This window comes from Leuciscus leuciscus, assembly GCF_965113295.1.
Source record: "Leuciscus leuciscus genome assembly, chromosome: 11".
NCBI classification, from domain to species: domain Eukaryota; kingdom Metazoa; phylum Chordata; class Actinopteri; order Cypriniformes; family Leuciscidae; genus Leuciscus; species Leuciscus leuciscus.
In genome coordinates, this window is record NC_138735.1 from 22,918,299 (window position 1) to 22,990,387 (window position 72,089).

Here is a 72,089-nt window from a genome sequence, read left to right on the forward strand (position 1 = left end):
CATCTTGGCTTGGAGGGGGAAAAAATCGAAACACAAAGGCTTGCCACTTGGTTGCAATTTATAGGATGATGCACCAGGGTCCAATAAAGAGGCTGATGTGCAAATTTGCCATAAAAACCCATGCAAATTCAAGAAAATGCTTTTTTAATAGCTGTCCACTGTAGTGACCACTATGCGTGAAAGGGTTAAAATTTAAGGCTGCAACATTTTTTACAAATTTAAAACGACATTAGCATGAGTGAATAGTCTCAGAATGTTCTTTTCTTTCTTTCTTTCTTTCTTTCTTTCTTTCTTTCTTTCTTTCTTTCTTTCTTTCTTTCTTTCTTTCTTTCTTTCTTTCTTTCTTTCTTTCTTTCTTTTTCCTTTTTTTGTTTTTGTTTTGTTTGGAGAACTATCCCTTAATTTCAATTCAGCAGTCAATGAATGATTTCCACCACATTATCATTTGGTTGAGTCTGTGTCACCTCACCTTGCTTGCCTCTTTCTCGAACTTACTCATAATGGTGATTTATGTATGCACTTTCTCTTTTCTCCTACAGTAATTGACAATGTGATGAATGGCTTAGAAAAGAAGGCAAGGCCACTCCAGCAGAACGGTAGTTTGTTCTTCTTGACTAGGAAACAGACTCCAGTGTCCTTTAAAAAGTGAGATTTGCATTCATTTGCAGGTGTGTGGAATATGGACAATCACCAGCTGACAGTGAGGCAGATTTCTCTTTAGTCCCGTAAAATTTGAAAGGCAGGCAACTTTAATCTTGTTGAATGAATCTGTCGGAGTACACAGCATATAAATTGATGATTTAAATCGTAAAGCTTAATTAAAAGAAAGGAGACTGTTGAAATAATTTAGTGTTTATTACTGAAAAACTGATACATGATAGACTAAAAAATGTACAGTGACCCCAAAAATAATTTGAACACCTTTCTCAAAACTAATTTAACTTTTCTGAATAATTGTATTATTTTATGAGGTTCACGTCCAAAGAAACTTTAATGCTTTTGAATGTAGCTTGGAGTCTGTTAAACAAAAGTATATCTCAGCGCTATCACTTTTATCATTATTGAATTTTCTACAAGGCTGGCTCTGTCACATTATTGGAAAATCTCTTGTGTAACTTCGGAACAAAAATGTATCAGTCATTTTGGATAAGTGAAAGATTCAAATGTCTGATATATCTGAGACACTCTCAGGGCACATTTCTCTTGCACATACATCCATACACACTCCATCTCTCTTGCCAGATATGTAGCAGTGTCATCTAACATTTTCACTGTCATATCAGTCATGTCTTATTCATACCACAGCATGGCAGGATGGGTTGCTGTTTGATCCACTGATGCCTCTTATATGAATAATGAGGCTGATTCTAGCAGATATCTGAATCGCTTTCAAAATAACAGCAAATGGACGTATTGGAAGTCCCTTGCTAAAAACTTTCTGTGACAAATTCAATAGCAGTTGTGCCACTCTGCATGCAGTATTTTAATAACCACCTGCAATCCACTTTAACCATGTGTTAAATTTGCTGAAATAATGTGCTCAGTTATGTAAGCTCAATAAACAGCATGTTGTGGCATACTGTTGATTGTTGATCCCCTTAGCTGTCACCCCCCTTTTTGAGAATGTACATTAAAATGCACTATTCAAGCTTAAATGGTTGTAATTCAAGAATGCTTTGGAGTATAGACCTAAGTTTGGTCTTGTTTTAAAGGGGAAAAATAGCAGATTATTGCTGAAGTGAAAGCACTTCAAAAAATTAAAGTATGAAAAAGTTATGGAAGTTTAAATTTACATTAAATCAAATATGATTTATTTAATATTTTTCTTTTATATAAAATATATATTTTACAAAATATGTTTTACAAAAAAATTACTATAAAATGAAAGCCATATATCTAACCAAGTTGTGTTCCAAATTTGAAGTTGATATCACAAAAATTGAAGTTCCCATGAGATTTTGTTTAGGCGTATTACCAAAAATAGCCACCGGGTGTCATTGAATTCCATTGAATTGAACTGTATGCATTCTAACATAACAAATTAATAAATTTCTGTCCAAATATCACTTCTGTCACTAAATATGGAACCTTGAGACTCAGACCTTTCTGACAATATGTGTTTTGTCAAGATTAGAACATATTTTTATCATAAATTATGAAACATAATTATGCCCAAAAGGGGAGGAGCCTGATAAAATAATTTAGAGTACCGTTTCTATGGTAACACAATGTCCAATTTCAAAACAGTTTTCACAGGATGAATTCTGAGATCGTAAGCTTTCAAATGATACCTAATTTATGATAACTACTAAAATATGTAATGTAATAAAAAAAGGCGATAAAAAAATATAATATAATATTTTAGAGGATAATATATATGTTATACTTTTTAGAAGATAATATTATATTATATTTTTTTATTGACAAATACTAGATTAAATGTTTTATTATGAACTTTTAGCATGAAAACCAAAGTTTCAATTATTAAAAGTGTGTGCATCGACTTTTTGTGACAAACGCCAGAAACGCCTGTTATGATGTAGATTTTTTGAGGTGCGCTCTTGTCATAAATTCATCTATTACTGTTCCTGCATAAATTGTAACAAAAAACAGTGCTGAAATATCTGTTAAGGAGTCTTAGACCTTTCCAACAATATATAGTTTGTCATGATTAAATTAGGATTTAATTGTAATATAGTGACGTAAACTTAGGCGTCCCGTATACGGGACGGTGACAGTTAAGAGGTTAATTTTCTTAAAAACAAAAATCTAGGTTACAGTCAGGGACTTACAATCATGGTAATCATGGTAGCAAAGTGGTCAAATTGAATACAACTTTACACAAAAAACAGTGAAATCCTTTTAACTCACATTTAAATATTTTAGTAGAAACATTAAAATACTGCACTAGTAGCACATTTCTATATATTTGAATATTGCGGGAGACGGCTAAAAACAATTTATGGTCATAAAACGGTTATGCTTTGGCACTAATGTTGGCAATGTTATTCCTGGGAAAGAAATGTCAGAGACTTTTACAATTTCTAAAATTAGTCTCAGATTACAGATTGTGGCTAAAATCACACCGCTTAAATTAAATGTATGCATTATTCATATACTCCGAGAGGATGAGGAGAGATTAATTAAATTATATCATGTTATTAACTTGAGTTGATCTCTTCTAAAACCAGGTTTATGGAGAGAAAAAAAGCTTCTCTGTGCCACATACGACAAATGCTCTTTAGACGTTTCAGACAATCATGTCTGCCATTTCACATGCCATTGAAATTACATGTGGAAATATCGAGCTAGTCCTTGTCATTAACCTGTGCTGCCATGACAACTTAACTAAGAACGAGACATTCTATACAGTGAATAAACACTGTGTGTTCAGTTTATGGTTTTCAGCATGTCTACAACAAAAATTGTGCTAAAAAAACAATGACAGTTTAAAGGAATATTCCAGGTTATCGTGTACAGGTTACGCTCAATCAACAATAATACTGATTACCACAAAAATAAATGTTTACTTGTGCCACATTTGTTTTTTCAAAAAAGCAATCTGTGTTACAGTGAAGCACTTAAAGGGATAGTTCACCCAAAAAATTTAAATTGTGTCATCGTTTACTCACCGGCAAGTTGTTCCAAACCTGTATTAATTTCTTTCTTGTGCTGAACACAAATGTAGATATTTTCTGGTCCTTCTAGTATAGGAAAAAATACTATGGAAGTCAATGGGGACTTCCAACTTTCTTCTAAATATCTTCCTTTATATTAAACAGAAGAAAGGACGTCATGCATGTTTAGAACATCTTTACACTGACTGTGAACAATGTAAGGTGTGAGTTTTAGCTCAGTTTTCAGACACATTCGAGAAAAAAAATCCATCAAATGTCATCTTGCCACGTCCCCCTTATATAAAGACTCAATTAAAATTCCATATTCTTTACCCTGGAGATGTGTTAACCCAGCACCATGCATACATACATGTACGTTTCTTGACAAATGACACATTGAAACTGTAACACTTTATGAATAGAGACATGATGTAAAACTGTGGCTGAAGTGAATGTATCAGCTGTGGAGCTGTGATTGGTTCCCAATGGCTTTGGAGGAGAGTGACACCATCGTAGCTGACATAGCTCTGAAGAACATGATTAATGGTGGAAATGGCATCCTCTTGACCTCTCGAGATCCTCCAATCAAATTTCCTTCTGTCTTGGCCCATATCCCAAAGGAACCAGGGAAAGTGGGAGCAGACAACTCCCAATGCTGTGCTGTAGGTTTGAGCCTAAAAGTGATTTCCTGTGTCTAGATGGAAGCGATACGTATGTTTTTATCTACACTCTGGCATTAAATGTGTGGCCTAGGGAAAAAGAAGTTTGTCCTCAAACAGAATTCGCTGTCACTACAGAAAAGTGTCAAATCAAACACAAAGGATGAGGAGATTCATAATTTGTAGTGCCTGAGAGTTATGATGGGCCACTTAGGTCCTGGAAGGCTCCAATCCTGATAAAACCTGCCTAGTAATCCTGAAGACATTGATTAGTTTGTTCAGGTGTATTTAATTAGGGTTGGAGCTAAACACTGCAGGACAGTGGCCCTCCAGGACCAAAGTTGCCCATCCCTGGATTACATGTACAGGATTATTTTGTACTAGTTGTTTTCATGACATTTCTGATGGGTTTCTGTTTACCTTTCAAAATGTAAAATTCAAAAACCCTTTTAATTAAGAACGTCTGATGGATTCCTCAATGAACCATTGGTTTGTTAAATCTAATGTGTAAGCAAATAGCTCTTAGCTGTATATAATAGCTGTAGTTTTGAATTTTGAATATTTACATTACATTTATTAATGTTTGCGAATGAGTTCAAACACCATCTCAATTTATTTTTCTAGCACCACCTCACAAAATCTGTCTGTAGTTGTTTCCAGTCAAGTTGCTCATTTACTTAGTGTGAAAAATTTGAATATGGCAAAATAAATAAATAAATGTTTTCATTCCATGTCTTCAAGAAAACAAAATTGTAATTTTCAGGAGAACTGGCACAAAATAAAAATGTGTGATCAGTGGTTTGATGATATTCTATTCTATAAGCAAATTCAGTCACATGACTTGAGGGAAATTATCATTTTTCTGCATATCTGTAAAAGTGTTTCCATTCAAGTTTATGCACACCTTTTTAATCAATTACAAAAAAAATCAATCTCAATTTTTTCAGGAGTGAATATTATTGTACAATTCAGTTGCCGTTCCCGTAAGTAAATTAACTCTTTGTACGGACCAGCATTGAGCGCTCAGAAGAGCAGTGACAACCTTCAGTGTGTATGTGGGCTTTGTGTCACCAATATGAGGTCGCTGGGTTCTTGGCCTTCTGGATGTCACATATGATCCTCATTTGCTTTTTTTCCATGGTACTGAATAAGCAAACTTCTGTATGTATCCACTCACATGTTTTCAGTCAAAAGTAATGAGTGTTTGAATGATTCTTTATTCAGACAGCTTTATTTTCAAGTTCTGTCTATAGATTACTTTTATTGAAGCAGTAGACTTGTGAATAGAGCTTTTGCATCCACTGAAACACTCGACCTTTCCATTTCTTCAATTGTATGAAGTTTGTTCATGTGCGAGGGTGAATACAAAGCAGAGGCGACCTGTGAAGCTGGCGTAATGTGTTTTAAGTGCATGTGTTCGATGGAAATGAGAGACGGAGGAAGCTAATCAGGACTGTACAAAACAAATCCCTCTCTGATCCTGAGGCCTCTTCACCTCACTCATGTCCACCCATATGATCTAATCAGACATCATTATTATGACCTTGGTCTGCACACTCCACGCTGAGGAAACTCAATATACTGCAGGCTCCCAGCTGATAGCGCACTGGAGGCATGGATTTCATATCACGTTAGACGGAACAGTCCCGGCGTGATGAGAAAGTGAGAGGTTTTGGTTAAAATCAGACAGCGTGAGGTGGGAACATGTCCCTCTGTTTTTATTTGACATGAACGGTTAGTTTCGCTTCTCTTATATGTTTCTCAAGCTTGGGGTCTGTCTCAAATAGCCAAGGGGTCCGTGGAAAATTTCGGAACTGAGAACAAAAATCTCACTGCAAAACCATGACAAGCAATATGACAACAGCGTTTGCTGACTTTTTTCAGCGATCTGGCTTCCAGAAGTGCCTTTGCTATTCATTTCCAAATATTCGCCATTACTCCAGTCTTCAGTAGCCCCATTTACATGCACACTTTTTTGCTATTCTGATTAAGATCGTTCTGATTGACGGATTCCGGTTGACTGTTTACATGGGATGTTATCTAAACCGATCTGGTGTTTACATGTGCTGACGCTTTCAGTCGAAATCATTTTGTGACATGCGCACACTTGTCTGCCGGATCTGGAAGCTCATTATTTTCCACGTTTTCAATCCTGTCAAGATGGTGCATCACTTAATCGTTGCGTTAGTTGTAGGCATTAGCCGCGTTTCCACTGTCGGGCCAGTGCGAGCCATGGCTTTAAACGGGCCGTGCCAGGCTAATAGCCTCGGGCCATTAGCACCGTGCCCAAAATCTGCTGCGTTTCCACTGTCGGGCCAGAAGCTCCACAGCGCTTCACTTAAAACACGCCCGAAACACGCCTCTCTGGAACAACGTCACACAAACCCATCATTTCACCAACAAAATGGAAATTTTATCAGAAAACTAATCAGAAAGAAACAAGAGTGACCGTTTGCTGGCATTTTTATTGTTTAATTGAATATTTAAAACCCAAGAATCGATGTTTCACCACAGGTTTACAATAAAAAGCGACACATTGATCATAATGAATTAATTTGTGTCAAAATTGCACATTAGTCACACAGAAATAAAGTGGTTTACCGTTTATGACGTTTGTGAACGTCTATTTCACAAAAGAAAGAGGACACGCAACTTATTCAGTCGCGTCTGTTTCTGTTTATTTGGTAGCCTACAGGACATATTTACATCACATTTAGAAAGAATGATAATTTCTACAAATATGCCACCAAAAATATTACCTGAGGAGCTTTAGCACTCTCTCCCAGAAGGATACAGTTATATTTTCAGTCAGAGATAAAGAGGATAGTCCGGTATAAAGAGGCGAGACGTAGGCTACTGACAGATAAAATAAATCAAGATTATGATAACCTATATGATTTGTCTGATTTCTTGATTTGTCTGATTTCGCTGATTTCTAAGCGTTCATATTTACCATGTTTACTATGGTAATGGTTAGCGTGCATAGTTTTTTGCATCGGGTCACAAACAGAAGGCATTATGTTAGCTGACAGAATTGTCTGGCGCAAAACCAGGCATGCGCAGAAAGACGTACACTCAAAGTAATCGGATCAGCTCGTTTATGATGTAATCTTTCATTTGATCGGTTCATGAAAAGGTTTATTCCACCCCCTTCAATCCGACTGAAATTTCAATTGGTTTGAGCATTTTTATTCCGAATGAGGTGTTGACATGGAGCATTTTCATTCTGATTGGACTTTTAAACTGGTTATAATCGGAATACAATGCTACATGTAAACGGGGCTAGTGTCGCATGATCCTTCAAAACTCATTCTAATATTGGATCGAATGCAACGATTGGAGGAACATTTTTTGGTTCTGAGACTTATTCACAGAAGATATATGTACATGCTTTCATATTTAGACCACTTCTATAATTGATTGCTATCAGGATGTGAAGAGAGTTTCAACCAGTATTACTGTAAAAAAAAAACTAAAAAAACGTTTTATATAAAAAAAAAAATTGCCTACCCTACCTTTAAGTCAACATGAAACACATTCATGGCTCATGTATTTCTGAGTCAGACAGTATAATCAACAAACAAAATCGGTCGACTTTATTAATGGAATGGATTGTGAATATTGGTCTCTATATCCCTTACGAAAAGGTTCTTCAAGTATACTTCAAGTTCATTTTATGAAGTATAGGCTACTTAAGTAATGTTCATGTATATTTTTAAGTATACTTTATATAGTAAGTATACTAATATCAATGTGTACTTGTGGTAAACTTGTAAGTGTACTATTTCAATACTGTTTGGGACTAAATTGGCCCACTTTTAGTATATAAAAGTATATGTTTAAGTGTACTATAAGTTTGAGAGTAAGTACACAACTAGGTTTCTCATTTGTAATGCATCTGTACTACAAGTAAACTGATAAGTATACTTGTAGTTTACAATTTTAATACAAGTAGTACATTTTTTAGTTTATGAAAGTACTGAAATGTACTCTCGGTAAACTACTAGTAGTTTATGCTGCAAGTATACTTGTAAGTTTTCTTTAAGTGAACATAACATTATTAGTTTACTATTTATATATTATTTTTGCACTTGCAGTATACTACTATGTAGATATTATTTTTTATACTTGAAAAATACCTTTAACTGTACTTTAATTTTGAAACATTTTATTAGCTTCATGCATTCTTCTTTATCAACACTTGAATGTCGGTACACTGTAAACAATTTCTAACCTCTCCAAGTCAAAATTTTCTAGTGACTGGTCACATCTACATTTTTAAATTGGCCCAAGTGCAATTCTTGTTGCAATAGTCTGTTAAAATTGGCTCAATGAGAAATAATACGTCAGACTAATTGAAAAATGTAGATGTTATCAGTCACTAGAAATTTTTCACTTCGGGATGTAATTTTTTTTTTAGAGTGTACGTTTCATAAAGAAAGGCAACATTTTAAGCAAAAAAGTTGAGAAAATCACATTTTTGTCAAAGACTACGCCTTGATCAGATTCAGAACGATTATCAAAACACAGATGGAGTAGATCGAGTCCAGCACCCCCAAAGTTTCACATTCGTTTTCTCTTCATGGGTTACGCTTTATTTCATTTGGTAATACTAAGCCGTTTTGATTTACACGCTGTTTAATGTTTGATGATCACGTAATTTTACATTGGAATCTTCTACCACTTGTTTCAGCTTCTTCTTCTCCTGTATTTTGATCCGGAGATTCTGTACTAGAAGATCTGTCACCGTATAACAGTGAAAACATGGATAGCTGGAAAATTTAGTCAATGGTGGGGAAAAAGTAAAGTAGAATTAGATAAAAATTACTATACACTACCAGTGGACTACCCTACACAAAAATTCAGATACGCAGAATTAGAAACATATCTGTTTTTATATCAATATTCTAATCAATATTTTCAAACAATGTAAGTTTCAGACTTTTTGACTGTAAGTTTAAGAAGTTTAAGACTGTATATGAAAAACAAAAAAAAAGTATATTTAATAGGCTACTTGATCAAAAGAGTTAACACAACTACAAGCCAAGTATTGAATACTTAATTATACTTTTAAGTATATCTCGATCAAAAGATTGAGTACAAGTACAGGCCAAATATACTTGGACTTTTCTATGAAAATCTATCATAACTCCAGTAATCTATGGAGTGCCGCAAGGATCTGTGTTGGGCCCTCTGTTATTCTTAATATATATGATGCCACTTGGAAATATTATAAGGAAACATGGAATTAGTTTCCATTGTTATGCTGATGACACTCAAATATATATTTCATCACGGCCGGATGAAAACGCTAAATTTTCCAAATTGACAGAGTGTGTTAAAGATATAAAAGATTGGATGACGCGTAATTTTCTTTTATTAAATCAAGACAAGACAGAGGTAATACTTATCGGTTCAAAAAACCGCCCACAAAACCTCGCACAATACAACTTTAACATCATAGGATGTCCTGTTACTTTATCCTCTACAGTAAAAGACCTGGGTGTTATACTCGATTGCAACCTGTCTTTTGAAAATCATATTTCATATGTTACAAAAACAGCCTTTTTCCACCTTAGAAACATTGCTAAGCTACGTAATATGCTATCAGTTTCTGATGCAGAAAAGTTAGTTCATGCATTCATGACCTCGAGACTGGATTACTGTAATGCCTTATTAGCTGGTTGTCCTGCATCCTCAATAAACAAGCTACAGTTAGTCCAAAATGCCGCCGCTAGAGTTCTTACGAGATCAAGAAAATATGATCATATAACACCGATTTTATCATCACTGCATTGGTTACCTGTAAAGTTCCGTATTAATTACAAGGTATTGCTACTGACTTATAAAGCCCTAAACGGCTTAGCTCCAGTCTATTTAACGGATCTTCTATCACCCTATAATCCATCTCGCTCTTTAAGATCACTAAATTCAAGGCTTTTGGTCATACCTAGGATATCCAGAACCACCAAAGGAGGGAGAGCATTTTCACATTTGGCTCCAAAAACTCTGGAATAGTCTTCCTGATACTGCTCGTTGCTCAGACTCGCTCTCCCAGTTTAAAACTAGATTAAAGTCGCATCTGTTCAGCCAGGCATTCATATAATATTTTTAATCTTACAGTTTAAACTACAATCCGGCCTCTAGCTCATAAATGCCAGAGGAGAACTGGCCCCCGACTGAGCCTGGGTTCTCCCAAGGTTTTTTTTTCTCCATTAGGTCACCTGATGGAGTTTTAGGACACCATTAGGTCACTTGATGGAGTTTTTCGGTTCCTTGCCACTGTTGCCTTTGGCTTGCTCAGTTGGGGATATTTTGGGGATATTTAATTAAATTTTATCAATCAATTAATTCCACTTGAAACAAACCTTGTTGTATTATTTTAATTTAATTCTGTGAAGCTGCTTTGATACAATCTGTATTGTGAAAAGCGCTATACGAATATACTTGACTTGACTTGACTTGACTTTTCACTCAGTATAAGTCAAGTACACTTAAGTGTAATTTTAAGTATATTTCTGAGAAGTACATAAAGTATATTTTTGAGAAGTATATAAAATGTAGACGGAAAGTATACTTTCTTATTTTTAGTTTAAAAGAAGTATACTAATAGAACACTTGAATAATCAAATTTTTCGTAAGGGAAAGCTTGTGGTTGGAGGGGAAGGGCAAAAAATTAAAGGGCTTGATGTTATCCAAAAATGCAAGTCGTTTTAGAGGTGACGTTTTCAGAGGTGAGGAAAGTTGATATATATAAAAGATGTGCACCAATGAATTATTCACAATAAGACCATGAACGCAGAATGTATTTAGAATGTAAATGACGTCCTTTCCATTTGTGTGTACAGAGCCTTGGTCGGAAAATACCAGTTATAGCTCGTAGAGTAAAGCTTCAATGTACTGGAAACCTTAGAGCTTTAGATCATTTATTGACTGTATCAAAGCTTTGTTCATGTGTTTGTTTGCAGAGCTTCTCTGACTTCACTGAACTTTATTGCTTTTGGCTGTTGTGCAATCCTGAATAAGTCTCCGGTGTTATCATCGCCAACACTGATGGCTTTGCTGAATTATTTTTTTGCTTGATATCTAGTTGAAACCCTAACGTAATGAAATCCCATCTACTCCTGTTTGATTCGTTACAGGTAATCTCTTTTGCTGATTTCCATCTTCCTTTTTTCTCCGTTCTCGTGGCCGTGCTGCAAGGTGGCTTGTTTTCCAGAACAAAGCAGCTTTTTCTTCCCTGTTATTCTGAGCCTGTGCATGCAAAGGGACATTTTAGTGTACTTTGTAACCCTGTCACGATTCACAGTGGGACTATTGAAAGAGACCATCTTGAGACATAAGGCATCGTTGATGGAAATTTGTTGCGACAGTCACTATTCACACATACGATGCACTTAAAAAAGGGAGACGTGGCTTGTTGGTTTGTTGCAAATACCCATGGGATGATTGGCATACTGGAACACAGTTTAGAAATATGGTGTTTAGGCTGTATCACTGACCTTTGGCAGCAAGTCTTCTCAAGGTTGTGGACAGGCTGTGCTGGCCAGGATCCACTTTGATTGAACTGGGAAATATTTAAAATGTATTGATATTCAAATTCAGGCTGATAATGATAAGGTCATATCTTCATGTATTCTTCAGAAATCATTCGAATTTGCTGATTTGGTGCTCAAGAAACATTTCTTTCATTATATCAATGTTAAAAACAGATGTGCTGCTTTAATATTTTTGTGAAAATCGTTAAATGCCTTTTTTTCAGGATTTGATGAATACCAAGTTTATTGTGAAGGACATAGTGTTGTTACTTCCATGTTAGTCGATGATTTTAAAAGTCAGTTAAATTAAGTATAAATAAAACACAAACTTAAATAAACCATTTTAAATGCTACAAGTGAATTCAAGCGTCACAACACTAAAATGTGCAGTATGAAAAATGGATACACGTCTTTATTTGGAGATTACAGATTACATTTTCAGTGTTACTACATTATGTTTTTAAAGATTAACTTTAAGTGAATGTTAGATGGTGGCAAAAATGAACATGCACAATTAAGTATCTGATATTATTTACCAAAAACAATTAAGAAATCTATAATATTGGACATTAAACCAATATGGTACCACTATATTGTGAATCTCTAGCAGTGATGAGACCTTACGGGTCAGTTTCAGCAGGTTTTTTCCCTCTCCAAGATCAGTCTTAGTCCATCCGAGTCTGTAGGTGTTTGGATGTTATTTTATTATTGTCTCATACTTGTATCACTCTCATTATCAGGCTTTCGATTTCTGCAAGAAAGTCTAGGACCCCTATGGTGTGATGGTGAATACAATCAAATTAAATCTAAGCTCATGTGGGTGATTGTGTTTGAATGAATGTATGTTCATGCGTGTGGTTAATGTGTGAGAGAAGAAGCTGAGCAAGACTATATGAAACAAATCCCACTCTATCTTGAGACCTATTCACCTCCCTCATGTCCACCCATATGAACTAATCAGACTTCATTATTATGACCTTGAGTGGCGCACTGCACACAGAGCAAATTCAATAAACTACAGCCTTCCAGCTGATAGCTCACTGGAGGGATGGATTTCTTTTGCAATGGTGTTGCCTTGCCATCCTAACATTATTAGAAAAAATGTTTTGGCTAGGAGATTTGTTGTTTCTTTTCAGAGATGACAGGTACGGACGAAAGATGAAAACGTATCCTATAATGAATACCCTACTTTTCACCCCTACCGTGTCATTGGTTAATTCAAACTCACTTTGTACAGCTGAACTGATGAGCATTGGCTCTTTAGATCTTGATCAGGCTTAGATGTTTAGCGGTAATGCTGACTGATATGTGCTTTGAGAGTTATTAAAGGGACATAGGCTGCATGCCTGCATCCGAAATCACATACTTTCCTATAGGCGAAAAACAGTATGTGACAAAAGAAGTATGTCTGAATCCACAGTACTCATAAAAGAGTAGGCAAAAAGTTCCCGGATGACCTTCTTCTTCCGACGAGGTTCGGCAGTGTGGATACGATGGACACTTTACTATCCCATGAGGCCACGGGAGAGGATTTGTGAATGGCAGTGAAGCGAAGTAACTGACACTGGTAGGTCACATGACAATGACAGATTACATTCATACTACACACACAAGCTGCTGCGAAGTAATTACTTATTCAAAACAAGTACCTACTCGAGAGTGTGCGATTTCGGACAGCCATTACTCCAGTCTTCAGTGTCACGTGATCCTTCAGAACTCATTCTAATGCTGATTTGGTGTATTTTACTATGTACTATGTATTTTGAAAATGTAAAAATGCTGAAAGTTTTCTGTAATGGGTAGGTTTAGGGGTAGGGGATAGAATATACAGATCTCTAGCTCCATTGGTGGAAGATAAAATAATGTTTAATTAGGAAAAATATTTAGGGCTCAAAAATGTCCCATTTGTTGCATAGAGGGGGTGCTGGCTTTATCCTTTTTGTAGTTTTCTGAGGGAATGATAGATTGTGGTGCATGACATTTCATAGTGCTGATCAGCAGAAGTGTAATGCCGATGACCCCTCTTATTTTTTATTTCCAACTAATGTGATTTAACTTTTAACCTAACCTGGAATCTTATTGCACAGTTCGCTCGTAAAGTTGCCATGGACATGCAGTTTATGGGGATCTTACTTTTAAAGACCATCTTCTGATGATTTATATACACACGTTGGGTTTGCATCTTTTATGGGGACTTTTCATTGAATTAATGATTTTTATACTGTACAAACTGCAATTTTATGATAGAATCAGGAGAATCAGGAAAACCTTGATTCAAAGATGCATCAAATGGCAGTGTTTAACACAGGATACAGAGAATGGATCTCTTTTGTCTTGCACAGTTCACTCCACTTAGATTTTCTTATACTTTTCTTTAAAAACATCCCTGATAGATTTGGACCTCATACAAAAATACAATGAAATCCCATATCAATAGAATTGATTGCGAAGCAATTCTCTGATTTCCCTTGTGGAAAAAGATGGATAAATAGGGAGAGAAAATTGCTTTCCCTGACCTCTCACTTGTCAAAAAGAATCAATTTGAAGAGGTAAATATGCTTAGAGATTATTGATCAGGCAACCAAAAAAGCAGATGAACGATTTGTATTTCTGAACTATGTATGTATAAGTCAAATGAGGACAGGTAGATTTCTAGAGGAAAAGCCGGGGTAGCCTATGTTTTATTTTTAGAAACACTGAAGTTTTATTGACCACAAAATCTGTTCCCTCATTGAATGCATCTTATTTTGATCTCATTTTTAAAATATTTTTTCCCCCACAGGTGTCAGTGTTCAGCAAAGACAAAATTGGAATATTGGAAATCAAATTTGTTGCCTGTATCATATGTAAAAAAAAAAAAGGTATGCAACATAAATTGAGTGAATTATGAATAACTTTATATATGTACAAATACATCATATGTATCTTTTTTCAGGAGACAGCTGATGTGCTGCTTCTAAGAAAAACTTATTACAATCTTAATACAATAATTGATATAAGTGTTTGCACATAGTACAAGATTGTAATTTCACTGAGTTTATTTTCCTAAGCACTTTCAGAGTTTGAATTAAAATCTCTCTTAACTGCTTTAATTAGGCTATACTATAATTAATGTAATTAATATTATTGTTATTTGATAAATAATAAATCAATATTGTAATATTTTGAAAATGAACAACAAATGGGTAAAAAGTACAGTGAAGGTTGTTTTTTTTTTTTACCTCTGACCCTTAAAGGTCATGCAATATAATTGATCCATGCAGATTTTGTCCAATTTAATATTTTTAACTTGAATAAAAGCAATTAATTTATATTTTACCATCACACATCATATTTAAAATGTATAGCAATGGATAAATAGAAAGAAAGGTTACACAACCATTTAAAATGAAATAAATAAATTAAAATCATAAAACTGCAGGAATTTGCTCATGAATCATATTGTTTTCGCTATGAAATTTGTGAGCATTCAACAGACTTTGACCTGGCATTATCTGTTAATTAGTTCACCTGCTTCTGTCTAGTAGACCATTTTATAATGCAAGTTTCCATGTTGTATAGCACAGAGTTAAAACAATATAATATAGGTAACCTAAAAAGGATGTGTCATGTAGCTGGTTTTAAGTCATAAATATGAACCTGACTTTATTAAATATTTTTCAGGTTAAATCAAATAAACTTACCTCACATTTGAAACTTACTTCACATTTTTACTTTTTACTGTGTTTAATTTCACCCTTAAAGCTATAATTAGCATTTTGGTGAATAAATAAGGAATGGCTTTAAGGGTGAAAAACGAAAGAGTGGCATATTGGCATATGAAGATCGGTGGCTTGAGACGTCAGCTAGGCGGGGGGTAATAAAAACTCCCATTCATCCCAAGGAGGGGCATAATTGGCTTGACCACATCTTGAAACCTCTATCTGTGGCAATAATGTACTTCTGCATTTAGCGTTTGGTGAACTCCTGTCCCACTGAAACAATGGGTTAGAAAACCCTCCACCGACTTTACCAAGCACAGACTCTCGTTTCAAAACCAAACTGACTAAATCCTTTACATAAGCCATAATTAATGGTGCAATGATTGAGTCCAACATGAGTCGGGGTTGCGCGTGGTGCGCTGGAGGAGGTGACGGGACCAGCGCGCATTTGGATGAGAATCACTCAGAACACAGTCTGAGCCCGACGGGACACTTGGTGGTCGCGGTGTGCCTTGGATTCATCGGGACTTTCGGGTTTCTCAACAACACGCTCGTTCTCATTCTGTTCTGTCGCTACAAAGTGCTGCGCTCGCCCATGAACTATCTTCTGGTGAGCATCGCAGTCAGTGATCTGATGGTGTGCGTCCTCGGCACTCCGTTCAGCTTCGCCGCCAGTACGCAGGGACGGTGGCTCATCGGACGCGCGGGATGCGTGTGGTATGGCTTCATAAACTCATGTCTGGGTGAGTCTGTAGGCTTTATGTTAATATATAATAAACGATTAAAGTAGGATTCGCGTGCAGGTGCGATAGTTTGGTAGGCTACTTTGTAATCACGCAAGCCACATTAAAACGCTTCTTTTTTATCGTGAAAGTGTTATGATAACGTTTGTGTAGCCTATTAGATAGCCTACTTCATACGACCGATGTTTTAAAATTCTAAATGCGTTTTTTCTCAACGTTGCAGAAATGTTTTAGCACATTCCTTTTGGGACACTTTGGGAACCTCGTTACGACGTCGTCAAAATGTTCATGTCTGTCGAAGTAAAATTCTACCAGTAACAGAACAGAGTGCGAAATAAAGAGGTAGGCTATATGTATAAGTATATTTTTATACTTCTTATCGTTCTAAACTCAAGTTATATCATGACTATGCAATTTGAATAACCGACCACACCAGCGTTCTGATCGTATTTTCTTTTTTAAATCCTCCTTACCTTTAGGAACCTATAGAAGCATCGTGTAATTTGCATGGTTTTAATAGTAATCTTTGACATTATTTATCGTGAGGTAAAGCGTCTCGCTTCAGAAGCCTCCTGTCAGACTCGTGCTCGCGCTGCTTAACAGGGCTTTTTTTTCGCCAGGCAGATGCCGCTACGCCCACTCTAGAAGTATTTTCCATTCCAAAAGTTGCAATAATATGAACAATTGCAACTTATTTAAGTAGAATGTTTGCTGTTGTACCCGTTGTTGGCACAGATTTCCCATTAATGTTGGAAGGTTTATTGGGTAACAATTTAGAAAACTGTTCCTTCATTAATGAATAACTACACAGGAACAAATGAGTAACGCACTATTAACATTCTAGTAACTACTATTAACTAACAAAAAACTCTGATTAACACATTAGTAAGTAGGCTAATAGCGCTGTTGAATGTTCACTATTAGCTAATCAGTTACAAAACTTTTTTTTCATAGGCTACCTCCCAGAGAACTACGTTATACAGGTTCATAATTAACATGAATAATGCATAATTTATAATAAAAGGTAATGTTAACCCACTTGTACTGACTCAAGTGTTACTACAGGAACTACTAATTAAGTGAAAAACATGATAACAGTAGGTTACTATCGTAACCCCAGTTCTCTGAAACATTGAGTGGAGACATCCACCTATGGCTCTGCAGAAGCATCCAATTGCACTAAGTCTGGCTAGACAGACAGAAGCACGCAGCCAAGGCCAGGTAAGGTCCCTCCCCCTTACCTGAGGGCATATAACGCCTGCAAGAGCTGCTATTCTCCAGTAAGTATATTCGCTTCTCGTGCGGCAAGCGGGGCAAAGCTGGTGGATCTCTCCACTCGATGTTCATCTCGTGTTCGAGATCCACCTATGGGAGAGACATGGACAGCTCCCCGATTGTCCAATACACTCACAGTGAGGTTCTGTAAGCCAGAGAAGGATGGTCACCCCAGGGAGGCGGTGCCTGACACGTCCCATAATCATGATCCTGCAATCCTAACGCACACACATACCTGCTGTGCACATGCAGGACATGAAACATGTATGGGGCACACACACAATAACAACCCCAGCAACCCATATATGTGTATATATACACCCAGGAAGGAATGTAAATGCATGCTTAGTGACCGGAATGCCGGCCCATTCACCCCATATTCTTTACTTCTAATGGGGTTGCAGGGAGGGGCTAAGAAGACCCCACCCCTAAAACAAAATATGCTACCAAGATTCTGGTGACATCCAGCCGGTAATAACGCACAAAGGTATGAGGAGAAGCCAAACTGGCAGCGGAACAGATGTCCTGCAGTGACACTCCCCTAAACAAAGCCCAAGAGCCCCTCGTGGAATGAGCACGGATGTCCCCTGGGGGCTGCACTCCCTTAGATTCATATGCCAAAGCTATAGCATCCACAAGCCAATGTGAGATAATAAAAATAATTATTATTATTAGAGGCGTTGCTTAGATATGGGACTCCCTCTGTGAGGGGGTGCCCATGAAAAAAAGAGTTGGTCACTCTTCCGGAAAACACTGGTCCTGGTCATATATGTCTGTAAGGCACAGACAGGACACAGAGCATTCAGCCTCTGATCCTTCGCGGAGGAAAAAGGCGGAGGGTGAAAAGCGGACAACTCTAACACCTCCGATGTGAACGCAGGGAAGCATTTCGGCATGAAGGCCGGATTAGGCTTAAGGGAAACCTTATCTCCACTAAGAGAGAATTTAGTGCACGAGGAATGAACCAAGAGTGCATGTAACTCACTGACACGTTTAGCTGACACCAAGGCCAAGAGCAACGCCGTCTTGAAAGATGCTTTAGGGAAATACTTCCCTGAGGCTCAAAAGGATATTGAGACAGAGCCTCCAGCACCATGGAGAGGTCCCACTCAGGAACAGTTCTCCTGACGACTGGCAAAGAGCAACGGGCACCCTTCATAAATCTGCGGATTAGAGGATTCTGCCCGACTGTTGAGTCCTCAAAACCCACATGACAGGTAGAAATCGCAGCCAGGTAGACCTTAATTGTGGAAAAATACCTCCCTTTTTCCAAAAGGTTCTTGAAGGAAACACAAAATATCAGGAACTGAACACTGATATGATGTGAGACCACGCCCATCACACCACCCTTCAAACACTTGCCACTTACAACCATATAAGGACCGTGTAGAAACGGCCCTGGCATTCTGTATAGTAGCAATCACACGCGGCGAAAGCCCCAGTGCGCTTAGGTTCATCCTCTCACGGGCCAGGCCCAGAGAGCCACCCTGTCCGGGTATGGGTGATAAATCTCCCCGTTCGCTTGGGACAATAGGTGTACGGAGGGGGAGGTGCCACGGCTCGGCATATAACAGAGGGATTATCTCCGCCAGCCATGGTGCTTTGGGCCACCTGGGTGCTATCAGAATGAGAGACAGGCCCTGCTCTCTGTCAGGAAGGCCCGACAGGTTAAGCCAGAGTGCGTGCTCTCCCACCACAGAAAGCGCCATAGAGCGCCCACAGGCTTGGACGGCCTGACGAGCGTTACGGAGGACGAGGTCGTTAACCGTAAGGATCTCCTTCCACAATGGTAGAGAAGGGGTTCCCTTTTCCAGCTGTTGCCATAATTCGTCCAAGATCTCCGCCTGGTAAGAGACGTTACCAGAGAAGAAGAGAAGAGAAAGAGAAGAAGGAGGGAAGAGACGTTCAGGGCCCTGACAGGCAACGGTCCATCTTGTTGGGCAAGACTGGCTTAGGGGGAGCGAGCAGCCCGCCCTGTGTGGGGTTAAGGTGCCTGGCGAAGGATGGCTCGATAGCGGGGGAGTCACCCATGCCAAGAGCCGCCATATGCTTCACCTCAAGGCCTGTGAGAACGTGCTTGAGATCGAGCGGGTCGCTCTAGTTGTGCCTCATGTGCTTCGCATACGCTGGAAGGACGGGAAAGAGTTGTTTCCTCGAACCGGGAGGGGGTCCCAGCACTTTTCCTTCATAAATGTCCCTTTCCTGGTCGGTGGCGCTCTGTAGAGCTGGCCACTCAATGTTGAGGCGAGCGGCCGCTCACTCACACACTTCCAGGAGGATGGACTGAGGCAAGGCCGCTGGGGCGTAGGCCTGGGGAACGCCAGAGGGCGGGATGGCCTCCTCGTCCTTTGAGACCCCAAGAAGGGCCGCGTCATCGTCGTCGCCGGAACCGGCCGGTTCATCAACGAGCGGGAGGTTGCCCGGGAAGATGTCCTCTTCGGGGAACGCAGGATCGGGCTGGTCAGCCCAATTAAGTGAAGTAGTGGCCGGGAGTCCCCCGGTAGTGCATTGTCGTCACTGGTCCCCCATCCGAGTCAGAAAGGTCGAGCTCGGCGTAAGACGGCATCGCAAAAGCTTCTTGGGCAGCATAAGGCACTGACTGCAATTCTCCGGGTTCTCCAAGGCTTTTTGAGCGTATTTGAGGCCCAAGCAGACCACGCAGAAAGAGTGAAGGTCCTTAGCGGCGATCAGTGCCCCGCACGCGGCCGGGCAGTCCCGTGATTGGCTGTTCCCCAGAGAAGCGGCAGATTTAGACAACAACATACCGGAGAAAAATCCGTGGTGGGAAGCCATGGAAGGGGGAGCAGGCGAGAAAAGCAAGAGCGCGGGCGGCTCCGGATGCAGAAACCAGCTAACGTTAATCAGGTTGAATAAAAGACTGTCACGTCTGGCGGAGGCTGATTAGGCGATATATCCTCCTGAAGACACGCAAATGTGAAGTGTAAATTCACAAACTGTGTAAGTGCAGAGATCGCGAGAAGCGAATGTCAACTGGAGAATAGCAGCGCTTACAGGCATTATATGACCTCAGGTAAGGGGGAGGGATCTTACATGGCATTGGCTGCGCGCTTCTGTCTGTCTAGCCAGACTTGGTGCAATTGGATACTTCTGCAGAGGTCAGGTACGGATGCCCTTCCCATAGGTGGATCTCTAACACGAGATGATGAAAGAGAACTACCTAATATTGACTGAAGTCATTGTAAGCTTTTGAGATTTTTGTAAGATTTTGAATAGTAATTCCTTCCGATGGATTTGGTAACACTTTAGTCATTACTAGTGTGTGATCTTCACTTTAGAATACTGATCCAAATAATTAGTAGCTAGATCGTCCCACCAACGTTGTTTGGTCTGTTTATTATTATTATTATTATTATTATTATTATTAAAATACATCATAGTGATATCTACACATTCTTTATGATAAATATTTTTTGTGATTCTATCCTTTATTTTTATTTTTTTTACGTGTGGTTTCTTGATTTTTTTTCTTTAGCACAGAATACAAAAACGAATGCACCTGTAACATAGGCCTACACATCATAGCTTATATATGTTTACACATAATAGGAAAGCAGGATAACTCCCCTCGGCCCATAGATGGCAATCAGTTTAAAAGGATGTTTTCTTGTTGATAGATTAAACTCCTTGTACTGGTTATATGCTTTAGTTTATGGAACATATTGTGCACAAAAAGTGTACTATAGTACCATGTTTCTGGAAATATACCACAGACTGCAATACACTGTAGTGCTATTCCAAAGTACATGATCTGATACCATAACGTGGTGGCACGTAGTAGCCTAAATGTTTGTATAGGGATGTGAACAATAAAAGACTCGAGTCTACACCAAAAAGAAATGCTCGAAAGTACACTAAAAAAGTTCAACCCAATAAAATTGAAAACTTGCCAAGGTTACAACCCACAGTAATAAGTTCATTGCACTTTTTAACCACTTTTAATTTATTTACTGATGAAGAAAGTGAAGTTGGAACTATTAAATGAGTTGAAAACTCATTAACTCAACAATAAATGACAAATTATTGGAAACAAAGATGATGAAAACATTGTACAGTGTACAGTTGAAAAGGCCCATTAGTCTCCATAATTGGAATAAACACACCAGGGTAGAGGTGTATTCTTCTCCTGATTGGGGTTTAACAATCGACCTGAAGGTGTGGAGAACTGTTTTCAGGGAAAAGAGATGTGGGCTGTCCTTTACTTGACCCATAACACAGGCTCTGATGGGGCAGAGATGAGTGTAGTATTTCCAGTCAGTAGAATAGCTGTTTTGTGGTTAATTAACAGGTGTCACTTTTCTGACGCCAGCAGCCCTTAAGATCGAATTGGTCTGTATTATATGACAACAGATTTTTACATCAGTGCTTATAAAATCTAAAAGTACTACCTAGTTGGTAATTAAAGAATATTGTTGATTCGTTGTAATTGTCAAAACCTAAATGACTGGTCAGGGACCTTGGCTAAACAAAGCAGAATGAATCAGCATTGGTTTGATAAAACTGTGCTTATGGGAGAACTAAGTGTACTTTATATGGAGAAAAGCTCTGTAATCAGTTCCACTCCTTGAAAACCTGTTGACAAATGCCTCTCATTGCTTTGAAAAGGCTCATTACTCGCTTTCTTGATTAGTTTTCATCAGGAACCACCATGCATATATGATTTAAAGTTGCTTCTTTACTCGTTCACAATGTCATAATGCCATAATGATGTAAATTGTAAGCAGTGGACTATAGATTTCTTTCACTGATTATCTACTCTGAATAAATTACACTAACAATGCTAATACTTGTATTAAGCTACTTGTAAGAAATATCAGCCTTTATATCATCAATACAGCAAACACTCATCCAGATGTTACACGGTGTATGTTTTATATACACACACATATCAGGCAGGGAACTATGACTATTAACATTCAAAATGTTCTCGAGATATTTTTTTTCAGGCTTATAGTTTAAATATTCAAGCTAATAGTCTCTTTGAACAATTCTTGGGCAAAGGTCTTTCTAAGAAGCTTTCTTTATGATGAAGATGCCAGGATATTGAGTGAAAATTTTCATGAAATGATCTCCCAAAGAGTTTACGCAAGAGACCGGAAACATAAGCACATTGCAAGTTTTGTCTTTTTCTGCTTAACAAAGTTTGGTGAACTCTGCGAATTCACACAACAACAACAACAACAAAAATAACAACAAACCTAAACACCACAAATTGACCACTTGGGTGATAAAAAATTAAATTAAAAAAGTATTGTAGAGTCCTTATTTCTTTGCTTAATTTAGCCTAAAGTGTCTACACATTTGAATAATAAATGTGGGAGGGTTGCAACTTCTGACACTTTGTTATTATAATCCTGTATTTGTTTGCTACAAATTAAAGTCGTTTCTCGAGTTCATAAATCATGCACTGAATTGAGTCTGTACTCTGTACTAAAAGTAGTACTGTTTTGTTATTGTTTGTGCATCAATTTGGTATCGAAGTACCGGCACATTTGACACATTTACTTCACTATTATACATTTGGCTTGATCGTGAGAATACACACTCCCTTGTGCGTTACCAAGAGACCTTGCAGTTAGTCACATCTCAAATGAGTGTGAACACCTGCTCTTCACAGTTAAAATGGCAGTGACATGATAGCCGCCTTCAGTTTCAGGTGAGATATTTTAAGATCCACCTGGGTTTTTTGGTTTTGCCAGCACAAATGGCAGTACACTATACAATGACAGAGGAGGAGTGCACACTGCACAATGCAACAGAAGTGTCCCTTACAAGATACACCAAAAGCTGTCTGCATGTGTACAGTGTGGTGCACTGATAAGGATGTTTGCCTTGTTCAGACTGTAAATTACCAATGTAAATCAGCTTCCTCTGACAAAAAAAGCACAGAAAAAAACCCCACTGAAGCAGGTTTTCTGAAGAGGAACTCGATAAGATGAGACGAATAACACTGTAGTAGTAGAAGATCTGGTTCTTATTACTTATGGCACTGTAAAAAAAAAAAAAAAAATTAAATTGTTGCAACACTTTAAGTTTAACTTAAATTTACAGTAAAATAAAATGTATATTTCATTACCTGAAATAATGTTTATATATCAAATTACTAAAATAACCTTTATACTTTTGAGAAAAACTGAAAAGCACCTTAAAAGCACAGGTGGTGAAGAAAAAGCCCCATGATGAATCAAAGTTCATTGCAAATAACTTTTCCATAAGCTGAAGTAAATACTAATACTGTAAAGGCACACAGTGTACACAAAAACAAAACACCATTATGGAAACACATCACTAAAATGATGCAAGTTATGCAACAAACAAACATTAATTTCACAACATAAGATTTAGCATAAAACCCTTTATGTACATAACTGATGATCAAAAGCTAAGAAGAAATTTATTTCAAATGTGAAGTGTAACAGAGAATTCTGGGAATGCAGTGTAAGGTTTTTCAATACTGTTTTAAGATGAGCCGTTGTTTTTTACTTCCAAAAACTACATTTAACAGTATTTTCCTATAAAAAAAAATGTCCCATTAGATCTATTACAGTTTTTCACTTGTAAAAACTTAACGTAAGTTAAACGTAAAACTTAAAGTAAGGGAACTTAACGTTGTTGTTTTGTTTTTTTTTGTTTTTTTTTAAGTATTTTACTGTTAAAATGACAATAGTTTTTTTAAGCTACAGATGCAAAACAGGTACATTGAATTTTTTTTTTTATGATTTACTTTGTGTCATGTTTAATTTGCATGATTGGACTTTCAGTTTGTGTTTTGATTGGTTCCTGTTTTCCTTTGTTCTTTTCCCACCACTCTTTCGTTTCTATGGTTACTATCATTATGAGTTCATTTATCCCAGCTGTGTATGATTAATTATCTTGTTTCTGTTTGCTATTTAAGGTGCACCCTTTCTTTCAGTCTTTGTCTGATCTCCGTTGTGTTTATGTGTGTTTTCCCTGCCTTGAGTTTGTATCTGTAATCTTATCAGTTTGACACTTTGAAACAATTTTAGTCAAATTTCTCAAATGATTACAAAGAAACACAATTAACACATTGAATTAAATTTTGATTTAATAAGACTGACAGTATTTTCTTGTAAAACAATCCAATAATCTGTGTTATTTACAACTTCAAAAAATGTTTTTTTATGGTGTAAATGCAAAGTGCATCTAAATTCTCATTTTTCCTGTTAAGCAAGGTAAGCCAACAGCACTGAGCTTATATTTGCAGTGCATGCGATAAATCTGCAGATTTTGGACTTTTACTTGATGTAAACAAACCCTCAAAGGCAATAATGATCTGTTAGCAACCCAGGACCGAAGCTATTACTCATAACAGAGCGTTGTGTTGTCTGTATCTCTCTTCTGTTTGTACAGGTGTCGTGTCTCTAATCTCGCTGGCGGTGCTCTCTTACGAGCGCTACTGCACCATGATGGGGGCGACGCAGGCCGACTCCACCAATTACAGAAAGGTGGCCATGGGTATTGCCTTCTCCTGGATATATTCCATGGTTTGGACTCTTCCACCGCTGTTTGGATGGAGCTGCTACGGTCCGGAGGGTCCCGGCACCACATGCAGTGTCAACTGGGCCGCCAGGACGACCAACAACGTGTCTTACATTGTCTGTCTGTTTTTCTTCTGCCTTATTCTCCCTTTTATCGTGATTGTCTACAGCTATGGAAGACTCCTCCAGGCTATCACACAGGTAGGTGTCAAAACTATTACCGTCTACTACAGCTGATGAGTTATTGGTTTCAAAGAAGCTTTCTGCCTAAAGTTACAGACCATTATGTGATTTGTATAGAGACTTGGCATTAAATTAAGTGCTTTTCTCACACGTAACTCTTTGAGTAATGTTGCGTCATTGTTTTCACTATATCTCCGCATTTGAATGCTAAATGAGAAAGACAAAGAGGAAACTGCCACGAGACAAAATATTTAAAAACAAAACGAAGAAGCGTTAGTACTGTTAATTGTTTCTGTAGTCAAGTCAAGTCAAGTTTATTTGTATAGCGCTTTTCACAATACAGATTGTATCAAAGCAGCTTCACAGTATTAAATTAAAATAATACAACAAAGTTTGTTTCAAGAGGAATTTATTGATTGATAAAATTAAATTAAATATCCCCAAAATATCCCTAAGTGTACACTACCGTTCAGAAGTTTGGGGTCAGTAGATTTTAAATTAATACTTTTATTCAGCAAAGACACATTAAATTGATCAAATGTGATAGTAATTTTTTTTACTAAATTATAAAAGGTTTCTATTTCAAATAAATGCTGTTCTTTTGAAATTTCCATTTAACAAAGAATCCTAACAAATGAATAAAGGTTAAGCAGCACAACTGTTTTCAACAGTGATAATAATAAGAAATGTTTCTTGGGCAGCAAATCAGCATATTATTATGATTTCTAACGGATCATGTGATGGAAGACTGGAGTAATGATGAAAAATTCAGCTTTGCCATCACAGGAATACATTATGCCAGATCAAGGTAGTCAGCTGCATCCTACAGAACTCAACACTCAGATTCGGGCTGCAAGATAGGGAATTACACCATACAAATTGCATTCAGCATTAATTTCGAGAGCGTTTTTACACTGTTACATGATTTAGATCATTCCTTTAGTGAATCAGTTGCTTAATTCAAACAGCATTTGCAAATAAACAATTCAGAATTCATGAATTTCCCCCAACTACAAGCAACAAAAGTGTAGATCAAGGCATCTGCTTTAATATTTTATCATGAAGTAATATTATTGTACTGAAATGTGTTATACAATTGCAGGAAAAACTAAATGTTCTCCATGGTCTTGTGTGAAAAACTCCTTACATTACTTTGCAGAGAAAATGAAGCAAATGACATATGCAACCTTAGACTAGAGAAACAGTTACCTAGACGAACTTCAGCTTCAATTAGCGTAATATTCATAAATTGTTATGAGTTTTCACAATGACCTTTTTGCACCATTAATTGACAAAACCACTCAGCAGGCCTCTCGACCTGTGGTTTAAATTCCAATTTACCAGAGGAAGCAAGATTAATTCATTCTCGACGGGAAATGTTCCGTGTTGTCCGATGATCAACGCCCTGGCAGTCAGCAACAATTTACTGTTGTTGACAGTTATTCTCAGTGTTTAGTGTGAAACTTCTTGAATGCAAATTAAACACCATATTACGTCAGGCACAGAGCAAATCGTGTCAGAATTTGCATGGAAATGGGAAGAAAATAACATTTCAATTGAGAAGTAGTTTTTATTTGATTACCCAGAGTGGCCCAATTTTCAGAAGTAAACCCAAAACAAGTGCTCTCAAAGCTCCCACAATTCCTTTCCTTCCTCCCGCCCCTCATCGAGTGGGTGAGCTAACAGAGGCCACCAGCTGCTTACATCAAATGCACTGACACAACAGAATGCTTTGATTTGCAACTGAATTACTTTTCAAAAGCAACAATGAATGAAAAAATCTCTGCGTCTAAATGGAGTACAATGTATGAAATGGATGTTTCAGCACTTTTAATATACTGTGATGTTCTGAGAGAGTTTGGAAATTAAAACTTTCATGTTTATGTAAATTAGCCCTGTCTAAAATGGGCCATTGATGCTTTGAGAACTGGAAGCGTCACCTTTTCGTTTCACTTCATTCAACAGCAACTCAAATCGCTCAGCCTGTGTCATTGCATTAACATAAGCACTTTCAGAAAGGTTCCTTTGCCGTGCGAAAACTCTGCTGAATCTCATTTTGGTCTGAATGTCTTATAGATTCATGCACAGTGTCATCCGCAATGAACTGTATGTAAAGCCGCAGTTATACTGTATGTGTTGCATCACGGTATTGTATTTAGGTCAAGACTTATCGCTAGACATCAGTGGTGTGATCTAACCTCAGAGGTGAAAAGACTTTGCTTCTCTGACAGATACATGCTTGTGAGAGCAGATAACTTTGAGCCTGGGCTTGTGTTGATAGATGCAGGAACAAAGGGAGGTATCTCCTTAAGCCTGAGCGGAAATCATTTCCAATTAACGAGTTACTATCTCAAAAGGGCAGAGAGGGAAACAAACCTTTAGAATGGGTACCTCAAAGGGCTTATAACCTTGCAGTCTCCTTTTATTTTGCCTGTCATATACTTTATTCATCAAAGAATCTTAAAAAAAAAAAATCTGTCACAGTTTCTACAAAAATGTTAAAGAGTTGTCAACATTGATAATAATAAGAAATGATTCTTGAGCGGCAAATCAGCATATTAGAATGATTTCTGAAGATATATGTGACACTGAAGACTGGATTAAAGATGCTGAAAATTCAGCTTTGCCATTACAGGAACAAAATTACATTTGAAAAATATATTAAAATAGAAAAAATGTCATTCTAAATTGTAATAAAATGAACAGTAAACTCCTAATTAATGCTTATTAATAGTTAGTAAGGTAGTTAAGTTTAGGATTTGGGTAAGATTAAGGATGTAGAATAAGGCAGTAATATGTGCTTTATAAGTACTAATAAATATCCTAGTAATATATGCATGCTAATAAGCAACTAGTTTATAGTGAGAATTGGACCCTTAGAAAGCGTTACCAAAATATCTTACTGACCCTTTTTGGTACTGTAGTTTAGGCCACTCCCACATCTTAATATATTTTTGTCATTGCCGATATAGATGCATGTACAGATATTGCCTTTGCTCTGCATCTTAACACTAAGTTTTGTTAATTGAGAGAGAAAAAAATCGGTATACAACATTTTGTGGCACACTTCTTCACTAACCAGGGGCTGCTTGCATAAACTGCTTAGACTAGTCTTACAAGTTTTTTTTTCTTCTTCTTCAAGACTGTTCAGAGCTATTTTAAATCAGTTACATGAAAAGGTAGATTGGTCTAATCTGAATACAAAAAGCAGGACTTTTCATTTGTTCATTGTTCACTAACTGCTAGTTTGTCAGACTAGTTCTTAAGACATGGTCTTAACTTGGCGGCTATGTTTATGGCCCTGGGGATCCAATTGCGCCATTAGTCCCTTTGCAGCAACCCAGGGTTAAGTGCTTAAGTGCTCAAGATTTGCAGTTTTGGAGTCACCTCTACGTGACATTTAACTTTATACCACCATTCAAGTTATTGAGAGTTATTTACAGCGGACCTATAAATAGGGTAGACCATTAGGAACGTCATTGCCAACAGCATATAACAGTTCATATGGTTCATGTAGATGCTTAGAGAGCGTGCATTATGACACCTCACGCAAAATCATTTGCATAATGGTGTCCTGAAGATGATAAAATCATTGAATTTGATCAAAGGCATTTTTCCTTATCCGCTGCCTTCAATTTATTTAGATGTCATTTAATGCAAGGCAATTACAGGCCAATCGTAGCATGAGATCAGATAACTAGAGTGTTGTCTCCACTGTATAAGAGTGATTGTAGCTCCACACCGATGGTATTGAACCACAGGCGCAGAGACGGAATGCTGATAAGCTCAGAGTCTTTTGGACAATTAACACCCTGTGTGTTTATTCGAGATGCGACTCTGACCGTTCGATGCGGTGGAGTCCTAGGGGGACAGGTGTCAAATATATTCACCCTCCACTCTGATAAATCTCAAAGGGGGTGATAAAAAATGCCTCATGATGTTATATTACACATAGTAACCGGCTCTTCGATTAAGCTGAAAGCTCTTTTTAATTGCATGCATCACAAGCAATCAATTGGATAATGATTCAAGTCCATTTACGATCAATAAGACCACAGGCTTACAGGCTTTCATTACAACATGCAATTAACATGCAAATTCAAATGGAATATTCCTATTTTTCTATATGAATGTTGCAGCATTTATTATAAATGATTAACCCCCGCACATTATTTTTTTTATTCATGTGCCCTCGTAATCTTTCATCAGAAAAACCCTTACAGCGGCATCTCTTCTAATTTCTGTTAACATATTTACTGATTCGAGGGCGGAACAGCCTGTCACTCACATGAGATCACAACAATTGCAAAGATCCAATCAATTCCTGATGGACAAAATCAAGTCCCGCCCTACATTTTTACTTGTTCGGGAAGTCGTTTCACTGGGATATACGTCACAACAAGGAAGAAAAGGCTATCGCAACTTACTTGATATGGCGACTTTATTGGTGTCCTTTAACACCGACGGAACCTTACAAAACGTTCTTTTATAGTTGAAAAAGGTTCTTTAGATTTTTTCAAATATTCAAACTAAGAAAAAAATGGTTCTTTTAAGAACTGTTCACTAAAAGGTAACCTAAAATGTTTTGTTTTTCCTATGGCATTTCTGTCCCTTTTTGGTAACTTTATTTTTAAGAGTCTTGGGTGGATACTGTGACAGTGTGAATGTCACCTACAGTAAGTACACCTACAGGCTTTGTCCCTCCGTCCCCCAGAAAGTGTCACATTGTTATATAAGTTTGAATGAAGATGTGACAGTTGCGTATTCACAGTGCATAGAGCACATAGAGTAACCCTCCCAGCTCCTGTCGCTCCACTCAGCCGTTGACTAACCAATCCAAAATGTCACCCGGTAGGGGGCCGACCGCCTTCCCAAAGAACAGCCTCATTTGCTCGGACACGGCCTGTCTCTTTCTGTAAACTCACACTGCGGGTGAAAAGGAGCATACTGGGGAAACGTAGGGAGAAAAACCCAGCGGATTTGCCACGCTCGTTTTCTCCATCCTTCAAGACAGAACTGTCCATTCGCACAGAGACAGGCTGGGTAGACAGAACGAGAGTCAAAGAGAGAGAGAAACCAAGTTCACATCTGCTGCAGGTCACGTTGCCATCGCTGAAAAGTGTTGACCTCAAGTGATGTATCAAGAATGAAATTTTGCAGATGAATCATTTTGATTTAATTCAATAGGTTTGGATTTGAAGGCTGCATGGGGTTGAATGGTTTTCATCAGAGTTTACTGCTTGCTCCCAGTTCTTTCTAACTTCTCAAATTGCATTTCTTTAAAGGGATAATTCACCTAAAAATGAAAACTCTGTCATTTACTCTGGCTTTCTTTATTCGGCAGAACAACATTTCAACTGCTCTTGCCCATAGAATGAACATCAAAGGGGAACACTGTTGAACCCCATTGATTGTCAATGTATGGGCAAAAAACATTGAGATTTTTCAAAATATCTTTTGTGTTCCAAAGAATAAAGAAAGTCATACACATTTGGAATGACATGAGAGTGAGTAAATGATGAGCTGTATATAAGTATCACCTATTTTGTATTATTTGTTTTGAAGTTGAGCCTGTCGACTCTCATCTTAATTAGTCTGCTATTCACAGTGCAGTGTCTCTTAATTAGGAGCCTTTAAATGACATCGGCAATGAAGTTAAAGTCTTTTTGGAGAATTGGTAGATTAAGTGGCCATATGTTGTAAAAGCTAAAGTTATTCTGTAATGAACTTCAAGGACCAATGATATTAGCCAGGGGTGTCCAGTCCCGCTACTGGAAGGGAACTATCCTGCAGAGTTTAGCTCCATTCCTAATTACAGTTTTTTACAATTGCTATGACAGTTTTTTCAATACATTTAACAAGTTTCCTAAACTCTTAACGCACCAACACACCTAAAACACACAATTGGCAAAACGGTTAATTTCATGCTCAAAATCACACATTGTAAACTAAACTCCAAAACTAATTTTCAAAATACAATAATACACTAACACAATACACTATGTCTAACAAAACACTGCAAACATGTTTCAAAATCAAATAATTATTCAAAGCACTAACACATGTTCTCTTCCAACAGGAACATTTAGTCAATCATAACACAATGACAAAAAAAACACTATCATCAGCTGAAATTACAGAAACTGCATTATTTTATATGTGTCAGTTCTGCCCTTATACAACAGACAGTATACTGTATTGTACCGATCATAGATTGTGTTTTGCACTGCAGTTTTTTTTTTTTTTTTTTTAAGTCTCTCTACATTTTTGTTTTGTTTGTAATGTAAATGCATGCATTTTGTTGTTGTTGTTTTTTTTGCAGCAGCAGCAGAAATTCAATACAACAAAATAAATGACCCTTCTTAGAGTAGCTTTATAGAATGTATGGTTTATGAAAAAAAGAAGACAGAGACAGAATTGCTGCAGTAACAGCTTTATTTGCAACAGGACATTTCTGCAAGATAACAAAAATATGCATATAGCTGCCATTTACAGTATTACTGTATGTGAAAATACAAAATATACAAACAGAAAAAGCCATCTTCTAATCTGCCCGGTCTTCTGCATTTGTCCACGTTCTCATCCACATCACACCTGATATCTTCCCTGGCAAGGCATCTTGGGAAGAATCTTTTGGCATGCCTTATCCTGGCAGTGTTCAGCTGTGATGTCTTGGTATACAGCATCTTTTGCATACAGGAGGGACATTTGGTCCTGTGGACTATGGTCAAAAACCTTTCATCTCCAGGCTGAGAAAACTCCTCAATGGGGTTGAGGAAAGGGAAGTAAGGGGCAAGGAAAATGGACATCATCCTCTGATGGGCGTCAAACCTGGCTGTGACGGGAATGGTGGAATGCCACATTGTCCCATATTTGCATAACTTCAATCAGCTGTTTCTCACTAGCAATGGAATAATGTGAAAATACAAAATATACGAACAGAAAAAGCACCAGAAGAATTAAAAAATATTTTTTTTTTTAAAAAGAGTCATCTTCTATTTCCATAATTCAATCAGCTGTTTCTCAGTAAGAATAGAATAAAATACAGGGGATATATTTGTGTTTCAATTCACAATATAAACAGCTGTTTACCTTGACTTTAGCCTGTAAGGTTAGGTTTAGAACATGGTGTTATCTGTTCTGACATACAGTGTTAAAGCATTGGTAAATTTGGCAGTAAAAATCCATTGTTTTGGTCTTGTTTGAGCTTGTGTGTAAAAGAAGTTCAAGCATTTTAAATTTGTGTTAATTGTATGCATTTTGTGTTAAAGCAACAAGAAATGTGTTAATAGTATAGCTTACACAGACAGATGTAGTGCTAACTGTGTTAAGAGTTTTGGAAAATTGTTAAATGTATTGAAAAATCTGTCATAGCAATCGTAAAAAACTGTAAACACACCTGAACAAGGTTAAAAAGAAATATTTTATTTCTCTTAGCATGTAAACTCATTTTATTTCAGCTAGTTGCCAAGGAAATATTTCTAATTTTCATTTACTTTAACTTGATGTACTAAAATAACTAAAACTAAATAAAAATATTACACGTTTAAAAAATGCTAACATTTTACAATAAGGTTCCATTTGTTAACATTAGTTAACTAACTTAAAAATACTTCTGAAAAACATTTATTACTCTCAGTTAATGTTAATTTCGACATTTACTAATGCATTATTAAAATCAAAAGTTGTATATTTTAATATTATTTAATGAACCTGAGCTAATATGAACTAACAATGAACTGTTGTATTTTAAACTAACATTAACAAAAATTAATAAAAATTAACAAATGTAGTTCGTTGTTTGTTAATGTTAGTTAATGCATTCACTAATGTGAACAAATGGACCATATTGTAAAGTGTTACTAATAAAAATAACAAAATCACAAAAATGTAAAATATAAAATCTTCAAACTTATTAAAAAAAGATTATTAAAATCTATATTAAAAGATTATTAAAATCTATAATGATATGACACAAAAATAAACACAGAAACCAACTAAAGTCTTCAGGAATACTGGAAACTTCCATGCAAGTTTGTTGAGGAAGGTTGAAGCTAAACTCTGCAGGACAAATGTCCCCCCTCGGGAGCAGGATTGGACACCCCTGCTCTTAGCTAGCCATCTCTCTCCCAGTCTTTCCTCATCTCCTGTTTCATTTCATTTCAGACAGAACAGACAGCCCTCAGGTTGTCAGAAAATTCACCATATCTCTGTTGTCACACGTCTTTATTAAATCTGCTGCTGAAATGCTACTCTGCAGTGCTGAAATGCTACTCTGCAGTCCTGAAAGAGAAAATTATGAGGCAATTCTGAAATGTGCTGCACTGTCATATTCTGTCTTGTACTATTTAGAGCAGTGTTTGTTTTTGTTGTGGTTGGGCAAATGTTGCAGCAGTTCTAATGTAGGGTCCTTCAGGAATGGGTATGTTAGAGGGGAGGGGCTTCTGCAAACCTAATCCAGAAATCAGGTGATGTGCTGTGTTCTGGGTAAATTTACTCAGAGAAAGCGGATAACCTGAGGTAACTTTCAGGGTATGTACAGGTATAAGTAGCCATAGCAACTTATTCTCTAAGCATAACTCTGGAGCAGTTTAGTTTACTTCAGAGGTATTCAGCATATATTCTCATTTTAAACATTGTAGATCTTTTTTTTTTTTTTTTTGGCAACAGGACGTTTTCTATATAATATATTTCTATAAAAATACATAGGCTATGTGATACATCTCACCTTACTAGAAATGTGGAAGTAAAATGGCTAAACAAACTTATACAGCCATATTATCTTTGCAAACACAGTTTTATTTTAGTGTAATCATTCATCAAACAAATTCAAATTTAATTCTTGTTCACCGTTATAAAAAACTGATTAAAGATAAAAGATTAAAAGATAAGATTTAAAAAATGATTGCACAACTGCCCCATAGGTGGCGATATGCACTAAGAATGTTAATCGGCATTATAAAAAAGAATTATGGATCCAGATGGTGCACTTCTCCTTAGAATTAAATATTTCTCCCAACCGCATGTTCATTTTTGGGCTTGGGACTGAGAAAACAGCATTTACCTCTTATGAAAAATATGGACCATTTTTATATTTTGCACAAAGTAATACATATTCTAATTAATCAAAACTCTCATGAGGACAAAACAAAGTTAACTTTCAAAGTCTTCCCTTGCCACCTCTAAATAATTGATCAAATTAGAACATTGTTTATTATGAAATGCTCTTAATATGCTGATAAATAATGCTATATGAAAGAAAGAAAAAACGTAACGCTGTTGTGGTCGTTGAAGGCACAAGACGAAGATGAGGGTAACAACAGTCTTTATTGAAACTAACTCGGGCAGGACAGACACAACCACGTTCAACATAAACGAGAACCGAAAAGGGACTGAACAGAACAGGGAGTATAAATACACAGGAGGAAATGAGGAAACTAACTAGACACAGGTGGAGAAGGGTAAACTAATGAGGGCCTAAAGAGAACAGGTGCAGACTAGACAGAACATAATTGTCTTTAGCAGGAGAGAGAAGCAACGCACACAGAACGAAAAGGGATTGAATGAAGCGTGTTTGGCTCTAGATAAAAATGTTAGAGGATGTAGTCCTGAAAAATCATCACCGTAAACGACCCTGAGCGCTTGTGGTGTGATCTCCTCCGTTGTTTTGACGCGCTGCTTATTCTTTAAACATATACAAGTATGTCCCACGGTCTGGTCCGCCTTTTGAATACCACTAATAAAACAGTATGTGACAAGTCCTAAAAGTACCTGAATTACCTTCTTTCGATGAAGTTCTTCTTCTTTTAGTTTTATGGCGGATTACAACCATGACTTATCAAGTGCACGCCGCCACCTACTGTATTGGAGTATGCAGCATGAATTATGATTCAATTAAAATACTTTATTACATAATAATAATTCAACGAGGTTCGGAAGTGTGCATGTGATAGATACTTTAATATTCAATGAGGCCATGGGAAAGGATTTGTCAATGACAGTGAAGCGATGTAACTGACGCTGGTTGGTCAGATAATGACAACAACGTCCAAATTGCATTCAAACTACACACATTCATACTAAGGGGGTTCCACTTTTTCAAAATAAGAGAATCGTGAGACTTATGCGATTTCTGACTCCGCCCCAGTGTGGTCACCAACTCTTAGTTTCATACTCCGGGTTGACGGAACTTACTCCAGACCGTTTTTTGTATATATTTTTTAAATTTTTTTAAGTAAACAAGGTTTAGGCTAATCAACCGAGAGTTCAGGGAATATGTGACGTTGAGTTAACCTTGCATTCTGAACAATCCAATTCACTAAAATATCAAAATGATTTGACTTTTTCCAGAACTACATTTAAAGGTTGATACAGTATGCTGTTCTTTCTGCTTAAACGTATACTATGACAGGTGGTTTTGGATGTAGCCACCCGATGATTAAAGATTAATTTCTCAGGACTGATCACACGCAAGTAGCTGTCCAATTGAAACAGTTGAACAGTTTAAATAAAAAGGATAAAATGCGACTCATTCATTTACAATGCATTCATGCTTTTCTTATTGACTTCTCTCTCCCATGAAACTCCTGCACAGATTTTATCATTTCCATTTGATTGGGTTTTATAACGGTCTATAATTAGTGGACACTGAATTTAATCAAAATGTTATGACAAGTAGAGGGATATAATTACACTCAGAAAATTTGATTTGTGGTGGGGGGAGCGTTTGTATTGCTGAACACACACTCAACCTCGTCACCAGTTTACATGAGGACAGAGTCCGCCAAAATGAGTTCATCACATTCACGTCTGCACTCTATTCTGTTTACCAAAAGACATTGATTTATGTATGCTGTACTAGCAACTGGCTGCTTAAAAATAGAGGGAGAACAAGAATGATAAAGAAAGAGAGGCACAGAGCAACACACTCTCCTGGGAGCTTTTTAAGCAGCTGTACTCACAACTGGTCTGCCCACCTGTCAGACAGAAGATTTAATGATCTAGTCCACTGTATTTGTTTAGTGCGGGCGAAGACGGATCAGGTTATGCCCCAAATCAATCAGGAGAGGATCGTCAGGCCCTATTTTACTGAAATGGGTTGGTCTAGAATGTTTTATCTGTCCTTCTCCCTTGTCACTCTACTCCTACTCCTCATACACTGTAGTACCATCACCCTTTCTTTTCTCTCTCGCTGGCTGCCACTTTCTTTAAGTCTGTTTTTGACTTTGCTTTGTGCTTCTCACTCACTGCTCCCTCTGTCACCCCAGCCATCCATCTTTCAACTATCAACTCTCTTTCTCTACTTATTTTTTCTCACTTTTTTAGTTCCTTTTTTGTGTTGAATTGTTTGTGTTTTTAGAAAAATGTCCTTCATTACTCTAGTGCTCTAGAACTATAGTGCTTATACAGGGTCTTTGAGACCACATCATTCTATCTATCTATCTATCTGTCTGTCTGTCTGTCTGTCTGTCTGTCTGTCTGTCTGCCCCTTTGTTTGTCCGCCCATCCATCCTTTATTCTTTTTAATGGTGTAAAATGTAGAGCTCGGGGATGCAAAGAACATATGAGCGGAGTGATGCTGATGTCATAAATGTCAGAGTTTTATTAACAAATAAAAATTTCCTATTATAGGCTTTAATGGTTAAGAGGCACAGAGGGAATCTGGGGATTATTTTCTGCGTTGATTTATGGGGAAATCTGCCGAAGGGATTTAAGCATGGGGAAATGTGTTAATCGGAGCTGAGAGTATTGGAAGCTGAAAACACAATTAAATTAGCCCAAATATTTAATCATTGAGCATGAAAGTGTTGGGGGATGTGTAGAACTTGGTGAATGAAGGGTGTTCCAGTTCTGTGGAAATCTTCTGTGGATGCAGATTGTGTGTGGGTCCGCTGATTACAACTGTTCCATCGCCAGATTATTGTTCTTTTTATTTAATGATTACGTACAGTTGAGTCATCAAACAGATGTGTCTGTTTTCATAATTCATATGTTACTGAAAGTTTCAGTTGCTGAAATTTCCCTACAATAACATGCTCAGAGAAATGGTTTAATGATAAGAAACTGTCCTCTGTAACTGTTTTTATGAACTTCATGGAAGCATTCAGACTTATCAACTGTTGTTTCTAAGACTGGTAGCAAGTGAAATTAATATTTTGTGTGTGTGAACAGGATTCGTGATCATTTGTACTGTGGGGCTGGGTATACAGATTTACAGATACAGATTCTTGATTCGATTTGATTTTGATTCAGAAGCGCTCAATTAGATTGCGATTTGATTCTGATTCAATTGGGTATATTTCAGTTATAATGTAAAAAATGCTTACATGTGAAATAAACGCTCTACGTTTGGTAAAGGCTGGAATTGTCACATTCACCAGCTGGAGTGTCCATGATCTCCACCAGCTGGAGTGTCCATGATCTCCACCAGAGGGCACTCCTTCTGTCTCCTGTATCTCATCATGAACTCCATGCCCCATAATCCATTGCCCCGACTCATTAGGATTTGATTTCTCCAACCTGTAGTTCATTAGTTTGTTTGTATTTGCCTTTTTAAAGGCACAATATGTAACTTTTTTGCTTTAAAAATAGCAAAAATCACTATATCTATGTTATATATTTTTTTTTGTTGTGTACTTACATTATCCCGACTGTTTCCAACAACTTTCAAACCAGGAGAAATTTGTAATTTAATTCGAGAAACATCCCGTTTCTTTATTTCCGTTTTGTCGCCGTCAATGGCGTCATATCCGCGTTGTGCCTGGTTTCCGCTCGTACTGCCATAGCAACCAGAGCTATGAACCAGAGCCCTCTGATAGTAACCAAAGCGACTGACGGTAGTTTGCAATGTCTATTTGCACGCTGTTGTTGTTTCGTTCAAACATTATGGACCATGGCAAGCAGACTTTGGATAAAAAAGGAGAACTAAAACGAGAATCAATATCAGCGCGGTGTTTTCGAGATGCCGAGAGCTCCCATAGACAGAATATAAACGAGAGCTCCATGTCCGAGACTTCGACCGCTTCTACATGTACTTTATTAAACAGGTGAGCACATTTACATACAACTAATCAATGTTATATAGCTCAACATGATGAAATGTTAGAATATGATCTGTATGTTATTCTAATGTTGATCTAGCTTACTGCTAGTCTCATACAGACAAACTAACACAGAATAACATACATTCCAACACATTCACATGCAGTTTAGTGTGATAGTGTAATGTTAGACCAAGTGAAACAACGCTGCGTTACCTCACAAGTTTAATTTGTCTAATAAACTGACCTGTGACTGTGAGTAGTAATTCTGCACTCGCGTGTAGTTCGGTAGAATGAAATGTCCATATTCCTTATGCGGGACTCGCGTCGCGTGTGGAGCTGATAACAGTTAGCTGTCTCTTAGCAATCCCGAACTGCTTCATATCACAGTCATGATAAAAGCATCGATGTATTCAGTCATCCATAAACATTATTAGATCCATAGATTAGATCGGTCGGCTTGACGTTGACGACAAGATCCATAATTCTTAGCAAATGTTGCGTCATCAAACTACGCCTTTGTTATTGTAAATAGGTTAGCGACCCCTAGTGGCGAAAAATTCCATACTGTACGTTTAAGCTGTGTTCTCCTTTGCTTTCATTGTCTAGTCTTGTTAGTGTTACCACTGCATTTCTGAGTACCTGTATTATTTTTCCCTGTTCTGGTATTTCGTGTTCTCTGCTTGTTTCCTTGGATTCTGCCTAGTTTGGGTTGCTGTGTGTATTTGACCATTTGCCTGATTTTGACTACTTTTATGGGTCATCCTAAATAAATGCTGCACTTGGATCACTCATAAAGCCTCGGAGCAGTGAGTCCGTAACAGAAAAAAAAACTAAAAACCTTTTAAGAAGTATCACCATCTTGCTTAAGCCTTTAAAATTGAACCCCCTCCCCAGATCAGCAAAATATCAGCTTCACTGGAGAACTGAAAGATTTACCCATGTTCCACAGACTGCTGACAGACATTTCTTTTTCTAAGAGAGACTGTTGGTTTATCAGTATCAGAGAAGAACAGAGTGAGATCTCCGGAAACAAAGTTTATTTTGCCGATCTCAGCTGTGATCACAGCTTTCAGAATCTTCTTAGCAACATAACGTTTGACGTCCACCTACCCACATACCCGAGGGATCTTCCCTGACCAAACACACTCTGACAGACGCAGGATATGCCACATGCATTAGCATCTCCTTCACAGCTCTCCATCCTGCTGGGTTTGCCACCTTCTGACTGCAGGGCTCACACGCACCCCGAGGGGAGAGCCTCATTACCACAACACCACCACAACATCGAGGTTAGGTGTGTAACACACGCCTGGATTTACATGCACTCGCCCGCTCTAATGATGCAACTTTGTGGACGGTAGCAGTTTGTCTCTCCAGGCACATTTTAGAAGATTGACAGCTCTGAATGTCATCCGATTTTTGTGTTTTTTAGTTTTTAATCTATTCAATCTCAAATTTTTGTTATCGAGAGCTAAAAAAAAAAATATATTTATGCTAATTGAGCATTGATTGAGCCTTTGCTTTCACACTCTGTGTGATTATTGTAATGTTCCCAAAGCACATTTTCTGTCCTAGTTAGACTAATTTTCCCTATTTCACAGTTTATTTGTTTAATCCATTTAGCATTTCGGCACTTTTAAATAACTGCTTATAGTTGCTATTCCCCAGCAATTATGTTTCATCAGGAGTTGTGCTGTAATTACTGGAATTCATCTGAGGATTACAGACACACACCTTCACAGACACACAACAAACTCACTGTTCTCCTATTGTGATTCACATCTGAAGTTGTCCGTCTTTAGCCTGCTTTGCTTGGCATCCTGTGTTTAAAGGGATAGTTCACCCAAAAATGAAAATTACCCGATGATTTACTCACCCTCAAGTCATCCTAGGTATATATGACATTCTTCTTTCAGAAGAATACAACCGGAGTAGGGGAGAGCCGGGACAGTTGAAACACTTTTCAGATTAACGTCGTTTTCTAAGATAAGGTTACAGATAGATTTTAATTTTTTTTGTGATCAACAACTCACATATGTGTTCTCTTAGTATCATGTGTTATTCGGTACAAATATAGAATGATTTAAGTAAAATTTGACTTTATACGGTAGTTGTGCTTTGTTTCAATCGTCCCGCCTGAGCGTATGCCTATGCGCATTTTGCAATCTTTCTAATGGGCTATTTTGACGAAGACAGACAAATCCGTTTACAATTAATTTTCTTACATTTCTTCCTTGAGTCATATTGAGTGTTTGCTAGTTGAATAGCCGTTATTATGAAGAAAACGAGGTCAACCAGAAGACGATAAATGAAATTTATTGAAGATTGGACAATTGATGATTATTAAAGAGATAACATGTGTTGTGTAATTGAAAATGAATTTGCATTAAAAGAAACACAAGTCTAGGAACAGTATATGAATCTATGAACAGTATAGGCTATGACCAGGTTTAACGGGCAGGATGACAGTGCCTCCTGTCATTTAAACCTCTTTTGCCCTTAAACTAAAAAACTCTAATAATGCACACTTAAGGGTGTGTTGCAGTACTAATACACCTGCCGTATTATCATTACAATGGCATATGAAACAATAAATACAACTTGTCAGTCCAAAAAAAGTACCGCACGAAATAATTCACTTACCGCACTCAAAAATGTTTTTGCGTCTTTAACTCCAAAACGGCATAACGTAAAGAAGAAATATTTTCGCGGGTATGGTAGGCATTGCATGCTGTACGTGCTAACGAAATTTGACGCACATGACATGAGTGGAAATCTCAGTGTTTCATCCGTCCCGCGTTTCAATCGTCCCGGCTCTCCCCTAATAAAAAAAAATGTCCTGGCTCTTCCAAGCGTTATAATGGCAGTGAATGGCCTTTATTAACCCCCCAGAGCCGTGTGGAGCACTTTGATTATGGATGGATGCACTTTTATGGACTTCAAAACAGAAACCAGCCATTTATAAAGCTTGGAAGAGCCAGGACATTTTTTTAATATAACTCTGTTTGTATTCGTCTGAAAGAAGAATGTCATATACACCCAGGATGCCTTGAGGGTGAGTAAATCATGGGCTAATTTCATTTTTGGGTGAACTATCCCTTTAATATGAGCATGAAATTTCCACCTGCCAATCAAACTTCAATTGGGTTGAAGTCGTGGATGACAAGCGGGGGTACGAACTGCCCTTTTTTTTTGTCCACCCATCTCAGCACTGCATCTCAAACAGCCATCACGTCTTCTCTAGATCTTAATTGGTAGAGCGGCCGCAGATGTGCCGCTGGCTGTGTCCTCCGGTGATGTTCTGCACCATAACTTCACACCCCCGTTGGCCTTCACACCTCGCTGTGTTATTCACAGTCTGAACCCCTGTGTGGTGCCCTTCTGTGCATATAGGACTTTTTAATGTAACCACAAAAAAAAAAAAAAAAAAACCTGTGGCACAACTCCATGTGGAGCCTATTAGCAACTTGACATTGATCTGACATTCTGCTAAGTAATAATTTGTCAAGTTGCGGCTTCTGCTCAAGGTGGACGGTGGATTCGAGGGTGCCTAGCGAGGACCGCCTGTGAAGAAAAGGCTGCACTCGTTCCACTCCATTGCTCTTAATTAGCTCTTAGTCAAAGCCCAATTATGTTGGCACTGGCCATTACATTACATTCAGAAGTACAGGCCAATCAGGAAGAAATGTGTTCATGTTGTAATTTAAAGTATAGCATATAATTCAAAGTGTTGTATGACTCTGATCATTAAGTTATGTAGGAGGAAATGTGGCTTAAAGTAGAGGTGAATTCTTTAAATGTTATATCAAGGCTACTTCCCAGTACATGCTTTCTCTCTTTTTCTAGCCAGCTTTATTCATCTTACTTGTATAGTCACTTATTTGGGTTTGACAACTGATTTGACATGAATGCAGAAAGAATGTGAGTTTTTGAGTAGTTTTGCTTCATTTTCCAGTAAAAGAAAATTCTTGTAAACATCCTAAATCAAAAACGCAATTACGTAAGGTATTAAGACAACATATCTATTTTCAGAGAACATATCTTGTTTCGTGTTTCTTTTCTGTACCCCTTTTTTCTTGTTTAAAGCATAAATCTAAAAAATACATAGTTAAATTTAACCTTAAATCAAGAAAACAACATTGCTAGGTCTTTTCACATGTGGAACCAAACTGTAAATATTGTATATCATGTATAGAAAAAATACCTTGCTTTCATTTAAAATAATTATGTTGATTTAAATATGCAATACATTTGTATTTAGGAGAAAATTTGGGTTGAACAATGTTTCTTGTTAACCAGTTCAAAGTTGCATTTGTTATTTGAAGATCCCATGACCAAAGTTGATCACATAAATTACTTTACACTGCTGTTCAGAAATTTGGGGTTGGTAAGATTTTTTCAGTGTTTTTGTAAGAAGTCTCTTATATTTAAGAAGACTGCATTTATTTAATCAAAAATACAGTAAAAACTGTAATATTGTGAAATAGTACTACAATCTAAAATAACTGTTTTATATTATAATATATTTTAAAATCGAATTTATTCCTCTGATGGCAAAGCTGAATTTTCAGCAGCTATTACTCCGTCACATGATCCTTCAGAAATCATAATAATATGCTGATTTGAAGAAAAATTACATATTATCACTGATGAAAACAGTTGTGCTGCTTAATATTTTTGCGGTTACTTTTTTCCAGGATCCTTTGTTGAATAGAAAGTTCAAAAGAACTGAAATAGCATAAATGTCTTTATTTTCACTTTTGATAAATGTAATACTTCCTTGCTGAATAGAAGTGTTAAAGGAGAAGTTCACTTTTAAAAAAACTTTTGCTGATAATTTACTCACCCCCATGTCATCCAAGATGTCCATGTCTTTCTTTCTTCAGTCGAAAAGAAATTAAGGTTTTTGATGAAAACATTCCAGGATTTTTTCACATATTATGGATTCCATTGGGACCCAAACGGTTCAAGGTCCAAATGACAGTTTCATTGCCGCTTCAAAGGGCTTTAAACGATACCAGACGATGAATAAGGGTCTTATCTAGCGAAACGATCGGTCATTTCAAAAATAAAATAAAAAGTTGACGTTTTATAAGCACAAATGTTCGGCTTGCTCTGTTCTGTGATGCGCGTTCGTGACGTCACGTAATACGCAATTACGTTGAAAAGGTCACGCTTGAAAAATTGAAGAAAATGTTCTTTTTGGCTTTTTAATATTAAAACACTCAGGATGCGCACACGAAATGGGCATTTTAAACGATAAACTGACACAAATACATTTGAAAATGTTTATATGGTCCTCCTTCCGCACATTTGTAAACACATCAAACTTGACCTTTTCAACGTAATTGCGTATTACGTGACGTCACGAACGCGCATCACAGAACAGAGTAAGGCGAACATTTGTGCTTATAAAACGTCAACTTTTTATTTTATTTTTGAAATGACCGATCGTTTCGCTAGATAAGACCCTTATTCATCGTCTGGTATCGTTTAAAGCCCTTTGAAGCGGCAATGAAACTGTCATTTGGACCTTGAACCGTTTGGGTCCCAATGGAATCCATAATATGTGGAAAAATCCTGGAATGTTTTCATCAAAAACCTTAATTTCTTTTCGACTGAAGAAAGAAAGACATGGACATCTTGGATGACATGGGGGTGAGTAAATTATCAGCAAAAGTTTTTTCAAAAGTGAACTTCTCCTTTAATAAGTAAATGTATCTGGTGGACACTTCAGAGCGCCACTGACTGCACCAAACTTCAGGGACTAAAGTTCAACCAAAGTAGCAACTCTCAGCTCTTGGGCACCTACACCAAAAGAGCACTTAGCAGCTGTCAGACAAAGTGCTACAACACTCTGAAAATGGTGCATCATGCTCAGTAGGCAATTCTACAACGTGTAATGGTCCTTCTGTTCGCCCATTGTTGTGTTTAAGGGTCTATTACAGACCAGAACGATCGATTCACGGCTGTATCCATTTCTGCCAAGCTGTCCTGAAGCTTATGCTAAACGTTCATCTAATCTGTAAATGTCTGCATATACAGTTTTATCATTTTGGCTTAGGAAGCAATGACACCGCTGTCAGTGTAATGTAATTTTCCTCACATCTTTTATTTTTCTTTGTCTTCTTTTCTCCTCTTTTTGCTCGTCCCTAATTGCAATGGCAAAGGTGAGCCGGATCAATACGGTGGTGAGTCGTAAACGGGAGCAGCGTGTGCTCTTCATGGTGGTCACCATGGTGGTGTGTTACCTGCTGTGTTGGCTGCCCTACGGGATTATGGCCCTGCTAGCCACGTTCGGGCGGCCCGGCCTGATCACACCAGCGGCCAGCATTGTTCCTTCTCTGTTAGCCAAGACCAGCACCGTCATAAACCCCATCATCTACATCTTCATGAACAAACAGGTGGGTAACCGAAAAGCTACTAATCAGTAATCTGCTATTTTTGCTAGATCTTCATTGGACGGCTATGATGTGAATATAGTTTATTTGCATCCATGTTCAGTACATACTATACGAATTTGAACGCTGAGTCACTTAAAAATGGATGAATGTCATTGCAAAGAAAGAAAACACTTTAATGCTAAACATTTCACAAAAAGTGTTAAGCTAAAAATGACCTAAAATGCTTGCAAAAATGAATAAAGATCCTTTCACACCAAAAACAATAACTATGAAGATATCCATATGATAACTACAGCGTCCATCAACAAACGATAATGCCCTGTTCATTCTATGTGCGGCCAATGTTTAAATATCGTTCATCAGCTCTGCTATTTTTTTGTGTTTAGAAAATTTTTTAGAACTATATATTTATCATTATTGTTATAGTTATCGTCCTTGGTGTGAAGAGCCTTACAGTAATAACAGTTTTGAGAAAAGTTTTAACACCATTTGTTTGCATCATTCATTTAGTTGCTATTTTGTAAGCCAATCAATTGTAATTAATGCAAAGAATGACTTAACTCATATGCTTTTGATGCTACTGTGTATTGTAATAAGCACATGCTATTCTTTGCTATATTTAGTCTTTAACAGTTTTTCTTTATAATAACACACTGGCAGCAGGATCACTTGAGTTGAGGGTTTTCAGTTTTGGTGTCATTCCCAAAAGAACATGATCAACACCTCATTTTAGTATGAATTTAACAGCACAGATCACACAAACTTAGTTAAATTCCTTCTTTGTCCAAGTCCAAACTGCCTTTGAATGTGAAATATAGGAACTGTGTTTTGCCCGAGAACTTATTTTAAAAAAATAAAAATAATTTGAAGGCAAAATTGTATGAATGTCTGGGTTTCTTAAGTTAAACTAGCTCCATAAAAATAAAAGTCCACTTAGTTCCTCTAGACAAGTCATTATAGATTAAATTATAACCTTTTATGGTAATGGAAAAATTACAAGGCTGTCATACAAAGACCGATTTAAACTGTACCATTTGAAAATGTCATTAAGCTGTAATATTAATATCAATATCAGGTTCTAAGGTTCAGTTTTTCATTGGGGACAAAACTGAACAAGGATTTTTTTTTTTTACTGGTTTTGAATTGTATTCTGCTAATAACTTCTAATCTCTCTTTCTGCTCATCTTTTTCCTCTCCTCTGCACTGAATTGGCTGTATTTGAGGGCAAAAAACTGAAGGCAAAAGTTTTCAGTTTTTTATTAATTGAAATGATCTACTTATTTTATGAAAATGTACTAAATGAACTTAAAAGGTCATGTTTCCACAAACTGAAATTGTATATTGAGATTTATTAAAAGGATAGTTCACCCAAAAATGAAAAATCGGTCATTTACTCATCTTTATGTCATTACAAACCTGTATGGCTTTATTTATTCTATGGCAAAAAAAAAAAAAAAAAAAAAAAAAAAAAATTGGAGAAATGCCTTTGTTTTTGTCCATAAAATGGAAGTCTGTTTGATTACCAACATTCTTTAAAATATCTTCTTTTGAGTTGCACAGAAGAAAGTCAATCATACAGGTTTGGAATGGCATGAGGGTGAGTAAATGATGGCATAATTGGGTGAATCAGCTTGCAAAGAGTTCTATACAGACTTTTCCCTTTATTTACATGGTTTTTAATTGTTCAATGTACTGTTCATTTCTTTAAGTAATGTACATGTTATGGAGAGCAAAGGGCTTGGCTTAAATTATTGAAAAACCATGTGGACGCTCATGAACATGCATGAAATGCCTTAAATCTTATCAATTCAAGTTACTACACATGATAAAGCCAACAACAATGATGTGAATTAAACTGGCAAAAGGCCAAAAAATGCAACCATATTGATTATTCAAGCTCCAGTGAATGCTGGAAAGAGGGAAAATGACACTGAATCATAAAACCAATTTCTTTCTTTTTTTATATCATCGTATTTGAGCTAAAAAAATGCATTAATCCAACTAATCTGCCATGTATCTGAATATATTGTAATATAGAAAAGCTGCTTTTAGATACATTATTTGTTTTCATAATTTTTTTTCATATTTTTTTTTCAGTGTTATTTACTTTATCTTTGGATTATATTTTACAGTGTGCATTTTCCTGTAAAGCTGTTCAAATCCATTCAATGCTTTTTGAATTTTCATTCTAGTTTATGGCTGGACAAAAAATCAAACGGCAAATAGTTATGCTAGTCTTTGGAAGAATGTACAAACCCTTATAGTAAATATAATCTTTCAATGCTCTAGTTTGTGATCAAGGATTGAATCCGAGTATGTTCAGCGAAAGTAATAGAAAGTTTTCAAAGAAAGTTTTCATTCAAAGAAGCACTTCTTATATGATCAAACTGATACAAGATGCACATTTTATTGTTATTTCTGAACTTGTGTACATAAGATTTTGTATTATCTCTTCTGTATGGCTTCTGCTCCAAACAATTGCTTGTGATAAGACCGGAGATGAAGACCTGGAGAAACTAGTTTTGACTGTCGGAGGAGACACCAGTCACCTGTATGTCATTTTCAGTCTTCAATTCCTCCCAGCCCGTAACCATGGAAACTGTGAGTTGAGGCGAGTTGAAGACTTAAAGTGCTGTACAGATTCAAGTATCTACTCGGCATGTGTCGAAATGACCACCGGAGATTGAAAGACAGCAGAAAATGGAAGAGAACGGAAAAAGAGTGAGTTTTGGAGTGTGAGAGAGCTGCAAAGTCCCTGAGCCCGTGAGTAAATAACTGTACTGTTATACCGCCCTGGTTCAGGAGCTGTCAAGCTGTGTGGTAATTGCATTTACTGCTTCCTCTTTCCTGGGACGCAAAGAATTTTCTGTCACATTTCACATTTTCTCCCTTATTAAGAGCACAATGTGTGCTTAGGGGAAGCATCAGTGCGCTGAAGAAACTCCCTTGTTCATTAATTGGCTATAAGAATCACACACACATGTAAATTGCACTGCAAAAAAAAGTAATTTTCTCAATATTTTCGTCTTGGCTTCCATTGAAAACTTTCTTAAAGGGATAGTTCACCCAAAAATGAAAATGATCCCATGATTTACTCACCCTCAAGCTATCTTAGGAGTATTTGACTATCCTCTTTCAGACTAACAGAATCTGAGATATATTAAAAAATATCCTGGCTCTTCCACACTTTGTAATGGGATTGAATGGGAGTGAGAAAATTCACCCATCCATCATAAAAGTAATCCATACGTCTCCAGGGGGTTAATAAAGGCCTTCCGAAGCGATGCGTTTGTGTAAGAAAAAAATCCATATTTAAAACTTTATTAGCTATAATAACTAGCTTCCGACAGATGACTGTATGCACTGCAAGTTGACTTTTCTGTTGGGTTGGGTTGGGTTTTTGTAAGAAAAATATCCATATTTAAACTTTATTAGCTATACGATACTCCGACATCCTACATCATACATCGCATCAGGGGTTACTCTTGTGGCAACTCGGAGTATCGTATAGCTAATACAGTTTTAAATATGGACATTTTTCTTACAAAAACCCATCGCTTCACTTCAGAAGGCCTTTATTAACCCCCTGGAGCCATATATATTATTTATTATGATGTACAGATGCATTTTTTGGGGCTTTAAAATCCCGTTGCAGATCTAGGCAGGTGGAGCTGGGGGAGGAGGAGGGTTTTAGAGGAACTCTGACTGTAGCTCGTTGCAGGACTAGCTTACAGAACTACCTGACCATTTAACTGTTAAGCAAGCAATCTCATTGGCTGCAGGATCAGCAGAGGCCAATCAGCTTGTGCCATGCAGTAATGATGTGATTGCATGCAGATTGCATGTAAAAGGGCCTATCAGCCTGCGCCCTCTAGAGTTTCATGACTGAACTAGATTTATTTACTTGCTTGCTTGCTTGCGTAATTACTTATTTATTTACTTACTTATATTTCATTGTTTTTATAAATATAACAAACATTTGTGAGGTTTATGCTTAAAATAAGAAACCCAATTGGCAAATAAATAAATAAATGCCTTACAACTTTTTTCTTCTCTGGTAAGAGTATATTTTTATGATAATTTGATGGTTTTACAGCAAAACAAGACAATTTTTTTTTTTTTTTTTTTTTCTGTAAAAGTGACTGCAAATAGACCTATTACTGCACACTATGTAAGAGACAATGAGACAAACAAAACTGCCCACTTCCGAAGTAAGAGCTTTCCAGAGAGACAGGCAGTTCATCCAAGCACTGGGATTAGTTATTCCGGACCACCTGTGATCAGGTGTAGCATAATTGGCGAGAAAGTTCTGTCCTTCTCTCCCAAGCTTCTCAGCACCCCACAGAGAGCCAATCATCTCTTTTCCAGACCATCATCTGCTCAAAAGTCTGCTACCCAGCACTCCTCTTTGATCCGGATTGTACCCGGCTACCCCGGCCAAAAGAACATGCACTTATCCAGCATGAGTATACACAGAAATTATTGCTCATTATCTGCCAGAGGTGAGAAAGAACTGCTTAAGACTTTTAGGAAAATTGCAAAGACATTTTTTTTTCTTCTCACGCTTGTAATTATCAGATTATCAGATCATGGGGAACATAAAGTACAGGTAAATGTGTTATTGCAAGCTCTGCTGATATCTGAAAAATGTGAAGGCAAATAAATAAATTTATGGGCATTCACAAAGTTCTACATGTCCTCCATCACTTGCTAGTTTATTTATCAGATATTTAGGCTAACTTTCTGAAAGCTTTTAGCTCACAATAAGAGTGAAGTAGCTCCAATGATACTGACAAACAAGCAAAGTTCTGAAATCTTTTCTTTTTTTTCTTTTTTTGACTTACATCCAGGAGTTTTCTGTGTTTTGCCTACAAGTTAAGCTCTATTGAATAATTAAAGCAAACACTGCCATCATCCAAAATTTGCAATTTGTCTGTGCATTTACATTAATTCATCAAAAATGTTTATTATTTGAGCTGTAAATAATGTCTAAATCATTTTTGTGAGAAATGAACTAGTTATTCACTAACGTAATATCTGTGTTAAGCAGTTTATCTACGTGTATCTGTGTTAAACGTAATAACGCAAGTTACTAGGATTAGCAGATTTTATAGTATCATGAAAATTAAGCTGTAATATTGAATTCTATATGCTAACATTTATAGTATTTAAGTTTTGTGGCTATACTATACTCATGGACATAAACAGTTGTTTTTTCAATAGTTACTGCCTGGCCCTGAAGGATCTAAGGCTTCTCAATAGGTGTGTGTGTGTGTGTGTGTGCGTGCGTGCGTGCGTGCGTGTGTGCGTGCGTGCGTGCGTGTGTGCGTGCGTGTGTGCGTGCGTGCGTGCGTGCGTGCGTGCGTGCGTGCGTGCGCGCGTGCGTGTGTGCTCTTTGAGAGAGCAACCATACATCTGTGTTGTGGTGTTTTATTTATTTTATTTTTTATGTGATTTAATTTTTGATTTATCATTTTATTATTATTATTCATTTGTCATGTTATATTTTTATATTACTTATTATTTTACTTTTTTTTTACTTATTTTGTTGCTCTTGCAATGCTTCCTAATGCTTGCTATTTAATTGTGTGATTGTATGGTTTCAAGAGATATTTGTTTTCGTGAGTAAGAGATAATGTTTTCATTTCAAGGTTTTTAACATTACAGGACGATGTTGCGAAGCAGTAATTTCCATTGTTTTTGCTGTGGTATAATAACACTTGTTGAATTTGTACTAGTCAAATGAAGTCTGAGCATTGAAACATTATGGGCATTAAGACTATTCAATAAACTGCTCTTTTTATTATCATCACTTCGTCTCCTGATTCTCCTCTTCCCTGGCTTTCTCAATCTTCTGGCAGGGATTCGTTATCCTGGGTCGGATCAAATGACGCAAATCACTATTCTGACGTTGAGATCCATCCGATCTAACAGCCCCATGTATTTTCATTGTAGATGCCTTACTATAACCACGAGTATTTCCTCTGGTTATCAACATTTTGCCACAAATGCTGGCAATGGAGCATAATTTGTTTCTAACCAGGAACATTACTTATGAACGAAAATTGCACACACTAATCAACAAAATTAATGTCATCTAATCCTTGTAAATTCAGTTTATGGCCATGTAAAATCAATGTGCCATATGCGCTAAATCTGATTGCGGTTGAAACACCCAGCCAGATAGTTGTATTAACTGTCTTACAGCATGTCCAGATGCAAAGCCACCTTCGTCATCTCTGCGGGGTTCACCAGACCTCCTGCCAGCTCCTGTAATGAGTGTGTGGATCTGAATCCATTTATAGACTCGTTCCCCCCCACCTTAGACTCATCACATTCCTCACCTGCTCGCTTTCCCAAAAAAAGCTGCACACCTGCAACGGCTGACAGCAACATGACCAATTTTCAGATTCATTGCATTATAGGTCATCCATGTCTGTAGAAAACATTAAGGACATGTATGTTTGGACTAGCTGTGGATTTCTGGTGGAGGCATGAAGAGTGTTTTGGGAGGACTATCAGTGAGTGTCGGGATCATGCATGATTGCTTTCCATCAGCACTAACAGAACACTGAATGGCCATTAACAGGCTCACTGAAGTCAAATGTCTTGGGAAAAGTGTGTATCTGCAGTCTGCCATTAACCGTGACCCTTTGACCCTAATCTAACCCCCTGCAGAGGTCTGTCTCTATCTCTTTTTGTTGTCATTGTGTTTCAAAGGCACTGATTATTGAGTATCATTTATGTTTTAACACAGCAATGTTTCAAGTGTATAACATACAAAGAGACTAAACTGACAAAACATGACGGTTCTGCATCTTCTGAGGAAATGTAGTAGACTATAAGTATACAGTGAACATGGACGTATACTAAGTACACTACGTTTTCTCAAGGGGTGAAATCTCGCTCTGTGTTTTGTGGATTATGTTACTTTAAACTGTGCAGAAAAAGGTTTATTTTACATGATGGGTCAAAAAAAAAGTATTTACAATAATAAATATTGGTCAAAAATATAAATGGAAATTCTTCACAATTACATTTTTCTTGTTTATTTTATGTCATAATGTTTCAGTGTTTGTCAAACGTCTTAAACTTTGTTTATTTCCAGGTTGAAATTCGATTTTTTAATCCCAGTTTTTCAATGTTTTTCAAAAGCCACTGTTCCAGAAACAAGGAGGATTTTATAGGGCGGATTAGTTTCCTCTCTCCTTCTGAGAGAACAATTCATGACTAGCCATTCATCTACTCAACACTTGCATGCAATCCACACAATGGCCACGGCCACACAAACAATTCCTCATTTTATTCTGCTGTGAATGGGTGTTCTTGGCGCAAAATATTTCGCTTTGTCATTGTTTTAAGGTTAAAATAAGTGTTTCTGTTACAGAAATGGAATTGCTGAACCTTTGCGACCAATACTTGCACCTCTGCATTTTAGTATTCATAAAACCTCTTCAAGGTTTTGGCTGAATTTGTCAATTTAATGGTGAAGGTTGTTTTGTGAGGATGTGGTAAATCTCTCACACATGTCGACAGAACACCTTCTCTTGGAAAATGCGTTTTTCTCCTCTGAGACCTTTGCAGACTGGTATGATTAATTACAATAAACCTTTATCTATAATGAAAAGTGCAGCGTAAGAACACAGAGCTAGCTTTGCTTCCATCCATGGTGACCTGATGGTCAAAGCCTGCAGGCTGTTTCTTCTGAGTGTGTAATCCGCGTGCGGAGGAATGTAGAGGTATATACACCGATGCTCAGCGAGGGATTGGCACCTTAAATCAGGCATCTCTATCATTCTCAGATAATCACTGCCTGCACTCCTGCCGAGAGGTCCTGCCTCTGTTAATGAATTTTAGAGCTTTCAATTTGCAAACAACCCTGTCCACATTAGAGGAGACATAGCATCAGCTGTTATTACAGGGCTGATGATTCCCACGTTGCTATTTGATTATTCCTGCAGTCTGTACAGTTGCGAATCCAGCAGAGAACGGGAGAAATGAGCTGAGTTGTGAACATTCAGGCATTGTCTTGTTTGTCTTTTGACTGATAATGTGAATTTCCTTCTCTTAAAGAGGAAACTCGTGTTGTTCCAAACCTGTTTGACATTCTTCTGTGGATCACAAAAGAAGATATTTTAAAGAAAGCTTCAGTAGTTTTTGCCCATACAATAAACGTCACTAGGGTCCAAAACAACATGGACTCCATTGACTTTCTTTGAATGGACAAAAAACAAAACAACTAAAGACCAGTTCACTCCAAGGAGAACTATAATTAGTATTAAGATCACAAAAGAAGATAATTTAAAGAGAATTTCAGTGGTTTTTGCTCATAGAATGAAAGTCATTGGGGTCCAAAATAACATTGGACTTTTATTGTATGGACAAAAAACACTTAATGCCTGTTCTCACCACGGACAATAACTATAATAAAAGCTATAATTAGTTTTAATAACAGAATGTTATTGTCCTTTGGTGTGGATGCTAAAATAGTTATCATTCTTAGTGTGAACAGGCATTTTCCAAAATATCTTCTTTTGTGTTTCCACAGAAGAAAGAAAATCCAGTTTTGGAATGACATGAGGGTGAGTAAAAAAATTACAAAATGTTTTTTTGTGTGAGCTATCCCTTTAAGGTTTAGAAATGTAATCCCAACTCTCTCAATCTTTGTATTTCAGTTTTGCAGATGTTTCCATGCGCTCGTCATGTGCACCACCCCAGAGAGAGGCTCCAGCTTTAGAAACTCCTCCAAAGTCACCAAAACTCTCAGGACAGTGCGACGCGCCAATGGCCAGAATGTGACCTTCGCGGTGGCCTCGGCTGGCCATCCTACTATCTGTGCCCCAAACAGCGGGGGGCAGAAAAGTTCCTCCGAGGGTGAGAAACCCTCTCCGGCTGCGGCCCAGCGCACCAACAGACCTGTTGTCTCTCTTGTGGCCTATTACAATGGTTGAGCTCATACGGTCAGGCCAAACCAACACTAATACAGTGGAACCACAGATGACGGAGGTCACGGATTGGGTAAAAAGAAAAGAGAATTGATAAGTGGGCGTGTCTTGGAATATGGAACTAGGACATGCCCCTCACTGACAAACATGTCATGTTGCATGTATGATCTTTCTGGGGGAACAAAACTAAGAACGGATATTTAGTGAACAGCTGAAGAAAGGGATGACTTCTCTAGAACAAGTAGGAAATGTGTACATGGACATGCACATGGATCTAATTGTTAATTTAGTCGATGTTTCTTCAGTCCAGGATGTAAATGTGCTCTCAGATTTTGGTGAGGTGAAACTGATGAGCCTGTTTGTTTCTGATATTTTACTTTGACAAGGACGCTTTCACTACCAGTTGTTGGACAACAAGACTAGCACAGATTGTTTAAAGAGATACTTTTCTTACTCTTGTAATTCTGCTCATCATGTGGAAATGTACAAGTACTGTAAGCACATGATGCTCTGTTTGTTAAGGGATATACACTAGCGTTCAAAAGTTTGGGTCAGTAAGATTTTTTTAATGTTTTTAAAAGAAGTATCTTCTGCTCACCAAGGCTGCATTTATTTGATTAAAAAAATATATAAAAAAAAAACAGTAATATTGTGAAATATTATGACAATTTAAAAAGACTATTTTAATATATTTTAAAGTGTAATTTATTCCTGTGATCTAAGCTGAATTTTCAGCATCATTACTCCAGCCTTCAGTGTCACATGATCCTTCAGAAATCATTCTAATATGATGATTTGATGCTCAAAAAACATTCATTATTATTATCAATGTTGAAAACAGTTGTGTACAATTTTTTTTCTAAATTCTTTGATGAATAGAAAGTTCAAAAGAACAGCATTTATTTAAAATAGAATATTTTCTAACATTATAAATGTCTTTACTGTTACTTTTGATCAGTTTAACTCATCCTTGATGAATAAAAGTATTGATTTATTTTATTTCTTTCCCCCAAAAATTAAATTAAAATTCTTACTGACCCCAAACTTTTGAACGGTAGTGTTTAATGTTGCAAAAGCTTTAGATTTCAGATAAATGTTCTTTTGAACTTTCTGTTCATCATAGCATCATCATTGATAATAATCATAAATGTTTCTTGAGCATCAAATCATCATATTAGAATGATTTCTGAAGGATCATGTGACACTGAAGACTGGAGTAATGATGCTGAAAATTCAGCTTTGATCACAGGAATAAATTACACTTTACTGTATATTCACATAGAAAACAGCTGTTTTAAATTGGAATAATATTTCACAATATTACTGTTTTTGTTTGTATTTTTAATCAAATAAATGCAGCCTTGGTGAGCAGAAGATACTTCTTTTAAAAACATTAAAAGTCTTACTGACCCCAAACTTTTGAACGGTATAGTGTATGTTGCTGATATTGAAAGGGGTCATATATTTTTTCTTGATTTTTTGAAATACAGTAATAGAGTCTCATAACTTCCTCCTCAGTCCAAAAAGAGCATCTGTTAAATCTTGAACATTCTGAAGCCATTCTATTATTAAAATTCCAAATACATTTAACACATGTCCACATTTACACATCAATAATACATTGTTATTGTAGCGTGTTTAAAGACACCATGAAATGGAAGTTGCGATAGGCTTTCCCTATTTTGACGTATATCCAAGTGAAACTGTGACGGGTTATCCCGTCCTCAAGCCCGTAACCACGTCACCAGAGAAGAGAAGAGATGTTGAGTTATTTTAATTAAAGATTACATGAGCACATGACTTAAAAACAAAATAATAATAATGATGTGCACAAATAAATCATTTGTAAGAAATACTGCAATATTCAATAAAAATAAAAAAAGCTCAATTGTCAATAGACTTTAAGTTTAATGAAAGTTAACCTGATTGCATCAGTCAGTTCATGCAGCTCATTTAAAGGGATAGTTCACCCAAAAACATTTTTTTATTTTTTTATTTACTCGCCCTCATGTCGCTTTTTCAAGACTTTTGTTCATCTTCGGAACACAAATGAACGACATAAAGGTGAGTAAATGATGACAGAATTTTCATTTTTGGGTGAACTATCCCTTTAAACTGAATTTGCTTTATGATAATCCTCAAAATGTTAGAAAACACTGAGGTATAAGAAACCTTGACTATCATTATTAATGGACCTCAGGGAAAAGTGTTAAAAATGTATCATATGCAGTATGACCCCTTTAAAATTAAAATGCAATAGTCTACATGAAATACACTTTTACAAATAAATATTTATATGTAAGCTCTGAAGTTGTATTTTAGCACTCTGTCTATTTTAACAGTTATTGTGTAACGTAAAACTGCTTAGCAATTGAAAACAGTTCGAGAATAGTTGTCCGTATATTTCCAGGTTTAAATTCACAATTCATTCATTTTAAATTCACAATTTCCTTGGCATGTTATGTGAAATTGGCTGCAAGCACCCATCCGGTGAAATGTCTTCATCATTCTGTTTACACAAGAATAATAATTAAATGCCAAAAAGCTTTCATAAACCACAATGTATTGTAAAGCGATGCCTTGAAGCCAAAACATGCAACAGAAACTGGTAACAACTTATTAATCATTTAGAGCATTTCATATATTTTCATTAGTATTCATATGTTTTGATTCTGGTAGTTAGGTTTCATAATGTATTTTTAAATTTGTTTAGCGTTAAAGGGACAGGCTTCTCAGCAATGAGCACGCTGTTGACTCCTGTTTGAAGAATTTGAATAATGTGGGATTGTGGGATTATTATAAGAGAAATAAATCACATGTAGCTAAGATTTTGAACTCTGAAGCAGATATGAAAGATGTAGATATTTTTTTACGACTTCTTCTTCAAAGTATTTCTTACTGTACGTGTTTTGGTATCAAGTTTTTACTGATCAGTTTCATTTACTTATATCCAGTATACTTTCTTGTTAAGGTCACACTAAAAACTGTAATGTAAAAGAAATCAGTGTCTAATTTTACACTACTGTTCAAAAGTTTGAGGCCAGTAATTTATACTTTAATTTCACAAGGATGCATACTTTAATTTTTCAAGGATGCATTAAATAGATCAAAAGTGACAGTTAAGACATTTAGATAGCAGCATATTATATGATTTCTGAAGGATCATGTGACACTGAATACTGGAGTAATGATGCTGAAAATTCATCTTTCAATACATTTAAATAGTTATTTTAAATTGTAATAATTTAATAATTGTATTTTACAATATTACTGTTTTTACTGTATTTTCAAATAGCCATGGTGAGCATAAGAGACTTCTTTCAAAAAAACATTTTAAAACATTTACCAACCCCAAAAATTTGAACAGTATGGTACATACATATTTATTTATTTATTTATTTATTTATTTATTTATTTATTTTAAAAATGATTACAAATCCAGTTATCACTTATCACACAATAAATGATTATAGAACATAAAGCATTCAGATGAGAGCCATTTCACGGGATTCATTTTTACAAGAGTTGGATTTATGAAACAAACTGACATTTATCCGAAAGTTTGATTACAGTGTTTATTTTGAGGGTTATTTGTAGGGTCTTTGGAAGGTTATTTGTATGAAATAAACTTTAGTGAGTATTTTTGAGGATCATTTCTAGATGAAGTTTTATGCGAGTCATTTTCATGAGTCGCCGTCCTGGTACAGCAGTGCAAAGCTGACGATGTGCAAAACTTTCTGTGAATTCTGTACATTAAGCAAGAATGTTGTAAGCCGTCAATGCTGTACTGTATATGTTGTGTCAGGATACATATGGAAATGCAAGATAACAGCACTTTGAAATGCATAAAAATGCAAATGAACAGCACAGTGAATGCAGTTTTTGGACATTAATCAAAAACTACATTTGTTACAGTCCAGTGCTTATATGAGAGCCGTTTTGTTTTGCCCATTTTTCTCTAGCTCGCTTAATGCAATCCAAATAAGATTGAAATTGCTGATTTTTTTTCTTCCTTTGATTTTTTTTTTATATGCCCCAAAATTAAGTTTGTTTTGGTTGTTGTGCTGTGATTGGACGTTAAAAGCATTGAAATGTTTGACAGATGATCACTATTTCGTTAGTACAAGTGTGTGTGCGTGTGTGCTAACATCCGTCTGTATTACATATTACCAAAGCAGATTTATTTTTCCTGTTACAAATGCTAATGCTAATAATAAAAATATCTGTCTGCTCTGGATATACAATATGTATGTGGCTTTTATAGAAATTACTATTTTTGTCTATTTGTAACATGCTTTGAATACCATTTGTACAACAGACAGTAGCATATTTCAGAGTTTGTGCTCTATTGATATTTCCAGATTGCTTTGCTATTGTGTATAAGAAATCTACGGTGATCTGAGCTGTCAGATATTTTCTCATATATCCTCTCTTGTGTGAAATGAGTAATGTTTCCTATTCTTTCATACCAAAATGCAAAGGGTAAAGCATCTGCGTCATCTGTCTTTGTGACAGATGTCCGCTTTCTTAGTTTCTGTCATAACAGTGTGATGTACTGGGATCTGATTTGAGACTTGAAAATGGGAAAGTCACACCATAGTATGATAAATCCCAGTCTGAGAAGAATGAATCAATAGTCAAGGTGGTGGAGAGCCGGTGAGGAAGAGAGAAATGCTGAAAGACAGAAAGAGTTCTCACAGCTTGAAAAAAGTAGTTGTTGATGGGCCATCAGATGCAGCAGGTGCATTAGAAATTAAATATGCAGAATTAATATCAGGGTAAGAAAAAATTAAGTGAGTATACTGTCATTTCCAGGTATGCAAACTGCATATATTTCCAAATAAGTATGCCAAACAGCGAGAGCTTTCACTTATAGTTTCACATTATGCATTCATAAATATATAGTATATGCAGGGAGTGTGTAGAAAATGTGTGTATGCGTATATGTGTGGTGTTGATGGGTGAATGTCAGAAGGAAGTAAGTCAGAGTCTGTACAACTTTGTCAAGTTGGGTCTCCAGGCTTCACACTGTAAGACTGAGCTGTTGACAGTTCTATCAATTATTTTTAACCTCACACTTGCATCAGTGTGGACTTCATAGCGGCCGGTCACACAATTTTACACACTTTGGTCACTGTGTGTGGAAGTATGTGCACATATAGTGTGTGGATGATTTATAAATAACAAGGACATGAAGGGGTTTATCAACACTATTTTTATTCTTAATAATAATTAAAAAATATATATTTCTAGATACTGTAACTGGTTAGCGTATGTTCTATATTATAATATATAATATATAGCCTAATGTACATTTTATATATATATATATATATATATATATATATATATATATAATTATATATATATATTTATTTCTATCATGACAACTCTGAATATTTTAAGCATGGTAATAGATATGACAATGGTAATGTATTTGGTCTTGGCGCAATAGATCTGTTACACTGCTGCTGCTGTTGATTATTGCTGCTGCAGAGCAAGTACAGGAACTTGCTAGTTGCTACTGCCAATACATATGCCGATACGGTGCTGTGAGTATGTAAGACATACTGCTGCTGCACAAATAGCATATATCAATTACCCATAGCAGCTCTATATAGGTGGAGCTGGGGAAGGTGGAGGGTGTAGACGAACTCTCAAAAGCGAGCTGCAAACTGCTATAGTGAATGCTAATCAGCCATTTAAATGTTGAGCAGCAAGCTCATTGGCTGCAGATGAGACATGAACCAATCAGCTTGTGCCAAGTAGTTGCTGTAAATATGCGTTAAAGGATTAGTTCACCCCAAAATGAACATTTCCTAATAATTTACTCAGCCCCAATGCCATCCAAGATATCCATGTCTTTCTCCGATCACAGCCGAAGAAGAGGTTGTTATCTAGCGAAACGATAGTTCATTTTCAAAAAAAAATTAATAATTTATAGACTTTTTACCTTCAATAGATTCAGATTGAGCTGATCAACAAACGGACAGGGAACTACGTCATCACGTTGAAAGGTCACGCCGGCGGAAGTATCGCCCCACTGTTTACAATGCGATGCGACCGTACGTAGGAGGATAGTTCAAATAGTATTGTTTGCTATTATATATATAGTAATAGTATTCAGTGAATATGAATATGAATATGAATAGTATGAATAACATTCTGATGAATATGTATAGTAGTTCAAATAGTATTGCCGGCGCTGGCGTGACCTTTCAACATGATGACGTAGTTCCCTGTCCGTTTGATGATCAGCTCAATCCGAACTATTGAAGGTAAAAAGTCTATACATTTTTTATTTTTTTTTGAAAATGACCTATCGGTTCGCTATAACCTCTTCTTCAGCTGTGATCGCGTACAGCCCGTTTAAACACTTCAAAGACTTTTGAAACTGCATTGATTTGGACTTAAAAACGATGGTAACCAATGAAGTCCATTGTTAGAAGAAAAATCCAGAAATGTTTTCCTCAAAAAACATAATTTCTCTCCCACTGAGGAAAGAAAGACATGGATATCTTGGATGGCATTGGGGTGAGTAAATTATTAGGAAATTTTCATTTTGGGGTGAACTAATCCTTTAAGGACCCATTAGCCTGATTGGAAGTGCTGTCAAATCCATCAATCGCGAATAATCGCATCTAACATAAGTTTATGGCTATGTGTGTGTGTGTGTGTGTGTGTGTGTGTGTGTGTGTGTATATACATATACACACACACATTATATAACCATAAACTTATGTGTATCTATTTTTTTACATGTTTACTACAGTGCGCGCACACACATATACAGTATATTATACTAAACATGTAAAAAAAAATAGATACACACACATGAGAGAATCCCGTCATTTACTCACTCTGACCCATTTGACTTTGTTTCTTCCAGGAACACAGGGATGCTTTTAACCAAGATGCATTACAGCAGGCTTGATGTCAATTACATCAGATAATATTGGTTTTGTTTAAGATAAAGTACACTGCACACATGCTGTGACATGCTGTGTGAACTGTCCTTGTGTTTTTGATTATATGCATTTAAATACAGTTGAACAGAGGAGCAGATGGTATAAGATAAACACAGAACATAACAGAGCAACTATCAGCTAAATCAAATATAAGCCTCTCACCTTGTAAGGCATCATAATAAATCTCCCACAGCCAGGGATGAATGTTCAGCAATACACACTTATCCTTCTGTGCAGAAAAATACTCACTTACTGTGAACTATCGCCAAAGCCCTCAGGCCTGACCGTAATCATTTCACTGTCGTTTTGGCAGAGCATCAATGTCATTGACTTCTGTGATAGATCTGCTTGTTTATCATAGGAAAAAGCATGTGATTTATTCAAATTTTAAATAGATATGAGGAACATTTTTATACAGAGAATTCCTTTATTGCAGGGGAGTGTCTCCTAAAATTTGATTGGCCACTCAAGGTGCCGCCCCAAAACTCTAAATTGTGATCATCCAAGTTAGAGTTTAACCTGTATTTTTGGTAACAACAAATTACATTGAATAAAACATAAATGCTTAAAATATAGTGCACTGAAAGTACATCTCTATAAAATTGTATTTTAAACTAAATGTAATGCACATTATTTGGTGTCTTCCACATGTGTCACGGTATTAATAATTAATTGAATAAATTAAGTAACGATCAACTGTAGAAATTCATGATTTTTAAAAAACGTTGTTCATGCTAACTATTATAAATTAATTATGTTTGATTTGTTTAATATTTAATTAATATTGAAAATATTGAAATGAATGAGCATGGATTAAAAAATCAAAAAAGCATGCATTTCTCTCACTTCAGAAAAATAGTCCTTTCAGCTTGCTTTGTATTACACAGATGTAATCACCATATTTTGTCTTTTTTGTATTTGTGACGTCCGCCCACCCAATCTCTCTCTCCCTTCTTTTTTGCTTCTCGTCTCTCTGTTACTGCCAGTTCATAGAGAGAGCCATCTGCTGATGTGCTTCTCTGCGGCAGGAGCCAGATGCCCTCAGTGACAGATTAGACGCCAGTGACCCGCAGTGACTGGCTCCAGTAAGGCGTACGGGAGGGAGCAGCACTGGCACGCTGGGCCGTCCGCTGTGGTGCACTGGCATCCTACCACCCCTCAGCTCAGTAAGCCCATCACAGCCCAACGCTTATCTCAACCGTGCCACAGCCAACAAAGACACCCAACAGAACGTTTAACCAAGTAAGTACAAATGCCACATGAAAGCAAGAAACACTATAGCAGGGAAACATTTTATGCTGCTTCTGTGGACTATTAATCACATCCATTGGAGGCTGTACACTGCTGTTTATCCAAAATACAATTTCAGAAATGCAGATCCCTTGTACAGTCCAGAGCTGTATGAATTCAACATGAAGTCAAAGTTACTTTCTTAAATTATCTTCCTACTCTTATCATGAATGATTAATCGGTACACTCTATTTGAAGGGAATAATGTTAATCTTCATAATCAAAATTTATTCTGACATGCATATTCAGGTGATCAACAAGCTCTCATTTTTCAACCCATCCCCGACCCCTACAACCGCCTGTCATTTTCAGATATGCACAAGTCAAGTCAAGTCACCTTTATTTATATATATATATATTGCATTATATAATACAGATTGTTTAAAAGCAGTTTTAAAGTGATAACAAGAAAATGATGCATTTCGGCTGTTGTTCAGCTGAAGTCAATTCAGAGTTGATTCAGTTCCGTTGTAAAGATCATCAATTATTAAATTAGTTATTTTTATCTATAAAGCAGTTCTGCAAAAAAAATGATGTCATCGTCCTGCTCAGTTCAGTTCACATATAACAGCGTCAGTATAATCTAGGGATGGGACGATTACCGGTTTCACTATAAACCATGATAAAATGTACTGACGGTTAGTATTATCGTTTAAAATTGAATTATCATTAAAACCGTGTTTGATTATCACGATTTTAATAACTCACTGTAAATCCTGTCCAGCCAGCAACAGTCTGGCGCCGGCGCAGCGCGCAATGCTGTTGTTTTTTTTATTGGAGAAGGAATGGCAGAAGGCAGATTAATGTTTTAAATCTTACATGATCACAAAAATATGATCAAACTCTGTAAACAATAAATCAACTCTGATTTCATTTTCAATACAATCGAAAATGGAGACGCAAGACGGCAAGTTGTATTTGAATGAAACGAGAGAGCGCGTGCGTTGTGATACATGTGCGCGGTGTTATAATGCGTTGCTATTGACGACGGTCATTATAAGGAAGGAAATGCCACAGAATACAATCTTGCTTAAAAGCTACACTGTGTAATTGTTTAAGTTGATTCTTAGCAAAAAACACTTATGATATGTGCTCATTAATGTGTAATTACTTCTACCAACTAATCAAGTGTTCTCGTAAGCGTAGAATCTGCCATTTAGAAAACATACGATCGAGTCGCTCGAATGGCGGCAGCCATGTTACGCCTCCATCTTGAAAATACATGTGCCAAAGAGGGACATACTGTACCTGGAAATTCAAGCTTCGCTTTTCACGTTTTTACACTCAGTGGCACCGTGACGAAGGCGAGGGGGAGATTACTCGCGACTGCCGGCAGATTTGAATTAATACGGCCACCGTACGAGTTAAAACGCCTTCGGAATGGGAGGGGCTAGAAAGTAAAATTCAGTTGATAGTGGTAAACAATTTCACCGCTAGATGGGAGAAAATCCTACACAGTGTAGCTTTAAAAAGTGCATAGATCTGCTTGTTTTATTTGTTGTTTGTTGATTTTCAAGTATAAACTTGTTGAAATATCTTCAGTGTGAGCATCAGTTATTTTTTAACACTTTCATCTCGTTTTAAACGAGTTTTTTTCGAACGTTATCACAAAACCGTGATAATATTGATAATCACGATAATTTTGGTCACTATAATTGTGATATGAAATTTTCATACCGTCCCATCCCTAGTATAATCAGATCAATAATATTGTTGAATATTAAGTGTCCGCAACTAAGCAAGCCAGAGGCGACAGTGGCAAGAAACCCAAACTCCATCAGCAGAATGGAGAAAAAAACCTTGGGAGAATCCAGGCTCAGTTCTCCTCTGGCCAATGAAAGAACACAGTGTCGTTATGATTCATTCTGCATCAGATTTCAGATCGGGATTGGTAGCATTCAAATAATCATCCAGTTCCTTTTGCTTGAAGATCGATTCATCACATTGGTATGGAGCCGTATGGTCTGTGTGGAGGACCTGTCTGGTTCTTGTGGTCTCTGCTGAGGATCTGTGATGTCGACAAGGCCTTAACAAGGGATTGTCTAGACACGGTCTCTGCTGACATCCATGGCATTCATCAATAAACTAATTTGAATAATAGACACTGATAATGTGTTCTGTGTATGCAAGTTTAAAGAGATGTGTTTTTAGTCTAGATTTAAACTGACATAGTGTGTCTGCTTCCCGAACAAGGCTAGGAAGACTATTCCAGGGATTGGGTGCTAAATAGGAAAAAGATCTGCCTCAGCAGATTTTGATATTCTAGGTTATTATCAACTGGCCAGAATTTTGAGATCACAATAGACGTGAAGGACTATAATGCGTTAAGAGCTCGCTCAAATACTGGGGTGCTAAACTATTTAGTGCTTTGTAAGTAATTAGCAAGATTTTAAAAAGTATGCAATGTTTAATAGGGAGCCAATGCAGTGTTGACAGAAACGGGCTAATATGGTCATATTCCTGGTTCTAGTATGAACTCTAGCCAATGCATTTTGGACCAGCTGGAGTTTGTTTATTAAGTGTGCGGGGCAAACACCCAGTAGAGCATTATAATAATCTAGCCTTGAAGTCATGAACTAACTTTTCTGCATTTGTCATTGTGCGCATATATCGTAATTTAGATATATTGTATCTAAATTATATATTGTATATTGAACTGTATATTACAATACAGTATGTTAGTACCAATATCAGCACATAAGTATATTTACAGATATTGGTACATGTACGTTGTGATGTCTAAATTCACTTGTAACATTTAAGATGATTCATTTTGGTTTTTGGTGTTTTATTTTTAATTTAGGGCATCCTTGCTTTCCACCGTACAGCCAGTTCTCTGGATAAAATAAATTCCATCATATATATTATAAAATGGTTGCTGTATATATACGGTTAAATATTTATCCACAGTTAGAAAAAAAAATAGCTCTCTTGCCAGGATTTGAACATTCATGCTTGTCTTCAATGCCCTTTGGTGCCCTTTTCCAGACCATTTGCAAAGCACTCTCCCAGAGCGCAGTGCTCTCGTAAAAGATTTCTGTCATCGAATGCCTTTCCTGTGCATCAGAGCACAACCTCTTTAGAGATTTCCCAATGAACAGTCAAAACTGCTCCTAAATGGCTCTATTATGTCTGACCTCAGGTTCCTCAGTTGAAAAGGTTTGAATCGTTGCGAGTCAAACTGGGTCAGCACGCCATTTCTTCTTTAGTGTATAAATGTCATGTGTGTGATTGTGTGCTAGGCTCTGGGATATGAAAAAGTTCAATTACATTAATCACACAAACCGGTGATTCAAACAGATGATTAAAATAGGTTGGGAAAAGAAAAATGATTAAAAGATCATTGTGATGCTAATTTGTTCCTCAGAGGGAATTTTCTGCTTAATCTTATTTGTGACATATTTGCTAAATTGAAAGCACAATAGTTCAGTCACTGCATTGCTTTTTATTTTTTTATAAATAGCCATGTTAGTTTGAACATTAACATATTTGATTTAAGAATGTTTTCACTTTGATAAAGTTTACTTTTTTATACAGAATCTACTTTTAGAAAGGATAAAATACTTGAGGCAAATTCTGTAAAAGTCATGACATTTTAAGCCTTTTCTTGAAACTGCATTTTTAGGATTCAGAGTAAAGATGTAGGTGTTTTTATTTATGCTTTTATTACACTACATAGCTGTAACTATGTTTTAAATATGAATACCCTGATATTGTACATGTAGGAACCTAATTTGTTTTCAGAGGTGTTTCTTGCCATGGTGAATTATAGATGAGAGAAATTTCCTTTCCTCACAAGTTACAGAGAACTGATATTAAATAAAAGTGAATTGACAATACTGTTTTCATTTAATCAACTGATGCGTGAATTATTATATTACAAAGAAAGAAAGATCAGTGTTTCATTTTCCTTCAAAACAAGAGCATATAGTAATTCCCAGTTCCCCTCTCTCTTTTCCAAAAGTATTTTGAGAGAGTTATCTATTCGAACCAACAGAAGATAATGGTAAATATTCCGGAGGTACTGTCAGCGTTGCTAAATTTATGTTATCATAAAAACATCACATAAAGAAGATAGGAAGACATATAGGATCAAAGGTCACTCATGGTGATCTAGATTAATCACACTATGAATGGTTAACATGGATTATTATTTTTCTTCACAAAAAAAAAACTATCATCTATTGGTCATGCATCAGAGGGTTAAAAGAATAATTAATGTGGATAAGTACATATGTAATGTCAATTAGATTTATAACTTAGATACAGTTAAACTAGAAGTACACCAGTGTTATTTTAATATTAAGCACTTTTGTGTTAATATTTTGGTTACACTTCACAATAAGGTCTCATTTGTTAACATTAGTTTCTGTATTAACTAACATGAATTTACAGTATTTATTAATCTAATGTTATAATCCATCTGTTCATTGTCTGTTCATGTTAGTTCACAGTGCAATAACCAATGTTAACAAATACAACATTTGATTTTAATAATGCATTAGTAAATTTTGAAATTAACATGAACTATTAATAAATGCTGTAGAAGTAGGCCTGTTGTTAATTCTTAATTCATGTTAACTAAAGTAGTTATCTAATGAAACATTGTAAAGTTTTATTATTTTTTTAATGTGCCTTTGTAGTAATGTTTGTACTTAAGCTACTTTTTATTTCAGTGTTTCATCTAATATTTTCTTTTTATTTCACCTTTATTTCAGTTGCTAAAAATTATTTTTTTATAACTTTAGTTTTACTTACGAGAACAACACTGAAGTCACAGAGGCCAGAGATGAGTTTTAAAAGTGACATCCAACATACTCTTGTGGCAATTTGTAACTATTTTACATTTTGGCAAATTGGTGGTTAACCGTATGAATTCATGCAATCTCATTTCTATGTTCACGTACGATCTGCTTACGCCTCACTGATGGTTGGGTTTATGGGATGTGGTGGTCGTTTTTTCAAAAAGATCTTACATTTCCATACAAATCACATCGTACGAAATTCATTCAAAATCGCCACCTCGTAAAATAATTACATTTTATCATGCGATTGTGTTGGTGGCATCAGGATGTTTGTGAACACACAGCAACAAAGAAAAATCTGAAAATATGTAAGGCAAAGTAAAAGTTGTTTAGTCAAGCGTGAGCAGAAATGACCATGAAATACTCTGCCATGTGAATAAAGAACGGAGACGATGTCTGATGAATGTCCAGGCAGGAGAAGAAATTGAAGCGGTGGAGATGAAGGAGCACATCAAACCCTGTGCAACAGACTGATAATATGTGAATGTGTTCTGCAGTCCAAACCCATGATTTATTCATACAGACAGCAAGTGGGGAGAAGGAAATGGCAATGGTGGGAGCTGACTGTTGAGCGGCTCTCAAGGACGCTGTTGTCTAGCGCAGATCCAGAGACGAGCGCTCTCTTACAGGGCCTCTCTGTATGCGCGATCTCGCTGTCGACCCCTCATTAATTCACGCGCAGCTCTTCCTTCACGCTCCGCGTTCACACTACCAATGGCCGTCTGGCCCTCAGGGACCCCGGCAGAAACACTGTGGCTTTTGAAGAGTTCTTTCGGCTCATTTTATGTCCTCAAAGGTGGGGTAGATTAAACTGACTTCTGAATACAGAAAAGCATGGGGAAGAACCTCTCCAAAGTCCTCTGTCACTCACACGCAATCTCAATCTGTGTGATTTACTGGCTGTCAAATGGGTTTGATTTGTCAGGATAATGGATCCATGCCACGCTCGCAGCGAACAGCCTACATTTAGAGAGAAGCAGGAAAACAATGTGATGGCAATTCTATCACTGTTACCGATAATCAAAAAAAAAAATCTACCTTGAAGACAAACGCTGCGTCCGAAATCACATACTGAGTAGGTACTACTTTTTTTTTGTAATTACTTTGCAACTTTAAAAAAAAGAATGCTCTAGTATGAATATGGGTGGTATGAATGAAATTGGACGTACAACATCCGCCATTGTAGCCTACAAGCATATACAAGCATCAGTTGCGTCGCTTCATGTCCATTCATAAATCCCCACTTGTGGCCTCACAGGGATACCAGCAGTGTGTCCGAAATCGCGTTCTGCCTGAGTAGGTACATTTGAACTTACTTCGCAACCGGTAAAAAAAAAAATTCTATATAGTATGAATGTGTGTAACGGAGGCCAGCCAGTAAGAGCTGTGTGAGTAAACCTCACTCCCTTGATCTCAAGACGCGCTTTAGCGATTGATGCTAGAGACTGCAGTCTTTAGCCTCCTTGTTAGAGCGCCCACCTACCGTGCCGGAGACCAGGGTTTGAGGCCTGGGGAGAGTAGGACCTGAGGGGTTACCAGTGGTGTAGTCTACGTGATACGCAGGTATAAGGCCTATACCCACTAGAAAAGGCCAAGGATTTCCGTATACCCAAAATCGTGAGGATACGTAACAACTTCGTTTTGTGTCAGAACTTTCACTTTCATTCATAAATTCACCCCGTCTGTGTTTGCGAAGCGACACGGATCGAATCGCGGAATCCAGTCACAAATGGAGCTTGCTAAGCAGAACGTCACGGAATTTGGCTATTTTTGAATGAATAAATCAAAAGTAGGGCTGTACAATGAATCAAATCTCGATATGGACTAGTGTCTGTGAATATTAAAGTTAAAAGAGACTGCAATTGTTCTACGTGTCTCTGGGAATGAGCGCTCAATGAGTGCTCCACTACATACACACTGAAGCACGCGTGACTCACGCTCGTGGTGTTTTCAGCGTTTCACTGTATTGAGACATGATGTAGGCTACACATGTGCACTTCATCACAGAGCTGCTATGAGAGTCACTCACTTCACGAGAATTTCACCATTTCATTTGATAAAACTATCGTCATTCATTCGTATCATATACAGACAGAAACGACAACCTGTCATAATAAAAGTTCGGTATAACTTGAAGAAATTATAACAGAAATATATTACTATTGCACAGTAGAGTATACTTCAAGTAGGCCTAATAATAATAATAGTTTATTAAAACACACAGAAACTCAAATGTCTACAACCCACCAAAATAAAAGTTTGGTCTAACTCAAAGAAATTAGAAAGAAATTGCACAGTAAAATGAATTTTAAAATAATAATAATAATAATAAAATCTATTAAAACGTTATTTTAAGGGAATATCACACAAGTTTTCATACAAGTTTTAATTTAAACAGTAAACTTGCCCAAACAATAACACCATTTTTATTCAAAAACACCATTTCTAAAAGTAAATTTGTATTTGTGCCTATGTTAAAAAAAAAATATATATATATATATATTTTTTTTTTTTTTTTAATGGTCAGCTGATAAAACCTGTGCTTCAGGGACCATATTCATATAACATCTAAGGCTAAAGGTAGCTCTTAACTGGCTGAGTTAGATGGTGATTAACACTAAACAGTATAAAATCAGTTCAGTCTCCCCAGCTGTAAATGTCATTGGCTGTTAAAGTCTTGTGTTGCTTATAATAAATTGACATGTTGATAACACTTAATATTTCATAATGCTCTCAATTACATGTCGATGCATATGTATGCATTAGTGAGTGTGGTGGTGCTTATGGGGTGACGCTCTGGGATGGGTGAGTATGAGGCGGGGGGGTGGGGGGTGTGGGGGGGGGGGGTATATTACAGTATACTCACTACAAAAAACTAGACTACAACATGCACTGGGGGTTACATGTGTGAAGTATGAATGTAATCCGCACGTACATCCACCATGTTTTCATTATCACGTGACCTACCAACGTCAGTTATGTCGCTTCACCTCCATTCATAAATCCTCTCCTGTGGCCTCATGGCATAGTAAAGTGTCTATCGAATGTGCACTTCAGAATCTCGCCGGAAATAGTAGGTCATCCGGGGACTTTTCGCCTACAGGTTTTTGAATACTATGTATTCGAACATACTACTCTGTTGGTGAACTGTTTTTTGCATGCTATATCGTAGGGAAGTATTCGATTTCAGATGCAGCCAGAATGTGTCCGACTGCATCCCGTAGTGCAAACATGCCCCCGCAGTACTATATGTACCACATATTATGCAGTTATTTTTATTTTATGCTCTTTTCTTTTACTGTATTTTATATGCATTCATTTTTATATATAAGTTTCCTTTACAGTCCTTATCAGTATTTCATGATCGGTCTTGTCAAATTCAGTAGTTATTTATTGGGGAAAATCTAATTCATAAATTTAGTCTCAAAAGGATATTGACTGTAAATGACATGATGTGGTGCAATGATATTTGTTAAGGTCACACATTTTTGTATACTGACATTCAATTTGATTTGTTGACCGCTAATCTGAATATTCACACATTTCCACCCTGGTGGAACTCAAGGTGGTTAAGTCCCTGCATGGTATTTTGTGGTAATATATAATTTTTTTTTAAGTTCATGAGTTCATCAGTAACCTTTTCCAAAGGGAAAAAAACACAGAAATTTTCCATCACGAGGGCACAGTGTCAATGTGCTCACATATGATGAAAACTGTGAAACTGCAGATACTCGTTTGACATTTAACACTGACATTTTTAATTAAGTCAAGAGGGGTAACTACAAGTTCAAATAGAATCAAATAGCTTTTCAGTAGCAAGCTCTGATGTGGTAGCGTCCACACAAGCTACATTTTCCCAAGCATTTCTAAAGCTCAAGCTCAAATCTTCTTCTTCTTCTTCTTCTTCGTGTTTCACGGCGGTTGGCAACCATAGGGCCAAATGATTTCATTCCCGCCATGAGGAAAACACAGACGGAATCGCGGAATCCAGGCATAAAAACGGAATTTACCTACTGTAACACGGAATTTCACGGAATTCTTCAGATCTTGGATGAAAAGTAGGTTTAAAAAAAAACATTAAATCGCGATGTAGACTAGTGTCTGTGAATTTTAAATCATGCATGTTTCATTTACCACACACATACACTGAGGACACACACACACACACACACACACACACACAAGGACATGAATGCATGAACTTCATCAACACAGCCTCTCTGACAGTCACACTTCAGCAGCATTTTAGCTTGATCTGAGAAAAACTATCGTCATATCATAAAACACATAGAGACACAAAATAAAAGGTTGGTTTAACTTTTGAAGAAAGTTTTGCTTAAATAATTACATTTTAAATCATTGGTTATTACAATTTAATTAAACCATTAAAGTTGAATCAATAAAACAAAACAAATAAACAGATTTAGTTAAAAAAAATTAAAATCATAGTGCCCTAAAAATATAATTTATTTAAAAAAAAGGTTGGTTTAACTTTTGAGGAAAGTTTTGCTTAAATAATTACATTTTAAATCATTGGTTATTACAATTTAATTAAACCATTAAAATGGAATCGCTAAAAAAAAAGTAAAAAAAAAGATTTGGTTAAAAAAATTCTAAATCATAGTGCCCTAAAAATATAATTTATTTAAAAAAAAGGTTGGTTTAACTTTTGAAGAAAGTTTTGCTTAAATAATTACATTTTAAATCATTGGTTATTACAATTTAATTAAACCATTAAAATGGAATCGATAAAAAAAAAAAAAAAAAAACAGATTTGGTTAAAAAAAATTAAAAATCATAGTGCCCTAAAAATATAATTTATTTTAAAAAAAGGTTGGTTTAACTTTTGAAGAAAGTTTTGCTTAAATAATTACATTTTAAATCATTGGTTACAATTTAATTAAACCATTAAAACTGAATCAATAAAACTAAAAAAAGAAAACAGATTTGGTTAAAAAAAAAAAATCATAGTGCCCTAAAAATATCATTTATTTTAAATTTGTTACAAATTATTGTTAAATTGTATAAGTTTAATGATTTCAGTTAATTAGACATACTTTTTGATTACTTAAATTTAATTTAACCATTAAAATGGGAGTCCAAATTTTTTTTTTAAACGTAAACAAAACAGAATACAGAAACATTTAAACAGAAAAAAAACTGAATTTGGAAACTGATTTCATATATATAGTTATGGTTTTGTTTTTTGTTGCCAAATTGGTTTGGAACAGTTGTTAAATAAACAATTGAACTGACAAATTATGCCTGCCTATCTGACTGACAGTTTTATTGATCACTGAGATAGCATTTACTTGGGATGAAGTTGGTTCAATATAAAAATGAAAATTTTGAAGATTAGCTTGCTACATTTCCCAGGGTGGTAGCTTCAGTGTAGTGTAGC

General features: G+C 36.6%; 1 protein-coding gene across 1 annotated transcript; it reads left to right on the top strand.

Annotated features, from left to right (window-relative positions):
* Nucleotides 1-15,879: 15,879 nt before the first annotated feature.
* tmtopsb (teleost multiple tissue opsin b) lies at nucleotides 15,880-56,913 on the top strand. Its single transcript, XM_082183645.1, has 4 exons — nucleotides 15,880-16,258; nucleotides 24,923-25,251; nucleotides 44,447-44,680; nucleotides 53,356-56,913. Exons 1-4 carry the CDS (start codon nucleotides 15,895-15,897, stop codon nucleotides 53,629-53,631), a joined length of 1,203 nt encoding a protein of 400 aa, XP_082039771.1. The 5' UTR covers nucleotides 15,880-15,894; the 3' UTR covers nucleotides 53,632-56,913.
* The last annotated feature ends 15,176 nt before the right edge of the window (nucleotides 56,914-72,089 follow it).

Excerpts from the sequence above, each read along its gene's own strand:
- tmtopsb (XM_082183645.1), top strand. The coding sequence starts at position 15,895 with ATGATTGAGTCCAACATGAGTCGGGGTTGCGCGTGGTGCGCTGGAGGA. Across the intron at positions 25,252-44,446 it reads TCCTCCAGGCTATCACACAG|GTGAGCCGGATCAATACGGT; the intron begins GTAGGTGTCAAA and ends GCAATGGCAAAG. Across the intron at positions 44,681-53,355 it reads ACATCTTCATGAACAAACAG|TTTTGCAGATGTTTCCATGC; the intron begins GTGGGTAACCGA and ends TTTGTATTTCAG.